The sequence below is a fragment of the Pseudonaja textilis genome, chromosome Z (genome assembly GCF_049901715.1).
Source record: "Pseudonaja textilis isolate UNSWEBS1 chromosome Z, rPseTex1.2, whole genome shotgun sequence".
Classification (NCBI taxonomy): Eukaryota; Metazoa; Chordata; class Lepidosauria; order Squamata; family Elapidae; genus Pseudonaja; species Pseudonaja textilis.
This window is the reverse complement of record NC_142008.1, coordinates 114,542,960-114,615,048: the sequence shown is the minus strand read 5'-3', so window position 1 is coordinate 114,615,048 and position 72,089 is coordinate 114,542,960. Positions and strand designations below refer to the sequence as shown.

General features: G+C 38.0%; 1 protein-coding gene across 1 annotated transcript; it reads left to right on the top strand.

The window, feature by feature from the left end:
• Window positions 1-58,416: 58,416 nt before the first annotated feature.
• Window positions 58,417-65,835, top strand: LOC113452443 (vomeronasal type-2 receptor 26-like). The gene is made up of 6 exons (XM_087915209.1): window positions 58,417-58,660; window positions 60,123-60,414; window positions 61,068-61,928; window positions 63,501-63,728; window positions 64,445-64,571; window positions 64,767-65,835. Exons 2-6 carry the CDS (start codon window positions 60,124-60,126, stop codon window positions 65,663-65,665), a joined length of 2,406 nt encoding a protein of 801 aa, XP_087771335.1. The 5' UTR covers window positions 58,417-58,660; window position 60,123; the 3' UTR covers window positions 65,666-65,835.
• Window positions 65,836-72,089: the final 6,254 nt, after the last annotated feature.

The window sequence follows — 72,089 nt, the reverse complement described above, 5'->3', positions numbered from 1 at the left end:
CAGATTACCTCTCTAGAATCTCTAATCTGTGCTCTCCAAGCAAAAATTAGGTGACCAAACCAGCCATCTATTGAGCTGCCATGCTACCAGCCCCCACTACCACAAAGATCCTACAGGAAAAGGGCAGTATGGAAAACCATGGGATCTGGCTGGGTGAGAGCTGTGGACTATAAACGCAAAACTTTTGCTGTGTCCCAGCATAACAGATACAATGCCCTTGCTGATCTTAATAGGGACACTAAAGTGACAGGTCAAGGTAGTTGTGATAATGATAACTTAAGTAACCTGGGGATCATGGTCCTAGAAGAAGAACTTACTTTGGAAAGGAGAAAGTGTGAATCAGATATTATGCACCAGTCACACAAAAAGAGCAAGGCATCCAAAAAGAGAAGCCACCTTCTGATTGGGGACTCAATTGTAAGGGATGTAAATTTAGGAAATAATATTGAGGTTTTGAAAGAGGTCAGGTGTCTACCAGGTGCTACTGCCAGGAGAGACAAGAAGCATATTCTTAAGATAGTCAAGAATGCCAGCAAGGGCTGTGATGTTGATGCTATTATACATCTTGGTACAAATGATCTGTCCCAGAAGGATGTACTTTCTGTTCAGAAAGACTTCCAGAGCTTGGGGTATGAACTTAGTAATATGGACTGTAGGCTTATCTTTTCAGAAGTTCTACCAGTATACAAGGAAGAAAAAGGGAAAGGGCAGCGTGTAGCAGAGTTTAATGTGTGGATAAAGGAGTGGTGTAAAAGGGAAGGCTTTGATTTTATTAGTCATGATGTCTGCAGCTGGTCCAATGAAAAACTGTACAAAAGAGATGGTTTTCATCCATCGAAGAAAGGCACTGAGTTACTTGGCATTAAATTCACAGATTTCCTGGATAAACATTTAAACTGAACAGCGGGGAAGAGAATTAATGGATTCAGAACATTTCTGTCCCCAGCAACCTAAAACTAATAAGGATACCAGTGCATGCAAAACAGATGTTTGTGCAGGTAAGATTATCAACCTTGATGCCAACCAAAACCAAGCATTTAATACTGAGTGCCATACCATGTGCACTAATCAAACAGGTGGCAAGAAAGTAGGGACAGGCAGGCACGACACAGGTTATGTAGACAGTAAACACATTGTCATACATAAAGATCTCAAGTGACTATATACAAATGCAAAAGTCTGGGGAACAATCAGGGTGAACTCGAACTACGAATATATGAAGGTAGATATGATATAGTTGGAATAACAGAAACTTGGTGGGATGAAACCCATGACTGGAATGTACTGGTAGAAGGATACAAACTATTAAAAAAAAACAGACCCCATAAAAGAGGAGGTGGAGATGCACTCTATGTAAAGGACCACTATATTGCTACAGAAACACATGAAACCAAAGATGAAAACCTCGCAGAATGCATATGGGTCAATATAAAAGAAAAAAAGAATGACATGGTCATAGGTGTATATTATAGGCCACCCAATCAAGCAGAATAAAATAGATGTCCTTTTTGCCAACCAATTAACAAACATATGCAGGAAACACACAACAATAGTAATGAGAGACTTCAGTTATCCTGATATCAATTGGAAAACTAATTCTGTAACAAGTGAGAAATCAAATGTTCCTAGCGAGCTTAGCTGACAACTTTGTTGTCCAAAAGGTAGAGGGTGAAACTAGAGGGACAGCCATACTAGACTTATTTCTTACAAACAGAGAAGAAGTGATAGAGGGAGTTGAAACTGCAGGAACCTTGGGCGAGAGTGACCATGTCATACTAGAATTCAGCATAATACAAACACAAGGAACAGAACATAATGACACCAGAGTCTTGGATTTTAAAAGAGCTGATTTCAATAAACTCAGAGAGAACTTGGGAAAGATTCCATGGATGAAAATCCTAAAGGGGAAAACAACTCAAGAATCTTGGGAAATTCTGAAAAGTATGATCATAGAAGCCCAGACCAGCACAATACCACTGAGAAAGAAAAACAAGATATCCAAGAAGAAACCAGCATGGCTGCACAAAGATCTCTCTGGCAAATTGAAAGAAAAAAAAGACAAGAACAAAAAATGGAAAGAAGGACATACAACTAAGGAAGAATATCAGCAGATAGCCAGAATTTGCAAAGACGAAGTCAGTATAGCAAAGGCTCAGAACGAACAAAGACTTGCAACAAAAGTCAAAGATAATAAAAAAGTTTCTTCCAACATATAAATAACAAGAAAAAAATCAAGGAAACAGTTGATCCACTAAAAAGAGAAGATGGCAAGGAAGTAACAGGCAACAGAGAGAAAGCAGAACTGCTTAACTCATTCTTTGCATCTGTCTTCATGCAAAAAGAAACTATAGCTCAACCCACCAAAAACATAACTGTAAAAGACAGACCAGAAATAAAAGTTAAAGTAAGCAAAAAAAAAAATAGTAAGAGAACACCTGTCTGATCTTGATGAAAACAAATCACCAGGGCCTGATGGATTACATCCCAGAGTTTTAAAGGAGCTGGCAGCGATCATCTCAGAACCACTGCACCATATCTTTCAAAAATCCTGGAGCACCGGGGAACTACCAGAAGACTGGAAAAGAGCTCATGTGGTTCCCTTCTTCAAAAAAGGGGAAAAAAAACAGATCCAGGAAACTCTAGACCAATCAGCCTAACATCAATACCCAGGAACATACTGGAAAGGATAATAAAAAACAGATCTGCCAACATCTAGAAACAAGTAAAGTAATAACTAGCAGTCAGCATGGGTTTGTTAAAAACAGATCATGCCAAACCAATCTTATTTCATTCTTCAACATAGTGACTAAATTAGTAGACCAGCAAAATACTGTGGACATGATATATTTAGATTTCAGCAAGGCATTCAATAAAGTAGACCACAACCTACTTCTGAGTAAGCTAGAAAAAAGTGGAATAGATAGCACCACTACTAGATGGATTCATAACTGGCTGGCAAACCATACTCAACATGTAGTCCTTTATGGATCTAAGTCTACATGAAGGGAACTAAACAGTGGGGTGCCACAAGGTTCTGTCTTAGGCCCAGTACTCTTCAATATCTTCATTAATGATTTAGATGAGGGAATAGAAGGGGAACTTATCAAATTTGCAGATGATACTAAGCTGGCAGGAATAGCTAACACCCAAGAAGATAGCCTCAAGCTCCAAATTGATCTTGACAGACTAGAACACTGGGCTGTATCTAACAAAATGAAATTCAGTGTAGAGAAAAGTAAAGTCCTACACTTAAGCAAGAAAAAGCAAAAGTATACATATAGACTGTGTGAAACCAGGCTCAATAGCAGTAACTGTGATAGGGATCTTGGAGTCTTAGTGGACAACCAGTTAAATATGGGCTAGCAATGTGCAGCCACCGCCAATAAAGCTAATGCAATCCTAAATTGTATGAACAGAGGGATACAGTCAAGATCAAGGGAAATACTAATACCATTCTATAAAGCCTTAGTAAGACCACACCTACAGTACTGCATCCAGTTTTCATCACCACATTATAAAAAAGATGTTGAGGCTCTAGAAAAAATATGGAGAAGAGCAACCAGGATGATTAGGGGACTGGAGGCTAAAACATCCAACGAATGGTTGCAGGAACTGGGCTTGTGAAGAGAAGGAGCAGGGGAGACATGATAGCAGTCTTCTAGTATTTGAGGGGCTGTCACAGGGAGGAAGGGGTCAAGCTATTTTCTAAAGCACATGTAGGCCAGACGAGGAATAATGGATGGAAACTGAACAAGAGAGATTTAACCTGGTAATAAGGAGAGACTTTCTGATAGTGAGAATGATCATCCAATGGAATTGCTTGCCCTCGGAAGTTGTGGGAGCGCCATCAGTTGAGACTTTCAAGAAGCTTCTCTGATGAGGATTGGGATATCATTATTTGTTGGATTTATGTTTTTTTGTGAATTAGGTTGCGTTCGTTGGTTTGTAGCTATTGGATTAGGTTTCAGTTGTTGGATGTTCAGGTTTTTATGTTGTGTCTTCTTTTTTTTTTCAAGGTTAGTTAATCTTTCATTTAAAGTGTCCAGGGATGCTACTACGGTGTCAAGGGATGATATTCACATTTCTATGGAGTCAACTCTTTCAAACAGGGCTACATGTTTGTCCAGTTTGGGTTTGCATGGTGGACAGAAAAATGGAAATGCATAATTGGATGTTTCTAGGAATTGAATAATTTGCTTGGGTAATTCCAGGCAGTCACGATGAGCATATTTTTCACACAAAGAACATTTGATGGAATTTTCATTAGAGTTACATTAGAGTTTCACTTTAGAGTTACAAAGCATATAAAGCATGTGCAGTAGTCTTGTGGTTCATTGGTGGGGATTTTTTTTTCTTTACGTTGTGGTTTGGTATTAGATTTTTTTACCGGCATGGTGGGTTTATTGAACTAGTACATTGATTTAATTGCTTAATAAAACAATTTTGGGTAATCAATATAGCCAATATCACACCAATTAATCAATTACAGTAATCTCTCTAGACAAGTAATTATGCTAAGCAACAATCAGCCTAATTAATTAATTACGCTAATTGTTAAATACACAGTTCAATTAAATTCACTGAATCACTAATTTTACTAATCATTTAAATTAAATTATGCCTGATTTTTTTTATCTTAATCAGTAATCACACTATTTGCATTAAACACTCTAATCATACTGATCAATTAAAAAATAAATCAATTAAACAATTGATTAATTATTTTTAGAAATTGATTATTAGGTATTGAGGTAGAATTAGAAAATGCTTTCTTTAAATCGTTGGTTGAATATTGAAAATCTCTCTTTAGGGAGGAAAAACACAGCCCATTTCTATGGAGATGGCTGATTTAAAGTGTTTGCTGTTTTTGCATTTTGTCATCAAAGAGGGGTGAATCACAGCCCATTCCTTCCTCTCAAGAAAAGATTACCAACTTTGGAGCTAGCAGGCAGATTCAACTTCCTGTTGAAGAACAGAGGAAACCAACTATTCTTCTCTTCCTTTTGCAAGCAGACTTTGATTCAGCAGAGACAAACTGAACAATTCACAGGGAGGCAACAATAAACTTTTTGTTTCTGTTTTCCCTTGATGAATGGGATTTCTGCCCCGCTCCTAGTCAATTTAAATACACTTTTAGAGTTTGTTGCTTTTAAGAGAAAGAGGCACGTAGATAGTTTTGCACTGGCAATTCGGACAGTTTATATTTTTACTATGTAGACTCAGATTTGTATTGAGCATTTGCTCCTGAAATACTAGTTCCCTGACTGAGAATTGCCATGAATCAGTTGTGGGATTGAATATTGATTGGGCTGGCTGTTTTGTGAGTGATTGCCAATCTTCTAAAATTCATTCTGAAAGATTAAATCATATGAAATAAGTATGCTCTGTTTGTTTTAATCTTTAGACCACATTTTACTGGTTTCCATTTACCAATTAAGTAGTTAAATGCTCTGAATCCTTTTGCTGGACCCCTTTTTTGGTAGATGAGAAGATTTTTATACTACATTTAGGTAGAGTTGAAATATTGGTGATTACATTTTCTTATCCAACATATTTCTATGATATGATGATAGAATTTTAATGAATGGTTATGCTTCATCAAGATCAAGATACAATGCTTTTTGATTTGAGCTTTATCTCTGTTGATTCCATATTCATATCCATATAGGCAACAACGTGGAATTTCTTATTGTCTTTTGGGGGAATCATTTTAAACTTCCCAACAATGTACACACTGCCACGAAAGTATCCAATGATCTTCTGTAGAACTACAAAGTGCATGTAGCATTTCCAAGATTCTAAGCTAGGTCCTGCCCTAGAGCCTAGGTTGAAACAGTTAGTGTCTATATTTCTTCTTGCCTATATTTATGTTTTATCAGTTACATTAGACAAGGTTTGTTATGCTCTCTAGCGGTTATGTAGGGTTGTATGAAATGGATTTTTTATGGACATAGCCACAGCTTCATAGTGAAAGGTCAGAGAGGTTCTTTTGCAGGTTGTTAGTTTTTTTTTTTCAGCTTCCCCATCTAAGATACATCTCTTGCTTGCTTAACTTTGCAAATAATAATACATGATGCAAGTAATAATACCTGAACCCACTTTGCCTTCAAGGGAGATTTGCCACCCTCTGAGATGAAATATTAAATTGGATAAATATAAAATCTTAACAATTACTTAATATAACAGACAGTTATAAGAGGCGAACCTTGTTATTTTTGTTGGCCAAAATTAGAAGGATTTTAAAAGGGTCTTTTTCCAATCAACATGTTTTATTTAAATAGATTTTTAAGTTTTATTAAAAGATGCAAGCTTACAAAATTCACAATATCTTTTTTTTAAAAAAAATGGTGTCCAGAACAAGAGCTACCGCACACTGATTTTTTGTTAATCATATTAGTGAAGTGATGTGATGGGAATTTCATTGAATAATAGATCTTTTAAACATTGAATAGCACATATTTGATATAAGCTGAGAGTGAACTATAAGATATTTTTAAAAGAAGCAAGATAAATGGTTGGTGTTGGGTATATGGATACACCAACTGGTTTGGGTGAATGAATATATAAAACCTAGGCATAAGTGTTTGCAACTTTAAGCTCAAAACTGCAATGTCATTGCATAATTATGGGTGCGGTTGTAAGCTGCAATAAGAGGCAGTGAGAGACACGTAACACTTCCTGGTTTCTGATCCTGGTCTCGAGTTCCTGGTGTTACTGGTCTCTGGTCTATCTGCTGTCTGTCTGCCTACTGTTTCCTCCTGTATGAGATGTCTACTGTGCAAGATACTTCTCTCTACTGAACACAAGGACTGTTTGCTTGGTGAGCTGTGGATTCAGCATTGTCTTTGAGAGAAAGTTATCAGAAGAAGAAGATTAACAAGCAGATAAAGACATTGTATTTACTGTTTAAAAGACTAGGTAACTGGATAGATATACTGGATAATGATATATGGACTGAATGACACTTCTTAATCTCTGTGTGAATTAAATAACTATTTTAAAACCACAAACAGTGTTTTTGTTTCCAGTGTGTGTATACTCTTGGGCCCACTCTCTCTCTCATTTGCCTGCCTGGCTTGACTGCTGCTGCATACTCTGCTTGGGGGTTTATCCCCAAACACTAACAGTTGGGGACCTCAATTTCCTATATTTTTAAGTACTTGAATTATGTTAATAGCTACTATTCTTGTCTTCTTTCTCTGTGTGTATTTCTCTCTCTCTCTCTCTCTCTCTCTGTGTGTGTTTCTCTCTCTGTCTAGCTCTCGCTCTGTGTGTGTGTGTGTGTTTCTCTGTCTCTCTCTCTGCCTCTGTCTCTTTCCGTCTCTCCGACTCTGTCTCTCTCTCTCAATTTATATTCCCCCTTTTTTCACTTACATAATTAGGGAAATTACAATGTGCTCTGATGTCATTGTATTATTAAACTTAAAAAGTCTGTCTCCATATACACAAGAATTAATATGTATAGTTTATAAATAGCATTAAAATTGCAATAAAAAGGATTAAAATGTTCTTCTCTTACTCTCATTTAGATGTATCACTTTCTTAGATATGTTTCATTCAATGATGGCAGCAGAAGAACTATTTCTTTTGACCAAAATGGAGAGTTGGTAGGAGGATTTGATATCAACTGGATCACATATTCAAATCAGTCTTTTCTTAGAGTCAAAATTTTAAAGCTAGACCCACAAGCACCCTTAAACCAAAGGTTGACTATTTCCAAAAAGACATTGTCTGGCCAACCCAGTTCAGAAAGGTAGGATCCAAATTGTTTCAATATCTCTTTATTTTCTTATTCAAAATCCAGGGTGCTTCAATGCTCAACTTAAAAACTTGAATATTTTAAATAAACAGAATAGTTTCTACATCTGTCAATTAAAATTGTTTTCACCAAATATTATTCTGATTTTTTTACTTTGCCCCTTCAATTGAACAATATTTCATACAAGTACTTTTGTCACTGACTAGCTGAAGAATTCTGATGGCAACAATGATGGTATTCTGAAACAGCCAACTTTTATTTGCCTGCCAATGTAGGACACAAATCGATTGACCCCTTTTCTCCTCTTTGCTTATTTATTTAGTATTTGGTTGTCAAACATAAGTATGAACATAAACAAGAACAAAGGAAGTAAATACAGATAAATGCGGACAGTAAGAGAGGAGTGGTAGTCACTCTGGTGCACTTATGCACACCCCTTTTTTGGACATCTTAGAAATTTGGTGAAGTCCACGGTAGATAGTTTGAGGTTGAAGCTGTGATGGATTGAGGCTGTAACAATGGAGTCAGGTAGGGCATTCTAGACGTTCACCACACTGTCGCTGAAGTCATATTTTCTGCAATTGAGTTTGGAGCATTTTATGTTGAGTTTGTATCAAATGTTTGCCTATGTATTATTGTGGTTGAAGCTGAAGAAGTCATTGACAGGTAAAACATTGTAGCAGACAATTTTGTGAACTATGCTCAGATCGGACAACGGGCAACACAGTTCCAGATTGTCCAGGCCCAAAATTTTAAGTCTGGAGGTACAGGGAATTCTATTGTGAATGGAGGAGTGGAGTACTTTTCTTGAGAAATACTTCTGAAACCGCTCAATTGTGTTAATGTTTAATATACAGTGTGGATTCCAGGAAGACAAGCTGTATTCAAGAATTGGTCTGGCAGCTCTTCCGGTTTAGATTTCTTCAGAGACGGACCAAAATCACGATTGTGCATGGTTTTGATCTGTGCTTGCTGTAGGAGTGCCCTGAGCTGCCTGGATTCGGGGCTGAAGCCACCTCATAGAGGTGGTGAAGAAGGGGGAGCCATCAACATTGGCTCTCCTCAACATTGAAGTTACAACCAAAATAAAGAGTAATTTGAAAAGTAATGAATATATCAGGAAGAAGCAGAAGGGAGGATCACAGAAGGGAGGATTAGATAGAAAAGGGAATAAAAAGGGAGGGAGAAGAAGAGAGGGAAAAGGGAAAGGAAAAGAAGCTATCAAGGACAGAAACAATATATAGAGGTACAGGAAAAGTGTACAAGAATTAAAGGTATAAACCTACTTAAAAGACACAGAGACAATGGTTAAAACTTAAGGAGAGATTCTGCAAGGGTGCATGGGATAGTATTGTTATATTAGAAATAGAAAAGGGTTAGAAAATATGGTAGATGATTGAAGTGATAGAAAAAAATTCTATTGATGTGTAGAGGAATATTTGTTTGTAAAGAGAATAAGGCTCTCAATGATTTAAAAAGAAAGTTTAAAAAAACTGAAAAGAAACATGGAAGATTTTATCAGTTGACAAGATGAACTTGAATAAGAATAATAACTTTGTTGACTACCATTAATAACTATTGTTTTGTTTATTTAAAGACAGTAATAAGTCAAATATGAAATATAGATGATTAAAGTGAAAGACAACCGATATTACTAGGTAATGTTTGTTAAAAGAAATAGAAATGTAAAATATTATTATTAATATTAATGGCAAAGCTGTACTTGAATAGAATAATTATTCCATTTACTATTGTTATACATATATACATAGATATGTATACATATATACCGTGTTTCTCATATAATAAGGCCAGGTTTTATTTATTTTTTTGAGCCCTGAAAAAATAGCTAGGCCGTCTTTTGGGGGGAGACTTAATTCCCACCTCCTGCATCTTCGGGCAGGGGGGCGGCAATGGCTTGGATGTTGACTTCGGTGTTGGAGGGGCACTTTGTATCAGGGTCAACGCAGGCAGCACCATATCTGGGTGTGCAACAAAAGTACTTCCTAACAGCAAACCCCTGCCACCACCCCCCATTTCACATGTTTTAATATAGGCCTTAATTTGGGGAGGGGCTTAATTTCATTTCATGCCTATAAAACATGCTGGGACTTCCTATTGGGGGAGGCCATATTGTTGGAGAAACAGGGTACTTTTTTCTTTTAAGAATTTAGTGTGTATTTTAAGGGAATGTACCAAGCAGAATTTGATTAAAAATAGATATGTGTTATAAAATAGAGGTTAAAAAATGAATGTAATAACTGTAAAGGTGTAACTTAAATTTTTAAACAAAATTTGAAAAAAGATACAAAGGTGTTACACTCCAGTCTAGTAATTACAGGGGAAAATTTGTTTTATGAGAAAAGATAATATGAAATTCTAAACAGGACAGATGAAAGTATAAAAACATTGATTATAAAGATTTTAAAAATTAGAAAAGCTATGTAATTGAATAAAGAAAGGAATGAGATAATTTAAAATAAGGCTATAGGAAGTAAAAAAAAAAAGGGAAAAGCTATTGAAAAAATGCAGAAATAGTTATAAGATATGGATTGGAATGTACAAGATAAATATGTATTGAGTTTATGTCTGTATGGAAAAGTGATAACCCAGAGGCACACTGTTCTCAAAAAAAAAGATATTTTATTTGTATTTGTATGTTTTGTGAAAACTTAAATAAAACTTTTATTAAAAAAAAAAGAATTGGTCTGGCAAAGGTTTTGTATGCCCTAGTTAACAATTCAATGTTCTAACAATAACTCTTTGCTTATTGTTGTCTCTTGTACAGGAATTTAGCAAACTCCCTAAAAAGAAATTGGGCTATATTTCTTTCCAATAATAGCATAATGTCTCTTGCCAGTCACATCTACCTGACCCATCAGAATGGCGAGACAGGGAATGTCTCAGGACAAATCCCTGAGGGAGATACACCTGATGGGCCGTTAAATGAGGACCACTTATATTTGGTTTGCCAGTCACATGGACACCTAGCTACAGTCACCCCAGTCACATGACCACCTGGTCACACCCACAAATTAGGACACACCCACAGAACTGGTTGTTAAGACATTTGAATCCCACTCCCGCTCCCCATCTCCCTAACCTGATTTCCAGCTCCTTTCTCCTGTACTGGGCGACAAAAGAAGACCCAGCCAATCAGCTGGGACTCGGAAGCCATATAATAAATGGGGGCGGGGGCCAGTCAGAGGTGGTATTTGCTGGTTTCTCTGAACTATTCAAAATTTCCACTACTGGTTCTCCTGAACTGGTCAGAATCTTCTGGGAATACTGTTAAGTCTGGGCGATGGGTCCCAAGGAGAGGTGAGACTCGAAGTAGTGACAACAGCTCTTTATTAGGAAACCAGATACCGAGACAAGACTCCCAGTTGAGGCAGCTCCTTTTATAGAGCTGGCTGTGGCTAGGCAGCCTATGACATGCATTTGAGCTTGCCGCGCTTGGTTTTACCCAATCGCGGCAGCCGAATAAGAACCAATCAGAATGCTTAGTTTTGTCCAATCACGGCCCGGCTTTTCTGGACCAATAGGAATGCAGTCCTACAAGCCTGCTAGTATGAAACAACCCTCCCCTCTTGGTTCTGTCCAAGGGGCGGGGTAACGTAATCAAGCAAGTAGGCGGGTCTTCGTACCTGCCTACTAGACTTGCACAGTTCACAGTGTCTCTGTTCAGCATTGGGTTCGGATGGGCTCTGCATCACTCTCAAGCTGCAAGATAGAACTGCCTGGAAGGGTGAGCCGGTCCTCTGGCGGCAACTCCCGCCTGGTGATTCTGGGTCGGTTGAGCCGTTTGCTCTGCTGCTCCCACCTGGGCTCTCTGAGCTGGTGGAGCTTGTCCGGCCACTGCTTCCAGGCGAAGTGCCTGTCTGCCACGGCTCCCTTCTGGCTGGTAAGTATTGTTGTTTTTGTTTAATGTCTGTGGGGGGTGTTCTACTTGTACAGATGTTCGTTCATTTTCTGAACTTGAGGTTTCCCCCCACCCCCTAATTTCTTGGTTAGAGTCTATGAGGGGGGAAGCGGCCAGCCTGGATCTTAGCTGGTCAATATGACGTTTCCATGACCTCTCATCGGTGGTCTCTAGCCGGTAGGAGCGGGGGCCTGTGACTTGGGTGATTTTTGCAGGGATCCAAAGTGGGTCCCCTGTAAAGTTTTTGGCAAATACAGTGTCTCCTACCTTGAAGGCATGGTGCTTGCTGCTGGAACCAAGGGGATTTTCTGGGATGTAAGCAGGGTTCAGGCAGTCTAGAGGTGACCTGAATCTTCTGCCCATTAATAGCTCTGCTGGGCTCTTGTTGGTGATGGTATTTGGTGTGATATGTTGTAGAAGAAGCATCCTGGTGATCTTTTCATGGATGTTGCCATGTTCCATTTCATGCAGAGTTTTTTTTGTAAATTGAACCATGCGTTCAGCTCTACCATTCGCTGCGTCAGCGTGCAAGATTGTCTTGCCAGGGTGATGTATCAATTTGTAATTATAAGGGGCAAGAAATTCAGACCATCTTGTCATTCTAGGTGACAAGATGTGTGGAGTGGGCTGGTCACCCGCCAATATGCCAAGTAGGGGCTTATGGTCTGTAATAATGGAAAATGTCCTACCATAAATGGAATCTCTTTACTGCTGAAACGATGGCGAGGGCTTCTTTGTCCAGCTGGCTATAGTTCCTCTCGGGCTTGGACAATGTTCTGGAAAAGAATACAATGGGGGCTTCCGTTCCATTTGATAAAACGTGGCTCAGGATGGTGCCAACCCTGAAAGGTGATGCATCGCAAGTAACAATCAGAGGTAGCGTTTCATTGTATCGCATGAGGACTGCATCTGAAGTCAAAAGGTTTTTTATCTGGTGAAAAGCGTGCTCTTCTCGCCGTCCCCATATCCAGGAAGCCTTTTTATCAAGGAGTCTATGCAGAGGTTCTGTGACAGTCACCTTCTGGGGTAGAAAAATGTTATAGAAATTAATGAGTCCGAGGAAGGCTTGGAGGTCTGTTTTGTTCTTTGGTCTGGGGGCATTTTTGATGGCTTTCAATTTTTTATCTGTGGGGTGAATTCCTTGTTTGTCAAGGAGGTAGCCAAGAAATTCAACCTTTTCAGTGCATAATTGGCACTTTCCCTTTTTCACCTTGAGGCCAGCGTCTTTGAATTTCTGTAGGACTGCCCTCAGTCATTTTTCCAATTGTTTTTTGGTAGGGGCTGCTATCAGAATGTCATCTAAATAGGGCACAACTCCTTTAATTCTCTGCAACAATCTCTCCATTAGACTTTGAAAAATGCCCGGTGTGACGCTGACCCCAAACTGGAGCCGGTTACATTTGAACGCCCCTCTATGTGTCACTATTGTTTGGGCTTCTGCGGTTTCAACATCGACTGGCAGTTGTTGATAAGCTTGAGCCAGGTCGAGCTTTGAAAAGATCTTGCCACCCCCTAGTGAGTGCAGGAGATGTTGGACTACTGGCACCGGGTAGGAGCTCTGCTGCAATGCATGGTTGAGGGTGGCCTTGTAGTCACCACAAATTCTCAGGGAGCCATTGGGTTTGATGGGGGTGACAATTGGGGTCTCCCAATGGGCATGATCGATGGGTTCTAATACTCCTTGTGCTATTAGTTTGTCTAATTGTTCGTCTATTTTAGGCTTGAGTGCAAAAGGCACTCAGCGCGGCTTGAGACGGATGGGAGCAATGTCAGGGCTGAGATTAAAGGAGATAGGAGACCCCTTGTACTTGCCTAGATGTTCACTGAAGACTTTTTGGAAGTCCTGGGTGAGAGTTTCTTCCCAGTTCCCATCTTCTGTGTGGTTGATGCCTGTCATCTCGATCCCCAATGGTGCGAACCACTGCAACCCAAGTAGGCTGGGTCTGTCTTTATCGACGATTGTGAGTGGTAGGATGGTGGTGTGGTTTCTGAACGAGACTTGAAAATGTCCAGTGCCAACGACCGGAATGTGATTACTTTGATAGTCTCTTAATATTAGCTTCTGGTCCCTAAGCTCTTGGCGGCGGATGCTGGGAATTTGTCTTTTGATGGTCCTCCAGGAAACCATAGAGAGGGAGGAACCAGAGTCTACCTCCATGGTGCAAGGCTGATTCTCGATGTTGACCTCTACACGTATCTTTCGTGTGTCTATTGATGAAGCGTGGCCGATGGTGACTGTTTGGTGCATTTCTTCTCTTCTGGGTGCCTCAATGAACTTCCTGGATCAGCTGTCCCGGTTCCATCGGCTGTCATTATGGCAGTCCCAGTTTATGGTGGGGGTGCCATCTCTTCTTCTTGGGCTGTTTCCCTGTCGTCGGGGGCTGGAATTTCATTTGTTATGGCATACTTTGGCAATATGCTCTTGCTTTTCGCAAAAACGGCAAACAGCGTCCAAGAACTTGCATTCAGAACCCGGGTGATTTCCTCCGTAGCCAGCACATTGATAACTCGACTTACGACCGCACCAGTCTCATCGCTCGCGTTCTGACTGAAGTCTGTGAATTTCTTCCTCTTCACTGTCAGAGGGGGATTCGATGTCGCCGTGGTGGGTGGATGCTGCGTGTTTGTCTGCTGCAGTTGCTGTCTCACTGATGGGTTGGCGGTCATTTCCATTTGAACGTCACATTTGTGCCGCTGACTTACGGGTGGCCTCAGCTGTGGTGGCTTCGGCTTCGGCGTCAGCGAGGGAGATGTCTCCTTTAGCCATCAGTCTGCTTTGGAGAGTTGGGTCTTTCAGTCCGAGGACGACTTGGTCACACATGGCCTCATCTAGATTGGCGAATCCGCACAAGCCTCCTAGGTCCCTCAGGTCGGCTACAAACTCTCCAACGCTCTCGCCCTCGTGCTGATCCCTCTGGTAAAAGTCATGCTGACGGATGAGAATCGGCACCACCAGGGCGTAGTGGTTCTGGAGGATGGGAGCTAGGGTATCCTAATCCATGGTTTTGATGCCTGTTGGCTTTGCGAGCGCCTTGGCCATTTTAAAAATGGCGGGTCCGCAGTGTGTTAGAAAAACCGCTCGCTTCTTGCTGCCAGTGGCGTCCTTCAGGTTGTTTGATTCCAAGAACATTTGGAAACGATCAATGTAGGACTCCCAGTCCTCGCTGGCCAGATTGAATGGTGCAGGTGGCACGGCACTGCTGGCCATCTTGTAGGTCATCTATGCACTCTCTGCCACGTGCTAGTCAGCTCTGTTGTCTCAGTATTCCACCTTCATCGCCAGTGTTAAGTCTGGGCGATGGGTCCCAAGGAGAGGCGAGACTTGAAGTAGTGAGAACAGCTCTTTATTAGGAAACCAGATACCGAGACAAGACTCCCAGCCAAGGCAGCTCCTTTTATAGAGCCTATGACATGCATTTGAGCTTGCCGCACTTGGTTTTACCCAATCACGGCAGCCGAATAAGAACCAATAAGAACGCTTAGTTTTGTCCAATCACGGCCCGGCTTTTCCAGACCAATAGGAATGCAGGCCTACAAGCCTGCTAGTATGGAACAAATAGCACCTCTGATGGAGATATAGACTAAGAATTAGTACAACATCACACTCAAAGCTGAACTGCATTAGCATTTTTTTTTTAAATTCTGCCTTTATTATTTTTATAAATAACTCAAAACATCAAGCATACATAGAGCCAGTGTGGTCTACTGTAGTGGTTAAGGCACTAGGCTAGAAACCAGAAGACTGTGAGTCCTGCCTTAGGCAGGAAAATAGCTAGATGACCTTTGGTCAGTCTCTTTTTCAGTCCAACTCATCTCACAGGGTTGTTGCTGTGGGGAAAATAGGAGGAGGATGGTATGTTGGACATGTTCATTGCCTTGAATTATTTGTAAAAGTAAAGAAGGCATGATACAAATAAATAACAATGCAATTACTTCTGTTATGCTACATTAAATACAATTGATGCAAAATTTTCATTAAAATCTGATTTCTCTGTCTGTATTACAAGCAAAAAAGAAAATGTAGTTGTAAATTGAAACTGCCCAATAGCTCATTTTCCCCCACATTCCTTTCTCCTTCTAATTTTTAAAATAGATTTAATAGCAATTGGTGGCAAAGTGGCTTTCCTTTAAATATTCCCTTCTTCACTGTGCAGGGGAGTTTGACCCTCCCCCCCACTTCATTTTTTGCCTTCTGGCCTCAGGGAAGTCTCATGGGAACAAAAATATCCTCCAAGGAGGCTTGCTTGTGGCCCAGGAGGCAAAAAAAAAAGGAGTGTGGGGAAAAAAAAGAAGTCATGCCCATCTACTCACGTGACCACGCCCACCTAGCCTTGCCCACCTAGTCACACCCACAGAACTGGTAGTAAAATATTTGCATCCCACCCGTGATCTGTTTCCTCTTTATGGATCAGCTAATCAGGTAAAATCAGCTGGCTCTCATACAATATGAAATCTAACCAAACCAGGGTGTTTCATGGTGCCAAAATACTTGCATAATCTAAAAAAGACAACAGACTGAAGGGGTGTCTCACTTATTTTGGCCATGTCATGCAGGTGGATTCACTAGAAAAAGTAATTATGTTTTGATGAGTTAGTGGTAAAAGGAAACAAAAAAACATAGTGGCCAGGAACCATTAAAGATGACACCAACCAGTTATGGTCACCACACGATAAGAAATATGTTGAGTGCAGAGAAAAGCAAACAAAATGATTAGGGGTCTGGAGGCTAAAACATATGATGAATGGTTGAAAGAACTGAGCATGGCTAGTAGTCTAATGAAGAGAAGGATCAGGGAGACATAATAGCAATCTTCCAATATTTGAGGGACTGCTGCAGAGAGGAGGGGCATAAGCTTTTTCCAAGGCACCTGAAGGCCAGACAAGGAATAACGGAATAACATTTCCTGCCTCCCTGCTCTAATGTATTGGGCAAGAGATGTTCCCTCAGATAACCCAGTCCTAAGCCATGAAGAGCTTTAAAGGTAACAACCAGCACCTTGAATTGCACCCAGAAGCAAATCGGCAACCAATGCGGTTCCTGTAGGAGAGGTGATACATATGCATACTAGGGTCTGCACAAAACCATCTGGCTGCTGCATTTTGCACCAACTGGAGGTTCGAGATGTTCTTCAAGGGCAGCCCCATGTAGATTTCATTGCAGTAATCAAGACAGGAAGTAACTAGAGCATGAGTGACTGTGATTAGGGACCATTGGACCAGGAAAGGGCATAACTGGTGCACAACTTGCAGTTGCAGAAAGGCCCTCCTAGCCACAACCACCACCTGCTCTTTGAGCAGAAGTTGTGAGTCCAGGAAAACCCCTAGATTACGCACAGAGTCTGTTTGAGGTAATGCCACCTCATCTAGGGCCAAAGGTGGTAATTCTCCCCGAGTAAACAAACTCCAAACCCATAGCCACTTGGTCTTGGTTTTGTTTAGTTTCAACCCATTGCTCCCCATCTAGCCCCTAAGAGCCTCCAGGCACTGTGAGAGGAGGGCACAGCAACACTTAACTCAGCATGGGCCAAGACATACAGCTGAGTGTCATCAGCATATTAGTGATACCTCAGTCTATGGTGACAGATGATCTCACCCAGTAGCTTCATTTAAATGTTGAACAGGAGTGGAGAGAGTACCGAGCCCTGTGGAACCCCGTAAAGCAGTGGGCGAAGGCTGGATCCTATCAACACTGCCTGAGATCAGCCGCAGCGGAAGGAAGTGAACCAAGATAGCACAGTGTGTGTGTGTGTGTGTGTGTGTGTGTGTGTGTATATATATATATATATATATATATATATATATATATATATATATATATATATATATATATATATATAAATAAAAATAAAAATAAAAATAAAATAAAAATAAAAATAAAAATAAAAATAAAAATAAAAATAAATATTTGTTTTCTGAGGTTCTCCTGGTATTTGTATGTGGATCTTTGGTTATTCGGGTTTTCTCCTGGGGAAGATTGGAAGTATGTAGGCAACTTTTCAATTAAGTCTCATTCATCATCTTCAGGCTTGTGTCTTCTGCTCTGTGCTTCTCAGAGTAATGTGAGCTTGCAGCTGCTGCTTCTTTTTAACTGCTAGTGGGGATGTGGCTTGATTGGGTGGGGGCTTGGCTGTGTTCTGATTGGTTGGTGGGTTGGCCGTGTTCTGATTGGCTGGAGGTGTGTTCTGTTCAGGTGGGGGCTTGATTGTGCTCAGGTTAGTCTTAGTTGCTGGGGGATTTGAGCTGCTGAGCTGTGATCCTGCTGTTTGGCTTCGCATTCGTGGTCATGCTGCATCTTCATGGTGGGTGTCAGTTCACTTCATGTATGGCTCGGAGGGGTTTGAAGCGGGTAGTGATGCAGCTGCAGTGAGGCTTCTGGTCCGTGGTCATGTCCCATCTTCTGTGTAGGTGTGAGTCTGCTTTCTACGTGGAAGTGTGGTGGTAGTATCTTGTGTGGCCCTCATGGGTGTGGGTCTGGTGTCATTCTTCATGTTAGGTACTTGTCTTTTCATGAGGGAGGGTTTCCAAATGGCTGATAGGCAGCATAAAACAGCATTCTGGACAAACAGAAAAATATCCACCATCCTAAGAAATCCTAAAGACAAAATCAAGTTAGAAAACCAAGGAGTATACAAAATCCCATGCACCACCTACCCCACCACATACATCAGACAAACCAACAGAAAAATAAGTGCACGCATTGAAGAACACAAGAACTCAATCAAAAAAGAAGAACTGACCTCTTCCCTGGTCCAACACCTCAAAGCCACAGGACATGAGATTGACTTTAAAAATACCAGAACTATCACCAAAACTGAACACTTCAACAACAGAATAATCAGAGAAGCCATAGAGATAGAAAAATGCCCACACAACATGAATAAACAAGATGATACCTCCTGCCTACCAGCCATTTGGAAACCCACCCTCATTAACAAACAAATATCTAACATGAAGAATGACACCAGACCCACACCCATGAGGGCCACACAACATGCTACCACCACACTTCCACATAGAAAACAGACCCACACCCACACAGATGATGAGACACGACCACAAACCAGAAGCCGTACCGTAGCTACATCACTACCTGCTTCAAACCCCTCCGACCCATACATGAAGCGAACGGACACCCACCATGAAGATGTGGCATGACCACAAATGCAAAACCAAACAACAGGATCACAGCTCACCAACTCAAATCCTACAGCAACTATGAGCACAACCAAGCCCCCACCTGAACAGAACACACCCCCAGCCAATCAGAACACAGCCAACCCCCCAACCAATCAGAACACAGCCAAACCCCAACCCAGTTAAGTCACACTCCCACTAGCAGTTAAAAGGAAGAAGCAGCTGCAAGCTCACATTACCCCGAGAAGCACAAAGCTGAAGACACAAGCCTGAAGATGATAAATGAGATTTTGTCAAAACGTCACCAGGATACTTCCAATTTTACATGGGAGAAAACCCGAATAACCAAAGATCCACATATATATAATTTATATTTAACATAGAACATTATATTAAATATATTAGCTTTTAAAATTTCGTATTAATGGTCCTCGGAATTTAAAAGTATGAGTTTGGTGGTCGCTGAGATCCAAAAGGTTGGCGACCCCTGATCTAATAGACTAAAATAAATGTCTAAATAAATTCAGAATAAATTCAGCATAGGACTCCAAAATGAAATCTAAGCAATATTAAGACAAGCAAAGATTGGTAAATTGTGCATAGCTAATCTTAAAAGTTCATCCTTGGAAGAATTAGAAGAACACAACTGCCAAATGAAATTAAAAAAAGACTAGGAGTGACATGATTGCAGTGTTCCAATATCTCAGGGATTGCTAAAAAGAAGAGAGAGTCAAACTATTCTCCAAAGCACCTGTAAAGGCAGGACAAGAAGCAATGGATGGAAACCAATCAAGGAAAGAAGCAACCTAGAACTAAGGAGAATTTCTTGGGGGTTAGAAAAATTAATCACTGAAAAAACTTGCCTCCAGAAATTTTATTTATTTATTTTATTTATTTATTTGATTTGTCAATTGTTTACAAGATAATAAGTATAAGTGTATACATAGTTTTGAATACATGAAATGGGTACATATAAGAAAAATAAAAGAAAAATAAAAGAAACAATAGGACAGGGACGGTAGGCACGTTGGTGCGCTTATGCACGCCCCCTAGCGACCTCTTAGGAAAGGGGTGAGGTCATAGTAAACAGTCTAAGGTTAAAGTTTTTGGGGTTGGGGGAAGAAACTATAGAGTCGGGTAGAGTATTCCAGACATTGATCACTTTGTTGCTGAAGTCGTATTTCCTGCAATCAAGCTTGGTGTGGTTAACCTTGAGTCTGTATCTATTGTGTGCTCTTGTGTTGTTATGGTTGAAGCTGAAGTATTCATTGACTGGTAGGACATTGCAATGTATGATTTTATATACCATGCTTAAATCAGACCGAAGACGGCATAATTCAAGGTTTTCTAGTTCTAGAATTTCAAGTCTGGTGGCATAAGGTATTCTACAACGAGTAGAGGAATGGAGAACTCTTCTTGTGAAATATTTCTGGACTTTCTCAATTGTGCTAATATCAGATACGTGATGTGGGTTCCAGACTGATGAGCTGTATTCAAGTATTGGTCTAGCCAATGTTTTGTATGCTCTAGTTAGTAGTGTGATATTACCAGAGAAAAAGCTACGTAGGATTAGGTTAACAACTCTTAATGCCTTTTTGGCTATGTAGTTGCAGTGGGCTCTAGCACTTAGGTCATTTGAGATGAGTACTCCAAGATCCTTGACAGAGTTTGGATCATCAACAAGGTCTTGACTATTCAGCCTGTATTTTATTTTCTGATTTTTTTTGCCAATATGTAAAACAGAGCATTTATTTGTTGAGATTTGAAATTGCCATTTGTTTGACCATTCTGATACATAGTCAAGATCTTTTTGAAGGGTAGCAGTATTGTCTGTGGTATTGAACAGCTTTACATCATGAGCGAAAAGAACGCAGTTGCTCTTAATATGATCACAGAGGTCATTTATGTAGAGTATGAAGAGAGTTGGTCCTAGAACACTGCCTTGGGGGACACCACTACTGACAGGTACAGAATTTGATAGGACGCTTCCAATTTTGACCATTTGTTGTCTGTTTGACAGGAATGCTTCTATCCAGTTATGCAGTTGTCCAGAGATACCATAGGATTTTATTTTTAGGAGTACTTTGTCATGTACCACTGAATCAAAGGCTTTACAGAAGTCTATGTAGATTGCATCTATTGCTTTGCCCTGGTTGAGTTGTGTCGTCCATATGTTTTTGCAGTGTAAGAGTTGCAGGTTACAGGATAGTTTTTTTCTGAAACCAAATTGTTTATTGGAGAGTAGGTTGTTTGTCTCTAAGTGGAGGGTGATGGATTGGTTAATAATTGATTCCATGACTTTACAGGTGACGCAGCATAAGGAGATTGGTTTGTAATTTTCAACTAGGCTGGGGTCTCCCTTTTTGAAGATGGGGATGACCGTGGCTTGTGACCATAGGTTAGGCAAGGAACTGGTCCTGAAAGATTTTTCAAAGATTATGCTTAGAGGTTCAGCTATGGCAGTGGATAGCTTTTTTAAGAAGTAGGCACATATTCCATCCGGTCCAATAGATAGAGATGGTTTTAGATTGCGAAGTGCTTTTTCAACATTATCTTCCATAAAATCAATATGTATTAGATCATTGTAGTTATCTGTGGTTCAGCTAGGAAATACTGGGCATGATCCATTGCTGTTTACAAATACTGAGCCGAAAAATGTGTTAAAGATGTTGGCTTTAATGGTGTCATCGTTGTAATCTTTACCATTAGGTCCTATCAGGGGTGGGATGGACCTTGAGTCTTTTAGTTTATTGTTTACAAAATTGTAAAAAGCACGGGTGGAATTGGTGCTTAGAAGGTTTTCCACTTGTTTAATGTGATAATTGGTGCATTTGGTCTTTATCTGGTGGCATAAATTTTTGTAGCGGCTTTTGAAATTGGCAACGTGACCAGATTTGTTTTTCCACCAGAGTGATCTCTTTTTGGATTGAAGTTTCCTTATTGTTATGGGTAACCTGTTTTTTTGTTTTGTTTTGGGAGTTGTTGTTGGTACATATAGTTTGATGACTCTTTTGACTTCAAGTAAGAATATGTTGTAATGGTCTTCAACAGTATTGCATCCAGTGAATAGAGATTTCCAATCAAGGGATGAGAGATCGTTGTTTATAAGATCATAGTTGCCTTTTTTGAAGTTATAATTGGGGATTACATCATTGTTGTGGTTTTTGTGTGGATGTATGTTGAGACAAAAGTCAATCATATTGTGGTCACTGCTGGAAAAGGGTTCTTTAGTTTGTATTCCGTAAGTTAAATTCAAACTATTGCAGAAGATGAGATCGAGGCAGTTGTTTAGTCTAGTGTTGTTGGTTACTAGTTGTTCCAGTCCCAGACTTGTAACAGCATTGTAGAAGGTTGCGTGTATGGTTTCAGTTGTGCATTCATTTAGGGTCCAGTCAATATGAGGTAGATTGAAATCACCAAGAAAGATAAAAGGGTATGGGCAGGATGCTGCCCGTGTTAGTTGTGTATTTAGCTTGTTTACATGTTCGATGTCATAATCAGGTGCTCTGTAACATAGTAAGAATTGAATTGTGATATTTAAGGATAGTTCACAGATAATGGTCTCAGGAAGAGCAAGCTCCTGGGTAACTTGGATATTTTTTAGATGTAAGGACTTTTTATAGAAGATAGCCACACCACCTCCTCTACAAATTTCAGGATCTGATCGGTAAACATGATAGTCTCTTACTGTGGTAATGGAGTCAGGGAGAGATGCGTTGAGCCATGTTTCACAGACAAATATAATGTTGAATTTAGCCATATTTAGTAGGAGGAAAAATTCAGGTATTTTATTTACAAGGCTTCTTGCATTGAGTAGCTTGCATTTAAGGCCAGCAGTAGTTGGAATTGAGGTAGTTAGGGGCGTGCGTGCCTAGTCTTGGGTGATGGTGGATTGGTTGAGGTAGGGTTGTGGTTGAAGGTTAAAGCTGAGTTGCGGGATGTGTGACTTACTTTTGATACAGTCAGCATGGTAGTCAATGTACAGGTCCTTCTCTCCATTGTCTAGACGTTTTTTTGAGTTCAGTGCGGAGTACACGGGAGCGGGCACATTGCTGTATGGTTCGGTCAGGGCGACAACGGAGGTTCTTATGGTTGGTGTTGGTTTTGGCGAGTGAATTTATAGTGTAAATGAATTTGCATTTTTTTGATTCATTTTTGCAAATGACCCTGTAGAAGCGTGGGGTCACAGAGCCGTCTCTGTTTTTGAGCTCTTGGCCAATGCAGGAAATGTCAAGTATTTCATCAGGGGAGATGGTTGATGCTTGATAATCACTGATGATGTTTCGGACAGTTGTGATGTCATCATTATCATTGATGCCTTCTAGACCAAATAAGATGGCATTTGGACGTTTCCATTCACGCTCAACAGCTTCTATGATGAGGATTGGGATATCAATATTTGTCTGGGTTATGTTTTTTTGTGGATTGGGTTGTGGTTTGGGTTGTGGTTGTTGGGTAGAGATGTGGTTTGTAGCTATTGGATGTTCAGGTTTTTGCATTGTGTCTTTTTTTTCGAGGTTGGATAATCTTTCTTTTAAGGCGTCCAGGGATGCTACTATGGTGTCAAGTGACGTTAATTGTGTTTCAAAGGTATCAACTCTTTCGAACAGATCCAGTTTGGGTCTGCATGATTTGCAGAGACATGGAAACTCATTGCATGATTCTAGGTATTGAATCATTTGCTTGGGTAATCCCAAGCAGTCATGATGAGCGTATTTGTTACACAGAGAACATTTGATGGAGTTTTCATTATCCTTTAGAGTTTTGTAGCATTTAAGGCATGTGCAGGAGTCTTGTGGTTCATTGGTGGGGATTAATTTCTCTTTAGGTTGTGGTTTGGCATTGGATTTTTTTCTTGGCATGGTAGGTTTGTTAAGATAGTACGTTGATTGAATTAATTAATGGAACAATTTTGGGTAAACAATATAGCCAATATCACACCAATCAATCAATTGCAGTAATCTCTCTAGTCGGATAATTTTCCTAAGCAACAATCAACCTAATCAACTAATTACACTAACTACTAATCAATTAATTACACTAATCATTAGTCACACTGTTCAATTAAATTCACTAAATCACTGATTTTACTAATCAATTAAATTACATGAATCTTGATCTTTTAAACTAGTCAGTAATCACACTATTTGCACTAAACACTCTAATCACACTAAATTAAAACAATAAATCAATTAGACTATTAATAAAATGTTTTATAGAAATTGATTATCTAATCATTGATATAGTTGATGAGGTAGAAAAGTTGTAAGTTTTGAGGTAATGAATTAATGGGTGTTTGATTAAAGTAATGAGGTAGTATTGAGAGTCTTCAAGGAAAGGGTTGTTTGTTTTACTAGCAGCTGTGATAGACTGGGTGAGAGGAGTTTATTGCTCTGATTGCTGCTGCTATTACTCTGTAAACAATAGGCTGTAACAGGATGTTCAAAGCACGCTGGATTTTTGAAAGAGAGCAAAACTCGCTGAATTAAAACACTTTAACTACAATCAATATGTCTCTGAATAAGATTGTTTTGCAATAGTTTCCTGAAGTTCTTCAAGTTGAATAGTACTAAAAATACAGTCCAGAAATTTGGGTTAACTAATCCAATCTGTCCTTTACTTTTAAAGTTACTTCTAGTTGCAATACTTTTTTTTTAACTAAATCTGACAGGCACTCCAGATCGTTAATCACAGTTATTTTCCTCCTTTGAGTCCCGCTTTCCAAGGAAAATTCCACTGCAGAAATTGGAGTGATTCTAACCAAGACTAAGCACGCTGTTACAAGATCTTTCCTTTCTTTTTCACTTCTGTCTCAGTTGCCCTACTGGTTTTGATTTAGCTATGCTGGCAATTCTCTTTTTAGTTCGGATGGAGGGGTTTTCTTCAGGTCAGTCAAGGAGTCTGTCCTCTCCTCTCGACAACCGAAGCATTCTTCAGCCATCCAGGGTTACTTTTGGCTCCTAAGAGCCTCAGGGCTTTCTCCTCCCTCCTTGTTTCTCCCTGCCAGCTGTCCGATGTGGCTCCAGGGAAACTGTGTGGGGGATATTAATGGGAATGCATTGTCTGGCATGGAAGATACTTCTATCAGCTGTGTGAGGGATTTAAATGAAGGTACGTTGTTTGTACTCTGCAGACTCCAAGTGATCCAGTTCAAGAGCTCCACCATAGGGCTCGATGGAAAGAGCTTCACTTTGCTGGGGAAGGAGAGGAGGGCTCCGGATCAATTAGCAGGAGCTCTGCTAGCATTATTAGGGCTCTACGGCTTCAGAATCCAGCGTTTTTGGGCTTGTTTTTTGGGATCAGGTTTACTCACAGTTACTGGTGCAAGCAGCAGCTTTAAAAGTGATTTCTGGTGTAGGTGGTGGCTTTATAGGGAGATAGTGCTCCAGGAGCAAGAGCTTCACCTTCCTAGTTGGGCACTGCCATCTTCATATAAATTGTGAATGCTCCAACACTGGAAGTTTTTAAGAAGAGGTTGGAGAACAATGTCTTTGAAATGGTATAGAGTTTTCTGAGCAGTGAGACAGCATGGGGTTTCCTGAGCAGGGAGTTGGATTAGAAGACCTCCAAATATCCCTTCCAGGTCTGTTATTCCAAAAATGGAAGAAAACTTTTACTTTGTGCACTATAACTAGAATATATACTGTATATTGACAAGCTTTTTTTTAAAAAAAAAAATCAAAGCCTGTTGTCTCCTTTCTTAATTCTTCTGTATTTTCTACGGTTGATGTATGCCTCTGCTCCAGTGACAAATAAGGACAAACAGACTGGTTTCTATCACCAAATGTTTCCAAATATGGACCATCAGTATAAGGGAATTCTTCTGCTATTTCAGCATTTTATGTGGACATGGATTGGGGTCTTATTTGTGAATAATGACAATGGGGATAAGTTTGTACAAAATGTGGTTCCCATGTTTGCCCAGAGAGGAATCTGCTTTGACTTCATTGAAAGATTTCCTATTGTTTCTTATTCCACTGATATTCTTGATACAGTGAAAGAAGGGATGAAAATGTACTGTGCAATCATGAACAGCACTGCCAATGCAGTGTTAGTTGAAGGTGAAATTTTTACAATGATAGTTTTGAGAATGTTTCCTAGTATGTCAAAATTTGAAGAGATACCTTTACAAAAAATGCTAAAATATGGATTATGACAGCTCAAATGGATTTCACATGTCCCCCCTTCCAGAGATGGGAAGATTTTCTCCACGGTGCTCTTTCCTTTGCAGTTCATTCAAGAGTGGTCCTAGGGTTTTAGGAATTTCTTTAGACAACAAAACCAAACTTCAGCCAAGAAGATGACTTTATTAGGATTTTCTGGAGTAAGGCATTTGGATGTGCATTCCTAAACTCACTGGTGAATGAGAGAACCTACAATATAATGGACAGTCAACCAATTTGCACTGTGGAAGAGAAGATAGAGACCCTCCCTGTATCCATATTTGAAATGGACATGACAGGCCACAGCTATACAATCTATAATGCAGTCTACATTTTGGCACAAGCATTATGTGTTGCTCTTTCAACCTTCAAATAGAGAAAGTATAGGCAAAGTAGGACACTGAACTTCTCAGACTTCATCCATGAAAGGTGAGGTCTCAAGTGATATAGCTTTTTTTTCTTTCCATTATGTTAATATATCTCAGACATAGAAGAAAGTTTGTTCCAAGGTTGCAATGCATGAATTAGCATGGATTTTTTTATACTGTTTCTATGTCCTCTTTTATTCTTTGTTTTCATTTTTTAGCTCAATCGAATAGTAAGAAGCAGCTCATTCAATAATGAATAATGCAGTAGCAGGAGAAGCATTATCTTTCAATCAAAATGGAGAACTAGAGGCTGGATTTGATATCATCAATTGGGTCACATTTCCAAACAAATCCTTTCTGAAAGTCAAAATTGGAGGAATACATTCTATGACTTTCCAAGAGGACATTTTAATAATTAATGAAGAAGCCATCATTTGGCCAAGCAGATTTAACCAGGTTTGGATAATCCAGGATCAAGTTAACGATGTTTAACCAAGCAGATGTGATCTGTAGGATAGTTCTAATGATTTTGTATGATTTTCTCATATCTAAAATACTAAAACAAATGCCAGGGAAAACATAATTATTAATGTTGTAGGGAGATTAATTGCTATACTGCCTTCAAGTTAAAAAAAGAAGACAAATCCTCAGAGGTAATGACAACCATTGTACAAAGCTTTTACATCATTATACAATGTTAAAAAGGATGTCAGGCTACCGAACTTTTCCCATTCAATCAACTAGAATGAACTTCTGAAAATGTATCAAAACGTATCAACAGGAATCCTTTATTGAGATGAGACAATTCATGTAGGGGTTAAAAGCAGCATCTAAGGTCTCTTAGGCATGCAGAGATAGTTAAAGGAGTTTAAAACCCCTCCCCTTATCTTGATCTGTATTTCGTAAAACAAAGAGCCAACATGTTAATTCCCCCCACCCTCTTTTTAGAACAATCTTTTTCAGAGTTTCCCAGGACACATCTCACTGTGGAATTTTTATGGTCTCTTCATCTCCTGGCTGTCTCTCTCAGAGGTGATAGGTTCCGGCCATGTGGGTTTCATCCATCCATTGTATCATGTGTAGGTTATACAAATTTGATATAAGATTAAATATATTCAGGTTACATCAAAAAGGATTTCTTTATCACCCCCTCCCCTTTTCTTCTTCCATTGAAGAAATGATAGATACACAGATCTGACAAAGGACAATCCAAATAAATCTAAAAATTAGGAAAAATATTTGAACCTATTCCATAACAACCTCTAAGTTATATAATCAATAGCGCTATACAAAACATATGTTAAATCACATCAGAAATTAGCAACTAACAGAACTGTGTTGGTGGAGATAGAAGCTAAACCATGTGGTTTGTCTTAGTAGTAACCAGAATATTAGAAAATTATAAGGCTATAGGAAGCTGAAAAAACACAAAGAACAAGGTAAATTATTTCAATCCCACTGCCAAGCAAACTACATGGATGCATTTTGTATCAGCAGAAGATGAGCTTGGCTTATATATCAAAAATACATGACAAAGGGTATGAGTGGGAGCTCTATAAATCTCATGACATTTTCTTCCTTTTTTTCTTCTTTTCATTGATACCACTTACAAAGGCTTTGCACCAAACCTGATACAAATTGGGAGCTTTGAAAAAAGTAACTACTGTATAATCTCACATTCTTGGAAAATGCAAAGCATTCTCTTTTATCCTTTATGAACAGGTGTGGCCACTTTCTCTGTGTAATAACTATAGCCCTATGGCTAAGACCAAAATAGAAGGGAAGCCATTTTGTTGTTATGATTGTCTTCACTGTCCAGAAGGGAAGATTTCCAATTTGATAGGTGAGTGATGAAAAATAAGCAATACAGTTTTCAGATATTATCTGCTGTAGATATTCACTTCTATGCAGCCATTTTTTTCACAGTGTATAGGTACAGTGTAAATTTACAACCTAATTACAGATCTTAACACTATCTTCTCACACTGAAAAAAAAAATCTGTATTTTTTGTGGGCAGCTCACATAATGGCAGTGGTGGGATGTTGAGATATTTGATATTCAGACTGTGTAGAAACTGAGATCAAATTCACAATGCCTGCTTCAGAAGACTACCAGCATATCAACCAAAAAAAAAAAGATAAAACAATTTCAAATAAGATGATATGTTCCTGTAGCAATAGCACTTAGACTTATATATTGCTTTCTAAGTAGTTTACAGAGTCAGCATATTGCCTCCAACAATTTGGGTTTTACATTTTATCCACTTCAGAAGGATGGAAGGCTATGTCAGCCTTGAGCCTGCTGAGATTTGAACTGTCAAATTGTAGGCAGCTGGCAGTCAGAAGAAGTAATCTGCAGTACTGCACTCTAACCACTGAACCACCGTGGCTCATGTACCTATCTATAGATATATGAACAAATACATTATGGCACGGAGAGACAAAACGTATGTAAAATAAATTTGTCGTGCATGCCCCCCACTATGTACAAACAATTAGAATCTATTCAGAAAGATTTTAAAACAGTAGTTGGAAGGAACCTTAGAAATCTTCTAGTCTAACCCCCTGATCAAGCAGGCGATCCTATACCAATCCAGACAAGTGGCTGTCCAATCTCCTTCTAAAAGTCTACAGTCATGGAGCACCCATGACTTCTGAAGGCAAGGCATTGCACTAGTTTATTGTTCTCACTATTACAAATATTTTTAAAAAATAATGTTAATAAATGATGAGTATTTTGACTGAATTGCTCCTGAAAATATTTCCTATTTTTATCAAATCTTGATGAACCTGTAATGTTACTTTCTAGTCCTTTCAGTTCAATTTTAGAACAACTGTTTTTCTAACCTGATTCTTTTTTCCCCTAGATATGGATGACTGTTTTCCATTCCCAGAAGATCAGTATCCAAACAAAAAACAGAATTCATGTATTCCAAAAACTGTAACATTTCTGAAATATGAGGACACTTTGGGGTCAATCTTGGCCATTTAGTCTCTTTCTTCCTCTTTTATAATAGTGTTGGTTCTGGGTATCTTCATTAAGTACCAGGATACCCCCATAGTCAATGCCAACAACCAAAATCTCACCTATATCCTTCTCATTTCTCTCCTGCTTTCTGTCATGCCCCTGGTGGAGACTGACTGAGGAAGAGGAGGAACAGCCAACAGGGAGTGGGAGTGTGGCTCCAGAGGTGATGGAGGAGGCTGAGGAAGGGTAGAGGCTGGCTGAGCAATCAGAGGAGGATCCAGGCCCATCCCCTATCCATCCTATGTTATGCAGGGAGGAGAGGATCAGGGAAAAACAAGGTCTACTCAGGAGGAGATTACCATGATCCTCCTCATGGCTTGCAGCTGGGGGCTATGTATATAAGTTTGTAACTGCGTAGTCAGAATTGCTGGATTCAAAGTTTAGTTTTTTTCTTTGAAATAGGTTTATCTTTGCTGGCATTCTTCCCATGGACTCTCCTTGGTTATCTTCCTGGAATGTATGATTAATTATCTTGGCTAGCTTCAGAACTCTTATCAATGCAGTTTGTTTTTGTTTTCCTTTTGTCTCATTATTTACTTTTGTGACTTTAAATTGTGCCTAATAAAACAGTGAAGTGAAGTTGAAGGCATTACTGGACTTTAATGCATGTTTTGGGTTTGGGGTTATTTTGAGAGACTACGGGTCATCACTTTTTAACTCCAGCCACCCCTTCAACTTATTTTTGCTTTTTGTGGGGTGACCATGGATCAGCTCAGAGCAGAGATTGCCCAGTTAAGCCAGCAAGTGGCTCTTTTGACTGCACAGGTGGCACAAATGCAAGCTGCCCAGCCACGCCAAAAATGCCCATTGGCAGTGCCAGATAAATTTGATGGTTCGCTGGCCCAATTTCCAGCATTTGGGGGGCAATGCCAGCTTTACATGAGCCTTTGGCCTGAGGACTTTCCCACTGACTGGGATAAGGTGGGGGTTTTGATTAGTTTGTTGTCACGCTCTGCAGCACGTTGGGTGATGCCTCTGTTGACCCAGCGCAACCAGGTGTTGGACAATTACGCCAAGTTTTGCCATCAGTTTCAGGCCATGTTTGAGGACCCTGTTTGATGCCAAACATCAAACAGACATTTGAGAGAGTTGAAGCAGGGGCATGGCTCACTCTTGGATTATATTGCTAGTTTTCAGGTGGTTGCTCAGACTGTACAATGGAATGAGGCAGCACTATTAGACCAGTTCCAGGAGGGTTTGTCATCGGAGCTCCTGGATGAGTTGGTGTGCACTGAATGCCCTCACACCCTTCAGGAGCTGATGCATTTGTGTCTTCGTATTGATGCTAGACTTCAGCAGCAACATGTGCAACAATGGACAGAGACCGTATCTGTTTCCAGCAAGACGGCGCCCTTGGTTGAAGTGCCTTTGGAGGAACACATGCAGTTGGGAGCTGGCTGCCCTCGCCTGACTCAAGTAGAAAAGGATAGACATTGTCATGATGGTTTATGCCTCTATTGTGGCAATCAAGGCCATTTTGTAACCAAGTGTCCTGTTAAGACATCCACAGCAGCAATGCCTGTGGTGGCAGGAAACAAGCATCTCTCGACCTATGGGGGTCTGTAGGTTGGGGTGTAAAGTCTTTAGGCCTGTCATCTTCACCAACCTTGCCATCCTCACCACCTTTGACATCTCCACCACAGTTGTTATTGGTGAAGCATCTTGTGCTGACAGCAAGTGTGTTTGTGCCTGGTGTGGGAGCAGTGGAGATCCAAGCCTTGGTTTGACTCAGGGGCCACAGCCAATTTCATGGATGCTCATTTTGTAGAGCAGTGGTTCATTCCTCAGCAACAGGTTTCCTTGCCAGTAATGGTAGAGATGATTGATGGTCAGCCCCTTCGTTCAGGACCTGCGGTTGCTGTAACCAAACCCCTTTGCGTGTGTATTGGACAGCATGTGGAGGAAACCATGTTCTATGTTACCGCAGTGCCTCATTTTCTGGTGGTGCTGGGTTTGGAGTGGTTATAGGCCCATGATCCACAGATTGTCTGGTCATCTGGAGCTGTGCAGTTCCTTGATAGGAAGTGTGCCAACCATTGCTTGCGCTCCTGTGCAGGGAGTGTAGCTATGCCCGTGGACCTGGATCTACCTGCAGAGTTGGTGGACTTTGCTGATGTGTTTGGGGAGAAGGAGGCAGATCAGTTGCTTCCACATCTGGTGTATGATTGTCCAATCGACTTGTTGCCCAATGCAAAATTGCTGGTGAGTCGGATATATTCCCTGTCGGAACCAGAGTTGGCCGGTATTTAATTGACAAGAACCTCCAGAAAGGGTTTATCTGGCCTTCTACCTCCACGTTGGCTGCACTAGTGCTTTTTGTAAAAAAGAAATTGGGGGAGCAACGTTTGTGTAGTGATTACCACAAGTTGAATGCAATCACAGTGAGGAATCAGTACCCGCTTCCCCTCATCCCTGAACTGATTGATCGGCTTTGTCAAGCTAAGATCTTTACAAAGTTGGACTTGTGTGGGCCCTACATTCTGGTTTGCATTCGTGCAGGGAACGAGTGGAAACAGCTTTCTGGATGAGGTTTCGGGCATACCACGATGCCTTTTGGATTAACCAATGCCCCAGCTGTGTTCATGCATTTCATGCATGATGTTTTCCGTGATTTGTTGGATCAATTCATGGTCATTTATTTAGATGACATTTTAATTTACTCAGACTCCCTGCAGGAACACTGGCAATATGTGTGACTGGTGATGCAACGTTGGCGTGATAACCACCTGTTTGCTAAACGTGAAAAGTGTCGGTTTGCACAAACCATGATTGACTTCTTGGGGCATAGTATTTCATCTGCTGGGGTGGAAATGGACCCAGAAAATATACAATCGTTGCAGGAGGGGAACCTCCACAGAGGGTTAAGGATGTGCAATGACTGTTGGGGTTTGCGAACTACTATTGCATATTTATTTCCTGCTTTGCTGCCTTGATTGCTCCCCTTTTTAATCTGCTCAAATAGGGGGAGAAGTTCCATTGGAGTGCTGAGGAGCAGGCAGCTTTCGAGGCATTGAAGTCACCTTTGCTTCCAAGCCTATCATCAAACACCCTGATCTAGGATTTGTGGTGGAAACAGATACTTCCGATGTGGCTGTTGCAGTGCTCCTCCAGGCCTATGCTCCCACAGGCACCTTGTTCCCATGCGCTTATTATTCCCGGAAGTTGTTGGCTCCAGAGCACAACTATACGATTTGGGACAAGGAGCTATTAAGGTTAAGGTTGCTTTTGAGACATGGCAGCACCACCTGGAGGGGGCTCATCACCAAATTGAGGTTCAGATGGATCTTCACAATTTGGAACACCTACATACAGCTCAGATATTAAATCAGCATCAGGTGAGATTGTCCTTATTCTTTGCTTGATTCAATTTCCGGGTGACCTATGTTTTGAGTGGAAGGAATCAATGCACTGATGCCCTATCGCGGAAGCCCAAGTATACCTGAAGGGAGGAAAAAATCTTGCCCCAGATGGTGATTCAGTTGGAGCAGTTTGTGGCCACTGAGGAACCTGTGGACCTTTAAGTGAGGATTCAGGAGCCGCAGCAGCAGGATCCATTTGTGGCAGGTTGGTGTCGAGAATTGGATGAGAATGGGAGACAAGAGACTCCTTGGGCACATATTGGGGACCTGTTGCAGTTCCATGATCGCATTTATGTGCCTGGAGGTCCTCTTCATGGCCTTAGCCTATGTCAATGTCATGATAGTCCGGCGGCAGGACATTTTGGGGTGCTCAATACACTGCACTTCATCTCTAGGACATTTTGATGGCTGAGACTTAAACATGATGTGTTGGGATATGTGGCGTCCTGTGGGATCTGTTGCCAAGCCAAGTATGTTCCTGGTGAGCTCCCTGGTCTATTGCAGCCCTTGCCTGTGCCAGAACGGGGGGGCAGTTTCATTGGATTTCACCTTTGAGTTACCACCATTGAATGGTGGCACAACCATTTTGGTGGTGGTGGAGATGTTGACAAAAATGGCCCACTTTATTCCATGTGAGGGTCTTCCATTGGCCAAGATTATGGCTCAGTTGTTTATCTCCCATGTTTTCCGATTGCATGGGTTACCAGACCGTATGGTATCAGATCGGGGGGTACAATTTATAGCACACTTCTGGCAGACTCTACTTGTGAAACTGCAGGTTCAGGCTTGTCTGTCGTTTGCTCGTCACCCCGAAACTGATGGGGGGACAGAGAGAGTAAATGCTATTTTGGACCAGTACCTCCGCTGTTTTAGCAATATTCAACAAGACAATTGGGTGGAAGTGCTGCCGGTGGCAGAATTTGCTTATAACAATGTTCAGCATGCATCCACCCATGTGTCCCCTTTCTTTGCTAACTATGGGTTTCATCCACAACTTTTCCCTTTAGCCCTGTCTGATTCCCCTGTTCTGGCAGTGGATACATTCTTGCAGGAGTTAAAAGCCGTGCACCACATGGTCCGTGATCAACTAGAGAGAGCCAAGGAGGACTATAAACGGTTTGCAGACGGACATCATTGCAATTTTCTGCCTTTTGTGGTAGGCGATCGGGTTTGGCTCTCTACTCGATATGTACCAACGATGCGACCATTAAAAAAGCTCGATCACCGTTACTTGGGACCTTTTCTGGTCGAGGCAGTGATCAATCCTGTAGCTTATTTTCTCTCCCTGCCATGGACCATGCATATCCATCCTGTTTTTCATCATTCCCTGTTTGTCCCTGCCTCGGCAGACAGTCCGCATAGACCGGCTCCATCACAACTGGCCCCAGTAGCCCCTCTGGGAGAGGAGTAGTACAAAGTGGATAGCATCCGAGATTCACGCCAGTCATGAGGCCGATTTCAGTATTTGGTGGCATGGAAAGGTTATGGACCAGAGGACTTCACCTGCGTTGATGTCACTGATGTTCATGCTCTTCGTTTGGTCCAGGACTTTCACGCTTGGTTTCCTCAATTTACTCATCCACCTGGTACTGGGGGAGGGGGCCCTGCAGGAGGGATAGTGTCATGCCCCTGGTGGAGGCTGACTCTGTGGAAGAGGAGGAACAGCCAATGGGGAGTGGGAGTGTGGCTTCAGAAGTGGTGGAGGAGGCTGGGGAAGGGCAGAGGCCAGCTGAGCAATCAGAGGAGGATCCAGGCCCATCCCCTCTCCATCCTATGTTATGCAGGGAGGAGAGAATCAGGGAAAAGTGAGGTCTACTCAGGAGGAGATTACCAGGATTCTCCTCATGGCTTGCAGCTGGGGGCTATGTATATAAGTTTGTAACTGCATAGTCAGAATTGCTGGAGTCAAAGTTTAGTTTTTTTTCTTTGAAAGAGGTTTATCTTGCCTGGGATTCTTCCAATGGACTCTCCTTGGTTATCTTCCTGGAAGGTATAATTAATTATCTTGGCTTGCTTCAGAACTCTCTTCAATGTGGTTTGTTTTGGTTTTCTTTTTGCCTCATTATTTACTTTTGTGACTTTAAACTGTGCCTAATAAAACAGTGAAGTTAAGTTGAAGGCATTACTGGACTTTAATGTATGTTTTGGGTTTGGGGTTATTTTGAGAGACTATGGGTCATCACACTTTCATTGTTTTGTGCTTTACTATTTATTGGCAAACCTCACACAATGACGTGTCTCCTTCGACAAAGTGCTTTTGGTATCATTTTTACTTTAGCTGTATTATGTGTGTTAGCAAAAACTATTGTGGTGATTTTAGCTTTCATGGCCATTCAACCAAAGTCTACCATGAGGAAGTGGGTGGGGAAAAGACTGTCCATTTCCATTGTATTTTTCTGCTCCTTCATTCAACTAATTCTTTGTACTTTGTGGCTGTTGACTTCTCCCCCATTCCTTGATTTCAATATGTGCTTAATGGCAGAAGAAATTGTTCTGGAATGTAATGAAAACTCCTTTGTCATGTTCTTCTGTGTCTTGGGTTTCATGTTCCTCTAAGCCCTTGTCAGCTTTACTGCAGCTTTCTTTGCCAGGAAATTACCAGACTCTTTTAATGAAGCCAGATTTATCACCTTCAGCATGTTGATTTTCTGCAGTGTTTGGCTCTCCTTTGTTCCTAGCTATCTGACCACAGGAGGCAAACATATGGTAGCTGTGGAGATCTTTTCCATTATAACATCCAGTGTGGGGGGCTCCTGGTGTGCATCTTTTTTCCCTAAATGCTATAACATCACATTGAGGCCTGAACTGAATAGTAAGCAGCATATAAATCAAAGAAATAACTGAGAGATCTACAAATTCATTACCTTCTATTATTTTACCCATGCAAAATCAGTGAGACCTCAAAGTAAAGACCTGTAACCTTTTGCCATCTGATGATGATGTTTTTTAAAGCAAACTTTATTGAATATACAATTAAAATAAACAAACACATACACAACATAGAAAAACAAAGAAAAAAAAACCTAATAAAAGGTAATTCCATTATCAACAGTTTGTGGTTCCTTATTTGTTATCATTATTGGTGTCATAGTTATAATTAAATCTTAATGCAAGTATATATTTACTACCAATGTAGCTTAATTTGCTTTACGGTTTAATAATATTTACTATTATATTATCTATCTTTGTTCTATCCAATCATACCAACATTTCCAACTCTTGTAATATTCTAATTATTCTTTATCCTTAAGTGTTAGGGTCAATTTATCCATATCTGCACAGCTTACTATTTTCTGAATAGTCATTTCCTCTGTTGGAAGATAAGCTTGTTTCCAACATTGTGCAAAAGCTAATCTGGCTGCAGTAAGTATGTCTAATATTATATATTTAGCTTTTTTCGAAGTTGTCTATTGACTATCCCTAATAGGGAGAATTCTGGTTTTAATTCAATCTGCTCAGCTGTGATTTCCTCCAACAATTTTTTTAATTCTCCGTCAGTATCTTTGGGCTTCTGAACAGGACCACCATATATGGTAGAATATTCTGTGTTTCTTTTTACATTTCCAGAAATTTGGATTCATGTTAGGAGACATCTTTGCTAATCTTGAAGGAGAGAGATGCCATCTGTAAAACATTTTATAGGCATTTTCTTTATATGTTGATGACTTTGTGATTTTATTATTCCTGGTCCAAACCTTTTCCCATTCTACTAAAGTAATGCTACATCCTATATTTCTGCTCCAAGCTATCATATTGCCTTTGACTGCTTCCTCCTCTAATTATATCTCTAATATGTAGTTGTAAAATTTGGTTATATTTTTTTTGTCTGAACCTAGTAAAATTTTATCTATTTGTTGTGACTTACTGTAGATTCCAAAAACTTTCTTATCCTGTCTATATCTATTTGTATTTGGAGGTAAGCTCACCTGTTAATTCATAGCCCTTGTTCTTGGAGATCTTGCCATGATTTTAAAGTTCCTTGTGCATCCAGTAGGTCTTTATATTTTATCATCTTTTTCAGATGTATCATCACCTCCATCATTGAGATCCAAATTGGGATCTTTAGATAGCGTTTTTTCCTATAAACACATCATTCAATGGGAACCCTGACAGGTTAGCATTATTTTTAAGCCAAGTTGTGAAGTACCTGAAGTTATATTCAAATTGCAACCCTTCACAGTGGTCTATCATAGTCACTATTACAGCAGTCTTAACAAGTGATGCTGCCGATTGGGTGTCAGAATTGCACAGTGTGCATGCGAAGGAATTGATTGATGTTGGATTGTTTTTGGATGCATTTAGGGTTCAGTTTGAAGATAGGTCAAGGATTCATCAGTATGAAGAAGCATTAATGTCATTAAGATAGGAGGGCAGACCTGTTGTAGAATAGAGATTTTTGAAAGTTGTCAACTAGGTTGCGCACCTGGACTGAAAGATTATTGATTAGTGATTTAGATCTGGTTTAGACAAGGCATTGAGGCAAACTTATCTTTACAGGGGGGTTCCCCAGAAACTGGGGGAATGGTATAAAATGGTTGTAGAATTGGATGTTGGGTTACGGGAATTGCATCCTACATTCGAAGACCCCAGAAAACAGAAGATGGGAGCATTAACAGCACGAGGAAGGATGGGAGAACAGGGTAAAGGTAACAGTAGAGGAAGAGTGTTGATGAGATGTTTTCAATGTCAAGGCTTGGGACATCGGGCGGTAGAGTGTCCATCTATAGAAACTGATTATAGAAAGCAAGTAACTCAGGTTCCTGGCCCCACTAGCAGTAATGTACAAGGTAGTGGTATGGCACATGGTATGAGACAAGGATTGGGTAGCTCTGAAAGATCTCAATGTGTATCACAAAATGCAGGTACAGATGTAATGTCAAGTGGTCATGAGAGGAAGACACATGACGGCCAACCACCCAGAGTAGTCTCAGGGCTATATGATAGTGGAGGGGACAGTCTGGAGGAGGAAGATTTAGTGAGTAATCCCGTACGACCATTTATTATACCAGTAGTAATAGAGAATCAGGTAAGAAAAATAAGGGGTCAGTATGGAGCATTGATGACACTGATGTACTAGGTGTTTAATTAGTAAAAGGGTAGTTGATGAACTGCAGTTATCAGTGGAGAATTTGCCCAAGCCTATATAATTTGAGCAAGTGGTTCATTATTGGGTGGGGGTCCTGCCACTGTAATGACAACTCCTGTCAAGATGGAGATAGGGAGTCATTGGGAGACCTTATGATTTATTGTAGTACCAGACATGGAGGAAGCACTCATTTTGGGTTTAGTATGGTTAGACAAATGGAAACCCATGACATGGTGGGAGGATGGGTTCCGGAAGTTACAAATTATAGTTGGCCCTACACCTCCTCCATACATGCAAAATAGAGAAGATGTAACAGCTGTGGTTGAATTAGAACCAAACCCCTACCCTGATGTATATAAAGATTTGTCAGATGTATTTGGTGAAAAGGAATGTGAAACATTACCACCATATAGAACAACAGATTGTGCAATTGATTTGATTACTGGGGTGAAGTTTCCAAAACCAAGAATGTACGCAATGACTCCAAAGCAGATGGAAGAAATGGGAAAATGCATCAATAAGAATCTGGCTCGTGGGTTTATTCAACCAGGGAGATCACATATAGCTGCCCATTTTGTTTCATGAGAAAAAGGATGGTGGATTATGTCTTTGTGTTGACTTTCATGGGCTCAATACTATTTGTGTAGACAATGTATACTCCTTTCTGTTAATCAATTATTTGTTAGCAACATTAGCAACTGGCCATTACTTCACTAAATTGGATTTATGTGAAACTTATTATCAGGTTTGGATTAGAGAGGGGGATCAGTGGAAATCTACCTTCAATTGCCCCCTTGGAAGCTTCCACTTTAACATTATGCCATTTGGGCTGCAGGGACCACCCACCGTTTTCATGCAACTTATAAATGAAATATTGCAAGAACATTTATATCGTGGCATTTTGGTATACTTAGATGATATCCTGATTTACATTAAAACAATGGAAGAACATGTGGCATTGGAACAAACTGTTCTGAAAAAAATACTTGAGGCTAAGTTGTATGTGAAGCTTTTGAAGTGTGAATTTCATTGCACATCATTGGATTATTTGGGGTATAGAATATCAAATAAAGGATTAGAGATGGATCCCAATAAAGTAAAAGCAATAGTCAATTGGAAAGCCCCAAAGACAAGAAAGCAGTTTCAAAGTTTTCTAGGCTTCGTGAACATTTACCGGCAGTTTATTCCCAAATTCACACAAATTGCATTACCATTGACAGAATTGTTAAAAATTAAATACCAATGCAAATTAATGAAGCTTTCTGTATTGGTCTTAATGCTGTTGTTTAGGGCAGTTTCAGAGATTCCTAACATGAATTGCATTGTTGGTGATCCTGTTCCAATTCTTCATAAATACTATCAACCAGGAGATGTCATTGTTGCTGCTATTTTGTCTCAAATCTATATATTTTCAAACACAATACATTTTCATGAAAAGCCTTCTACCAACCTTTTCTATGATACTTTGTAAGATGCTCATGTATCTAAAACTAATTATTTGGAAATGAGTTTGATGTTCGATCCTGAGTCTGTATTGTTTATCCCTTTGTCCATGAGGACTGCAATTGCTTAAAGATGTCTTGAATGTCAGGGTCCATTAATAATGCATTGGGAATAAACAGCTCTACTTAATCTCATTCATATGGATAAATTCATGATTCTGACTTCATGATTTTGGCAGTTCAAATTCTCAGTTAATTCTGTGGAAGGGATTTAATGTTATACATATACCTAGTTTTAGGCAATTTAATAGTTAAGTTATCTGTACATTACTTTGAAGGAAGTTTTTGGAATCTAATAAAACAGTATTTTCTATTATATTCTGCCTGAGGATGAGAGGTTGATCCAATATTTATTTTTAATTAAATTTCACCAAGGATAGTCATAAATTCATTTCCTAATTTTTTAAATTAAAATCTTTCTGACATCATTTTTTTAACTGATGGAGTATTCTGTTTTATTTCAATTCTTTAAAAAGAAATAGAGTGATTCAGCTGCACAGTTAATTATATTTGTTCTGAGTAATGAAATATCTGTATATTTGTGAAAATAACATTTCCCAATTTTCTTAAAATTATTTTGTCATTTATACTCAGACTTAAAGATCTGATTTTCATTGTTTCTAAAATGAATATCAACAGTTGAACTAATTGTCAATAATTTCCCTCAAATCCAATAAGTCACAATAACATGGTGCTTAGTTATTTCAGTCTTGCAAAAACCTGATTTAGAGACAATCTTGAGAATTATGATGCTAAATTTTAATCAATGAACTAAATTAAGGAATGTGGGAGCGAACAACCTCATGGAGGTGACCCCTGAATTTATAATTGGTTTTTTTTCTACACATGCAGAATGGTGCTTTGGAATGTAGATAAAATTACCCCAGAAGATACAAAGCCAATAATAAGATTGCTATTGAATTGTGTATAGAATTAGTTGTACACCTCACATCCCAGACATAAACTGTTTCAACTCCTTCCCTCAAAACAGCACTATAGAGCACTGCACACCAGAACAACTAGACACAACAGTTTTTCCCTCAATGCCATCACTCTGCTAAACAAATTCCCTCAACATTGTCCAACTATTTACAAAGTCTGCACTACTATTACTATTAACCTTCTCATCGCTCCTTATCACCCTTCTCCTTCCACTTGTGACTATATGAGTGTAACTTTGTCTCTTGTATCCTTAAGATTCATATGGACTGTTTCCTAGTATGGTTTGATTGTTTATTGTACACCTCACATCCCAGACCCTATGACTATTATTAAGTGTTGTACCTTATGATTCTTGACTCTTGACAAATGTATCTTTTCTTTTATGTATACAGAGAGCATTTGCACCAAGACAAATTCCTTGTGTGCCCAATCACACTTGGCCAATAAAAGAATTCTAAAGATTCTAATCTAAAAATTCTTGGATATTTTTTTAATATTAAACAGTATCTTTTAAAGTTGTATCATTGCTATGTGATGAAAACTGAAATAGATGCATTTTAATTCAACAACATTCATTAGTAACCATCTGATGGAAGCTATGAGTACAATATATTTAAAGCTATGAGTTGAACAAAAGTTGTGCAGCTCTTGTGCTGAACCCAATGAGCTCAAATCAATGTCTCGTTTTCATTTCAGTGTGGTGACTCAGCTCTACCAACACATTTTGTGTTTGGCATTTGCTATAAAGGAGATCAATGAAAATCCCCAGATTTTGCCCAACCTTACTCTGGGCTCCCATATCCATAACAGCAACTTTATTGCAATCTGGACATATTATGCCTCAATGGAAGTATTCTCAACACAAGGCAAGTTAATCCCTAACTACAACTGTGAAACAGAGAACAACCTAGTGTCAGTCATTGGAGGACCTAATTCTGAAGTCTGTATCCATATGGCAGCTATCCTATCTATTTACAAGATTCCACAAGTAAGACTTTCTTCCAATTCTTTAAACTTATATCTATTTATCTAGCCTTTAAGTTCAAATTCTATCTTTTTGAGAACAAATAGATAGGTGTGTGTGTGTGTGTGTGTGTGTTCCCTTTCTCTTTACTATGAACAGTTAATGAAAACCTGTGAAGAACGTTGATTTTCCTTTAGTGATAATTGAACCAATATGTAAAATAGTATGGAAAAGTTTTGTTTTTGTTTTCCAACATGCAAAAAAACCATGACATTATTCATTTTCAGAACATGCAATGTTACACCAACTGAACTCATCCCAGATAATGTCATCATGCTCATTTTTAATTCAGCTCATTTTTAATTCATTTGCTATAAAATAAAATATTATTTTATTTTATAAAAAAATAAAAAATATATAAAAAATATAAAATAAAACATTTGCGAGACCGATATTTGAATACAGCTCATCAATCTGGAACTCACATTACATGTCTGATATTAATACAATTGAGAAAGTCCAGAAATATTTTATAACAGTCCTCCACTCCTCTACTCGTAGCAGAATACATTATGCCACCACTTGAAATTCTAGACCTAGACAGTCTAGAACTATGCCGCCTTCAGTTTGATCTTAGTACATAAAATTATATACTGCAATGTCCTACCTGACAATAAATACTTCAGCTTCAACCAAAACAATACAAGAGAACACAATAGATACAAACTCAAGATGAACCAAACCAAACTTTATTGCAGGATACGACTTCAGCAACAGAGTAGTCAACATGTGGAATAGTCTACCTGACTCAGTGGTTTCTTCCCCAAACCCCAAAAACTTTAACCTTAGACTCTACTGTTGACCTCACCCCTTTCCTAAGAGGTCTGTAAGGGGCATGCATAAGTGCAGAAACATGCCTACCATCCCTATCCTATTGTTTCTTTTTTTCTTATTCGTATCCATTTTATGTATTTATAACCATGCTTATGCTTATACCTCTTAACTAGTAATCGTTTGACAAAATAAATAAATAAAATAAAAATAAAATTCAGATCAGTTCCGGACATTCTTGGTTTATCTCTCTTGATTTTCTTTTCAGAGCGGGCATCACTCCATTTTTTAATGTGTACTAGTGTGTTCACAGGAAAAAAAAGGAAATAAAGGTTTTCTTTATTTTTTCCAAAGCATTTTTTACAATTCTGTTATATGTTTTATGGTATCTGCTTATCAGCACATTCAGTTTTCAGGATTTGGGAACTTGATTTCATAATCTCCTTCATATAAAAAGGAAATCTAAATATGTAAAATTTATTTAGCTACTAATTCTCTAACACAGTTTTTGTTTATATGCTATAGTTCACTTATGGCTTTGCTTCTGAGATGAATCAGAAAACTCAAGGTATTTTCTATCATCAGATATTTCCAGATGTACACAGACAATACAAAGGGATTCTCCAGTTACTGTTGCATTTCCAGTGGACATGGATTGGGGTATTATATGACAATGATAACAATGGAGAGAAATTTGTCCAGGGTACACTTCCTATGTTTTCTGAGAATGGAATATGCTTTGACTATATAGAAAGATTTCCAGTAATTACATCAGTTAGTGATATTGATAAGATGGCGGCAGAGGGAATAAATCAGTAAAATACTATTATTAAAAGTATTGCTAATATATCCGTTTTTTATGGTGAAATTGAGACCATGATATTTTTTAGAATATTTTCCACATTGTCAAACTACGAGGATGTATCAATAATGGCAAAAGGAAGGGTTTACATTATGACAGCTCAGATGGAATTCACATCATTCCCCTTTCAAAAGAAAGAAGGCATAGACTTCCTTCATGGTGCCCTGTCCTTAGCAGTTCACTCAAAGGAGGTCCTGAGATTCACTGGCTTTCTTCAGTTGATAAATGCTAACTTTGAAGTAGAAGATGGTTTCATTCAGGGTTTTGGGGAAGAGGCCTTTGGGTGTTTCTTTCCGGAGTCTACAATAGACAGACAAGAAAGGGTCTCCTGCACTGGTAAGGAGAAACTGGAGAATCTCCCAGTATCTATTTTTGAAATTAGCATGACTTCCCATAGCTACAGCATTTACAATGCAGTCTATGCCATGGCTGATGCTTTGCACAACATGCTTTCATTTCAATTGAAAAAGACGAGAGTGTCAGTGAAGCAATCCATAGCTTGCTGGCTGAACACCTATGGCAGGTAATGTTTTATATAATTAAAGTTGATTAAAATTAGGTCAATGTGCCTACAAAAGTCCATAGAGTCAGGGCTATGGTTTTCCCAGTTGCAATGTATGACTGTAAAAGTTGGACCATAAGAAAGGCTGACCACCAAAGAATTGAGGCCTTTGAACTATGTTACTGGAGAAGACTCTTGAAAATCCCTTGGACTGCAAGGTGATCAAACCAGTCAGTCCTGGAGGTGATCAACCCTGGCTGCTATTTAGAAGGCCAGATGCTGAGGATGAAATTCAAATACTTTGGCCACTTAATGAGAAGGAAGGACTAACTGGAGAAGAGCTGGGAACAACTGATGGCAAAAGAAGAAGGGGATGGCAGAGAATGAGGTGGCTGGATGGAGTCACTGAAGCAGTCAGCATGAGCTTAAATGGACTCCGGGAGATGGTAGAAGACAGGAAGACCTGGAGGAATGTTGTCTATGGGTCAGACACGACTTCACAACTTAAAAAAGCAATGTGTTTCATGGGAGGGATTCTATATTAAATAGAAACATATTGCTTTGTGTTATATTTCTTTTGTGACTAGAACCATTTTGTTAATTGGTTCCAGAAGGTGTGATGAGTACCAAAATTGATGAGTCCCAAACATTTTTTCCCATACAAATTAATGTAGTGTGTCACAAGGCAACAAACAAGAACAAATTCTAGTTTTTGCGTTGAGTACCAGATAAACAATGATCATTGGGATAAATTTTGGCATCAAAATTCAGCAAGTAACAAATTTGATGAGTTTCAAAGTAGTTGAGCACTATACTACTATAGCTCCCATAGTTTAAAATTTCAAAAGTATATATCAGCTGAGCATGTATGGAAGCTGGTTTACAAATATGAACTGTATCTTGAGAGGCAAGTTGGGTCTAATTCATAGCAGATGTTGGTGAAACATCAGGAACTCTATTGTCTTAAACATGGTTATTAATAACTGAAGCCCAATATTACCCCAAAAATGTGAACTGTGAAAGCTAGCATTGCTTCACAAACCGTCAGGTGATCACCTTTTTCACAGTGGTAGAAGGGGAGTGAGTTTGTGAATGAGGACAACTGTGGGGCCCTTGGTGCTTATTGAGCTTGATTATTTAGTTGCAGATGTTTCATGACTCAACCAGATAACATCATCAGTGTTAGAAGAGAGTGGGGGTTGGTGAACAGGAAGAGGAGGAGCAGGAGGAGGATATTATTTGAAATTAGCAGCAGAAGACAGAATTTGATGTTTTTGGAGAGAAATCAGAAGACCAATTCACCATGTTTTTGTTCTAACAATTCCTGATAAATTAAGCATTTTTCTTTACCTATAGTTTCTTTCTTGTAAAATGTTAATTATTTCAAGACCCATAAAGGCATTTTCTGGCTGAATTCTAAATTCATATCTCTTCCATATTCTCAGTTGATCACTTCTAATAAATTATTCTTAAAATCTACATTAACCTTATGTCAGGGTTCCGAAGATTGCCCTAATTAAATCATGAGCCTCGAACCAAACTTCAAAAGAATCCAAAAGATTTATTAATAGCAATGTGTCCAGCACTAAGCCATATGAAGCCAACTCTGACACATGTAATTTACTATCACCTATGACCCTATTTCCCACCCCTCACTCCTGAGTGTGTCATAAATCAGATTTTCCAACGAAACATGGTCACAGGCTGGGTGTAATCAATCACACTCTCCAATGAAGGATTTTCGTGGGCAGAAGATCTAATACCCTAGGCTACAATCTTTATAAGCATGGAATGTGCTTCTGGTTTTTATTTCCCATACTTCTCCTTCAGGTTCCCCTGTCCTTCTTATGGCAACTCGGAAACAGACATAGGAATGTTTTATGAGCTGACATCTTAATTGTATTATATCATAGAAAACTATGCAAATGATGCCATCCAACTCTCAATAATGATCTAATTCTAAAATTATTTGTCAACAAAATCATAGTTGGTTTTGCACAGTTCACATAGTTTAATAGCAGGATGTGCCTTCCTAAATTGTTGAATTTCTACTTAATTCTTTTATGGCTATTCTATGGAGCGTTTAAAAATTACTTTTGTAGCTTACAAAAAAATACAGTTTTACAATTAGAAACATGTTGGATCAGTTGTAGAAAGACAGTCACTGATACATCTTCTCAGAGAGCTCTGATAAGCTATTTGCCTAAGAGTTACTCTGTATTGAGACCTAACCATAAAGGCATGGATCACACCCATTTACAAATAGGCATGACCTTGCATAGCAACAGGTGTCCAGCAAACAAATGCTTGAGGCCTTTATTCATCCAAATTTTTTCTTTTCCTGTAAAACACTATTTTAATTCCTGTTTTCAGTTTATGTCTATTTGTCATGCATGAAAAAACTTAAATCACAAACACCACTATCCTTAAATATATCCTGATGGATTGCAATCTCCTCTCCTCTTTTCAGCTCAACCATTTTGTGAAAATAATCTCATTTAACAACAGTGTTGGGGGAACAGTTTTTTTTCATTCAAAATGGAGAACTGGAAACTGGATTTGATATTATCAATTGGGTAATATTCCCAAACCTTTCCTTCCTTAGAGTCAAAATTGGAGACATACAACCCTTGTCTCTCACAGAAAAAAACATTTATTATTTCAGAGGAAAACATAATCTGGTCAAAGTGGTTTAATCAGGTAAGACCTGTAAAATCATTGAGTTTGACTCAAACTTTAAAAAAAGAATTTTTTTAATCAACTCCTCCTCAACTACCTCAGAAAAATGCAGAGAAAGTGTAAAAAGAAATATCAGAACACAAGACATAGGAGAAAGAATCCAACAAAACATGAAATGTTCAAATATTGCTTTTTACATAACGTATCAATATGCAGTAATCATATATTTCAGGACAAGCATGTCATCTCTTCTTGCTTAATATGTCAAGGTGTTAATGTCATGTTTATTTGATTGTATCATTTATACCATGGTTTCCATCCAAAATCATGACTTAAATATATGTGGGAGCTATAGTCATTCATTTGAGTTATCATCTCCAATTGAAGTATTTTTAATTGAAAACTTTAAAGACGAAAATCAATAATAAAGAAAATATCATTGTGAAATGCTAATAAATTCAAAATATGACATTTAAATGGCATTTGATTGGTCCAGATATATAATATATCATGTCATTTTTAATCTGACTCACTGCCTAGCTATCACTCTATACATGAATTTCTGGTCACACATAAACAAAATTCAAAAACAATTTTCCCCTAAAGGATTCTTCATTATAAGTTATCATATTTTTTTCTGAATTATTCATCTGTGAAAGTACAAGTTTCTATGGTTATTTGTAGATGTATACATTTGCAAGATGGAAAACCTTTCTTTTCTCTATGGGCAAAGCCTCTTTCTGTTTGCAATGACAATTGTTATCCAGGTTATAGAAAGGCCAAAAAGGAAGGAAAACCATTTTGCTGCTATGATTGCCTTCCTTGTCCTGCAGAGAACATTTCTAATCAGAAGGGTAAATTAAAATAATTAGAAGAATGGTTTCCCACTTGCTAACTGTGATCACAACTGATTATTTGTTGAGGTACCCAGAATGATGGATGGATGGATGGATGTTTGAATTGATTCAATTTCTACAACTGCTCAACTCAGCCAAGTGACACTGATGGCTTAATATTCTAAAAAGCAATAAAATTTTAAAAAGTTAGAAAACATTGAAACTATAAAAACATCCATTAAATAAATAATTGCAAGCATCATCTGTGATAATGTCCCAATTAATAATAAAATTAAGTTACAGGGCCCTTATCAAATCCTTATCAAATTCGGAAGGCCAAAAAAGAAGGGAAACCATTTTACTGCTATAATTGCCTTCCTGTTCAACAGAGAAGATTTCTAATCAGAAGGGTAAGTGATAGTACATAGAGGAGTGGTTGCCCAATTGTGGTCTGTGATCATGACTGATGATCTACTGAGGTACCCAGTTTGTAAATCATGCAGTTGTCTATATGGATGAACAGTTAAAACAGATCTGATTATTCCAGTATCATTTTCAAGAAAGCTCTATATAGAATAAAAGCCTGTTTCTCTTTCCCCACAGACATGGACAACTGCTTTCAGTGTCCACTAGATCATTATTCAAATGAGAAGCAAAATGTCTGCCTTCCCAAATATGTAACATTTTTGTCCTATGAAGAAATGCTGGGGAATATTTTTACCAGTTTTATTCTTACTATTTTGATGCTCTGGCTCTTCATTAAAAACAATGACACGCCAATTGTGAAGGCCAACAATGAGACCCTGACCTACATTCTTCTCATCTCCCTCCTGCTCTCATTTCTCTGTGCTTTCCTATTTATTGGTCAGCCTCGTCAATGGACATGTCTTCTTCAGCAAGTTACTTTTGGCATCATCTTTTCTGTGGCAGTTTCTAGCATTTTGGCAAAGACTATCATCGTAATTCTTGCTTTCATGACTACCAAGCCAGGGTCCAGAATTAGAAAATGGGTGGTCTTTCAATTGTTCTCTCTTGTTCTTTTATTCAAACCATTATTTCTACTGTATGGCTATCAATCTCTCCATAATTCTTAGATGTTGATATGTATTCCCTGCCCAAAAAAATTCTATTGATATGTAAGGAAGGGTCAACTATCATGTTCTATTGTGTCCTCGGTTTTATTGGTCTCTTGGTAATTATCAGCTTCTGGGTGGCTTTCCTGGTCAGGAAGTTACCAGACACATTTAATGAAGCCAAATTTATCACCTTCAGCATGTTGGTCTTTTGCAGTGTCTGGCTGTCCTTTGTTCCAACATACTTGAGCACAAAGGGGAAATATGTGGTGGCTGTAGAGATCTTCTCCATTTTGTGCTCTAGTGGAGGGTTACTGGCTTTCATCTTCTTTCCAAAATGTTACGCTATTCTGATGAGGCCTGATTTAAATAACAAGGAACAGCTAAAAAAGGAGGGGGGGACTGAAGAGTTAAAAAGTTAACCACAAGTAAATACTTTGCACTAAGATTTTTCATTTTCAAGTAACCACCTTTTGTTTTACAAGGCTTGGTTTCTTTGTTGTCCTTATATAATGTACCTCCTATATAACTGAAATGGACTTAAAGTTGTTAATTACATAAAGTTGTTAATTACATAGTCTAACCTAGTCCTGTGGGATTTTTCTTCAATCCTTGAAGTGTCTGCTGGTCTAAAGCTAAATACTGATAAGAAGATGGTATCTCTTTTGTCATCAGTTGAAAAGTTTAATAATAAACATTTATTTATTTAATTATTTAAGCAGAAGCACTATTGCAAACTGGGCAGGCAGATTGTTTCTGTTCTCAGTGTGGAAGGGATTGCCAATCTTGAATTGGCCTTTTTACCACACTAAATTCTGTTTTAGAATATTTTTTCAGAGCACAATACCATGGTCTTTTGAGATTGAAGGTTTCCCAATGCCAGTATTGCAACTTCTACCTATTGAATATATATTTCAAGAATAAAGTATGAATGAAATCAACATTTTTTTCAGTGTCACTGAAAAGTATATTTTCTTTTTTTAATATAATGTTAAGAAATCTGGTTTGTCAGGAGGGTGGAGCTGGCATCACAACGATACGGCATGCAATCTCAGAGGTCTGAGATCACTGCTGGTATCTTTGCCCCTGGACAGTCCAAACAGATCTAAACCATCCCAAAGAGACAGAGAAAGTGAGGAGCGCATCCTGTTGATTACAGGGATACCGCAAAGTCCCTGGTAGATCCAGGAGAAGCTCTTCTTGCCAGCGGCAAAGAGGCAGCCATTAAAGCTGCTGAAGTTGGGACAGCTCCGAAACGGAAGAGAGCAGAAAGAGCAAGTGTGCTGGTTTGGTGAGAACTTTTTTATTCTAAGACTTGAAAGGACACCCTAAGGAAAAGAAAGAATCTGTAAACGTTTTGATAGAAGTGATTAAGCGGCGATTTTAAACGGAAGTGTCAAATTAAAGTTTTTTTTTTCATTGCTGGATTTCTATATGTGATTTTGTATTTTGGAACTGGACTGGTTCTTTTCTTATTTATACCTATCATTTTTTCTCCTTTTTGATTTTGTAATATTTTAGGCTAGAGGCTCCCTTTAGTCACTTAGTTACTTCTCTTTTTTAATATTTCTTTCCTTTTTTTTGGTAATTTTTATTACGTTTTGCTTAGGAAAGGAGGGGGAAAGTGAGAGCAAAGAAACTTTGTAACACTGCCAAATAGAGGCTTGAAAATGCTTTATTCCCTGTGACCAGATGAAGCTGAGAAAGCTGAGAAAGAAAGAACTGAGATTCCTTTTCAAGGACATTGCTATGAGATAAGATAGAGGGAAGAGCATGGGAGAGTGTTATTGCAGGTGCTCTTCTGGATTTCTATCAACAGCTGGAGCCTGGTGTTGAAGCTTACGAAAAGAAAAGGTGATAAATCTTTGGAGAAGAGAGTTATAATAAGAGCTTTGGATAACTAAACAAAATGCAGTGTGCACTTTTTATTTTTTCTAAGCTGTGCTATCCCTCCTTACCAGCTTTATTGTATTTTTTTTTTCAAAATCTTTATTCTTGTAATAACTATTTGGATTTTTGGCCTGGTTGGAGCTTGTTTTTGTCTTTTTTTTTTCTTTTGGAAGTCCAATCTCCACGTTTGTTTTTTATTTTAAAGGGAAAGCCTTAAAAGCCTTTTCTCTTTTTTTCCTGGCATTTTTTGTTTTTGTTTTATCTACCCTTTTGGTTCATTTTTATGCACTTTTTTTATATTTGAGACCTTTCAATTGGATTAAGGTGTTGAAGAACCTGAAGAATTTTTCCCCTTCTCTTGTTTTTTTTTTTAAAGTCTTTTTCTTCATTTAACTACTGATTGGATTAAGGTTTACAAGAACTTGAATAAATTTTGTCTCCCCCCCCCCTTTTTAATTACTATTGGGCATTGTTCCTCTCTACCATTTTTATTTTTTACTCTGAATTATAATTGACTACTTCACAATTGGATTAAGGTTTAGAAGAACCTGAAGATTTTGAATTGTTCAAAATGAGTAGGAAACTTACAGCTCCTGGATCCTCAACTTCTACTTCTGCCTCTCCACCAGCTGGAGGACAACGTTCAATATAGAAAATGTTAAAGCAAGAAAAAGAACAAGAAAAGGTGACTCTACAGATGATTATGAAAGGAATCCAAGATATTAAAACAAGATCAGAGACTATTGAAAAGAAAATAGAGAACATCAAACAAAGAACAGGGAAAACTGATGAAAAAGTGGAGAATATTCAACAAATGATGTCAAAGTATGATGAGAGATTCCAAAAAATTGAAGAAAAAGATAAACAAAGAGACAAGAAGATTGGTGATATTGATAACAGATTAACCGTGGTTGAACAAGATAAAAGTGGTATGCTGAGATGGGAGATGGACAGATCAGAATTTTATCTTAGATTTCAAAACATAGAGGAAGAAAAAGGACAAAATCTAGCTGAGATAATGATAGAAATATTGGCCGAAGCTTTGGAAATAACTGAAGAGAAGATGATGGATGGAATAGATGAGGTATATCGAGTTTTTACAAGATATGCAATGAGAAATAACTTACCAAGAGAAGTTCATATTAGATTTACAAAGAAAGCCATTAAAACACAAATATTGCAAGTGGCAAGAGAGAAAACATTGAAATACAAAGGCAAGGAGATTGTGGTTTTAAAACAAATACCCAGAAGAGTGAGAGAGATGAGAAGGGAATACTGATTCCTGACTAAAATGCTACTTAAAAAAGAGGTGAATTATAGATGGCTGATTCCAGAAGGGTTAATGTTCACATGGCAAGAACAGAGACATAAAATTGACTCAGTTGAGAAAGCGGAATTATTTTATACAGAATTTTTTGGAAGGAAAGAGGAAGAGGCAGAAAGAGAGATCTCATTAATTGAATTCCAAGAGGACTGTCAAATGGAGACTGAAAAAGAAGAAGGCGCAGTAGGTGGAAAGGTGGGAGCCAAAGAACAATGTGAACCAAGATCTACGAGAGCTACTAAACCCAACTATAAAATATAACCATGGAAGAGAAAAAATTGATTACAATTAATATAAATGGACTTAACTCAGGCGCCAAAAGAAGGAAAACTTTTCATAAATTAGAGAAATTAAAATTTGATATAATTTGTCTACAAGAAGTACATATTAAAAAACAATATGAACAATTGTTGGTACAGCCAAAATTAGGGAAAATATTTACTTCCTTGACCCAATGTAAGAAAAGAGGAGTGGTTTTATATATTAAAGAGACCACCCCAGCAAAATTGATCTATACTGATGAAGATGGAAGAATACTAATGGTGGAAATAATGGACAATAATATGAAAACACTCCTGATTGCAATCTATGCTCCCAATGACAAAGAAGAAGAATTTTACAAAAAATCGCATATGAAAATAATTGAACTGGACTATGCCAATATAGTTATGATGGGAAATTTTAATGGAATTGTAGACAATAAATTGGACTATACAGCAACAACAACAAAGCAAAACAGAAAGACCCTCCCAAAATCCTTTTTTAAAATGGTTGATGAATTAAATTTAAAAGATACATGGAGAGAAAGAAATGCTAAAACTAAACAATATACCTTCTATTCAAATAGACATTTATCATGGTCCAGAATAGACATGATATGGATGTCAACAAATTAATATCTAATATTCAAGAAATAAATATTGAAACAAGTACTTGGGCAGAGCACAATCCAATGACAATTAAATGGAAAGGACAAAAAAGAAGATTGAGATGGATGCTAAATAATACTATTCTAAAGGAAAAAGACTTCACACAGTAGATGGAGAATTGGCCTTTTTCTTTAGAAAAAATAAAAAAGAAGATACTCAATTCAGGATGTATGGGATACAATGAAGGCATATGCTAGAGGCTTGATAATAGATTATACAAGGAAAAGGAATACTAGGAAAAGGCAAGCCTCTAAGGCTCTAGAGGATGAGTATAAAAGACTTGAAAAAGAGCTACAGAAAATGTCACAGAAAAAGGACATTAAGCTAAACAATTGTTACTAATAGGGAGAATTTCAACAATCAAGATGAATATCCTACCCAGAATTTTATATTTGTTCCAAACAATTCCAATTAGGCTTGGAAAAGACTATTTTGAAGATTTAAATAAAATTGTGTTGAAATATATATGGCAAGGTAAGAAAGCGAGAATAAAGTTAAAGCTTTTGCAAGATGCTAGAATTAGAGGAGGATTTGCTTTGCCTAATTGGGAGTTGTACTACCAAGCTACAAACCTGATGTGGGTCAAGGAATGGATAACATTAAGAAATACTAGATTGTTGACACTGGAAGGACATGATTTGTTGTTAGGTGGCATGCTTTTTTATGGTAGAATAGAACTAAAATACAGGGCTATTTTAGAAGACATCATATACGGGAGTCTTTGTGGTTAAATTGGGAGAAGATTAAAAGACAATGTTATTTGAAAATTCCAGTCTGGTTATTGACTATTGAAGCATTTTCTTATCCTATAATATATAAAAAGGAACAAACAGCTAGATATGGGGAAATATTGAATGAAAAGGCTGAACTTAAATCGATGCAAAAACTAGAGGAACAAGGTATAAAGATGAATTGGTTTTCATATGCGCAAATACATTCAAGGTATGATAAAGATTTTAAAACAGAAGGTTTCTATGATAAATTGACTGACTTAGATAAGATTTTGACAGATACTGATGAAAAGGTGATTTAAAAACTATATGGATATTTATTAGAAATTAAACTAGAAGAACAAGTTAAAGAAACTATGATTGCTTGGGGGAAGAACTTTGGATATGGGATTGATTTAGAGAAATGGCAAAAATTGTGGTCTCAAAATTATAAAATGACAATGTCTACAGCTTATAAAGAAAATTTGTATAGGATGTTTTACAGGTGGCATTTCCCCCTGACAAGAATAGCAAGAATGTTCAAGAACAAATCTGAAAAATGTTGGAAATGTCATTGGACACCTGGTTCATATTACCATATGTGGTGGACTTGTGCGGACGCTAAAAAATGCTGGACTAAAATCCACGGATAGTTGGAAAAAAATGACAAAAAAACATATAGACTTGAAACCAGAGATATTTTTATTGGGAATTTTACCTGAAACATATAGCAAAGATTTGAAATACCTGATTGTAAATGTATTAACAGCGGCTAGGATTGTATTTGCTAAAAACTGGAAAAATGAGAAAATACCATCACAGGAAGAAATCAGTAAGAAAATATTGGAATGTGCTGAAATGAGTAGATTGACATATGAAATTAGAGAACAAGAGGATAAACAATTTTATAAAATTTGGGACCTTTTCTATCAATGGTTAGATAATAAAATACAGTAATGAAATATCTAGATTTTTAGAAAATAATAAATATATAAAGATGTATTTCTTTTTTATTATATCTACAAAATGTTTTTAGGATAGATTTGGGAGGATAATATTAATTGTTATAAAATAAACTAAGTAAATTGTGGTTATCTTGTAAAATATGAATGAATAAAATTATAGTCAAATGATTGATCAATAATGATATTAGGGTATCAAATTTTTGATTGATAATATGAGCTTTTATGTAATGTAACTGTAATTGAAGACTACAAAATGGATGCACAAAATGATTTGTAAACCAACCGGCACACTGTTTGTGTACCTATGGAAGAAAGTTTGATGTTTTTATGTTTTCTTTATTTATGTTTGTTTTTAAAAACCAATAAAAATTACAAAAGAAAAAAGAAAAAGAACTCTGGTTTGTTTACAAAGGAACCAAAGCAATATTTTTGAAATTTCTTCAAAATCTTGAACTTTGTCTATTTCTATGAGTTTTGGAAAGTAAGGCTGTAAGAAAAAAATATGCTCCAATTTAACATTTATAGTTTTCACCTATCAAATGTATTCATTTTCCTTTAAAAATGAATCATACCATTTCTGTGTTTGCAATATTCAGTGTTCTTGATGTTTTGATTGTTGATGTGCTAAAGATCTAGCAAAAATAGAGCATATATTTTGAAGCAGTGATGTAATTAACATAAAATATTTCAATTGTAGAATAAGTCAGGACTGTATAAATTTATGCTATAATGCTGAATCTGCATCTCCAACAGCAAAAAAAATTGGATCCAATCCTTTGTTACAAGTCTACAAAAATAAAATAAATACTTTAAAACAAGCAAACCCTGCCCAAACCTATTATCCAGGATTAGGAACACTTAACTAAATTAGGAACACTTAAATAAACACAGAAGATCAATAATTTAGCAGCTAAAATTATTAGCAGGAAAAATAGTAAAGTTCTCAGTCCTCCAGACATGCTTACAATTGGTCTTTGAATGTAATAATCAATACTGTATCCCCATAACCGTGCAATTAAAATTGGGTGCTTTGCAACTGGCACATATTTATGATACTTGCAGTATTATTTATTTATTTATTTACTTACTTACTTACTTACTTACTTACTTATTTTGTCAAGCGATTATTAGATAACAAGTAAAAGTATAAACATGGTTATGAATACATGAAATGGATACAAATAAGAAAAAAAGAAACAATAGGACAGGGACGGTAGGCACATTGGTGCACTTATGCACGTGCTCTATAGACCTCTTAGGAAAGAGGTAAGGTCAGTAATAGACAGTCTACGGTTAAAGTTTTTGGGGTTTTGGGAAGAAACCACAGAGTCAGGTAGAGTACTCCAGACATTGACTATTCTGTTGCTGAAGTTGTATTTCCTGCAATCAAGTTTGGTATGGCTTACCTTGAGTTTGTATCTATTGTGTGCTCTTTTATTGTTTTGGTTGAAGCTGAATTATTCATTGACATGTAGGACATTGCAATATATAATTTTATTTACTATGCATAGATCAAACCGAAGGTTCTAGTTCTAGGTTCTCTAAGTGTAAAATTTCAAGTCTGGTGGCATAGGTATTCTGCTACGAGTAGAGGAGTAGAGGACTCTTCTCGTAAAATATTTCTGGACTTTCCCAATTGTATTAATGTCAGATACATAATGCGGTTTCCAGACTGATGAGCTGTATTCAAGTATTGATCTAGCAAATGTTTTATATGCTCTAGTTAGTAGAGTGATATTACTGGAGAAAAAGCTACGCAGGATTAGATTAACAAATCTTAATGCCTTTTTGGCTATGTAGTTACAGTGGGCTCTAGCACTTAAATAATTTGAGATGAGTACTCCAAGGTCCTTGACAGAGTTTGGATCATCAACAAGATCTTGACTATTTAGCTTGTATTTTATTTTCTGATTTTTTTTGCCAATATGTAAGACAGAGCATTTATTTGTTGAGATTTTAAGTTGCCATTTTTTTTGACCATTCTGACACTTAGTCGAGGTCTTTTTGAAGGGTAGCAGTATTGTTAGTGGTGTTGAATAGCTTTACATCATCAGTGAAAAGTATCTCAGTCTCATGTGACTGCCATTTGCATCCTTTCCATTGGGCTTCTGACAAGCCAAATCAATGGGGAAAACCATATTCTCTTAACATGTATGTGATTCATTTAACAACTCTGGTTAAAAAAAAAAGGTCATTATAGTGAGTGTGATGGCTATATAACTTAACAGCTGAAGTGATTGTTGTCATAAGTTGAGTAGTACTATGTTTCTTGGCACATAATCCATTAATTATCCTGCTCATTGTAACTGTCCATCACATCAAAGTTTATGGTATTCTTCTCCTGCCTCATTTATATGTATATAAGAAGGCTAAAGACGCCTGTAAATGCCAAAACTGATAGATCTGCTTTGCCAAATTATATTAAATTTCAGCAAACACATGCCAGTTTGAAGTGTATGCAATGCACATACACATAAACATACAAACCATTCCAAGCTTGTGGACAAGTTAGCAGTAAGATGCAGATTACATACTAGGAAGGGGCAGCTGAGAGTCATCCAAGATGCTTAAAAGTTTTCCCTGAAGGAAATTTGCAAAGGGTGGCACCACAAAAGCAATACTAAAGGGAAAATAGCACTAGCACTTAGACTTATATACCACTTTACAGTGCTTTACAGCCCTCTCTAAGCGGTTGACAGAATCAGCATACCACAACAATCTGGGTCCTCATATTATCCACCTCAGAAGGATGCCTGGTGAGATTCAAACTGCCAAATTGTAGATAGCCGGCAGTCAGCAGAAGTAGACTGCATTCTAACCACCACAGCTCTTTAAAAATGAACAATTAAATGCCTGCATTTGCAGAATTGAAAATGTATGCTGCAAAAGGAAGCCTCCGGTTTACTAAGCAAAGTGGGGAAGGAAAACTATTTAGAAAAGTTCCCAAGCTCAGAATGATATGCGTGGGCATGTGTTTGGGCATGCATAACACACCAAAGGAAAGGTCTTTCTCCTGAAGCCCAAACATGATTGGCAGCTTGCCAACTCAGATACAGATAATAGTCCCCAAGCCCCAAAGAGTTTCACTCCAATAAAACTAGAAAATGAAATCCACCAAACTTTTGTAGAAAGTCCCCCAGCCAGATTAAAATATTCTTTATTTTTGATATTAAAAAGAGGTAAAATAGAATATTTCCTCTAAAGGAGAAATGGGAAAAAAATCTTAATGAAGGTAGAAAGCAGCCCTAGTTCTTCCTGCCATAGGAAAACTGCCTGAAGCAGACACTTGAAAAGGCTGATCTTCAGGATTAGAGATTTTGTATCCATTCACAAAGACTGGGCCAATGTATTCAAAAGCAAAGGGACTCCAAATAAGCAACACAATAGGCAAGCCAAAGCTGACAAGATTAGCTCAGACAAGCATTTAGGATTTGCACTCCCCCTTTTGCCTATAGAGACAGCCATGACACATACATGACCCCATAGGAATCTGGATACATCACTTAAAATATAGAACGACATATTCTTACAATGGAACAGACATCTCAATCACAAAGCTCCAAAGAATGTACAAAAACCCACCTCACTCAAACCCTTTTTGTCAGCCACTGCAGAAACATCCAGCTGTCACTAGTTTCTGGCTACCAAGTAACCAGGGGTGGGATTCAATTTTTTTAACAACCGGTTTTGTGGGCATGGCTTAGTTGGTGGGTGTGGCTTGGTGGTCATGTGATTGGGTGGACATGGCTTGGTGGTCATGTTATTGGCTGGGCATGGCCAACTCAATATCACTCACATCAAGGCACACATCTCCTTGCCTGGCCTCTCATGAGTGTGTGGATGCTGCAATAGTCGTAAGTGTGAAAAATAGTCATAAGTCACTTTTTTCAGTGCCATTGTAACTTTGAATGGTCACTCTACACAAGCAAAGTACCAGCAAAGGAGGGGACAAAAACTCCAGAGACAGGAAGTCTAGTCTGCCAAGAATGTAATAAGGGTTAACAGAGAGGCAGTTTCTGTAACCAACACCAGAATGTTTCCTTCCTGCCTTCCTTACAGGATTAGACCAGTAATTTCTTGTAACAACCAGTTCCCCAAACTGCTTAGAATGTTAACAACTGGTTCTAGAGAATAGGTAGAAAACCCACCCCTGCAAATAACCATCGTTTCTGCAGCTTGCCTACATTTTATTTCCAGCATTTTTCTTTGGGCTTTTTATTAGCAAACAGCCCAAAGACATTTATTTGCTATTTATTTATAGCAAATAATTTTCTTTTGGTTTTGTTTTTTTTTTTTGCTAATCCAGGGAAAATAGGTGGAGATGGGTTTTGATGAAAGATATTGAATATATTCCTGATATGTCAATAGGACTTGAAATCCTAAACAGGTGGGTTATTTTTCAGGCAATTATCTAATTAACCCCAATTATTTTTCTTCCCTCTTCTTGTCTCAAGGGAGTTTCAACAACCATCAGCAAAACTAAAAACAAACAGAATTAACTTGTCATTATTTGCTCTATAATATAAAGAAACAGAATATATACATGTATATATGTTGGTGTTCTTAATATTCTTGGTTGGTGCTGTAAACCAAGCAAGTGACCATTCAAGTTAGGCTGTGCTACTCAGCCAATAATCTATTACAGGATAAAATTGGGCAAATGAAAGACTGCAAAGAAGGAATTGCATCATGCAAATTAATGAAGATTTCTGTATTGGTCTTAATGCTGTTGTTTAGAGCAATTTCAGAGACTCCTAATATGAATTGCATTGTTGGTGATCCTGTTCCAATTCTTCATAAATATTATCAACCAGGAGATGTCATTGTTGCCGGTATTTTGTCTCAGATCTATCTATTTTCAAACACAATACGCTTTCACGAAAAGCCTTCTATCGACATTTTCTATGATACTGAGTAAGATGCTCATGTATCTAAAACTAATTATTCATAAATGAGTTTGATGTTTGGTGCTGCATCTGTACTGTATATCCCATTGTCCACGAGGACTGCAATTGTTTAAGGATGTCTTGGATGTCAAGGTCCATTAATAATGCATTGGGAATAAACAGTTCTACTTAATCTCATTAATATGCATGAGTTCATAGTTCTGACTTCATGATTTTGGCACGTCAAATTCTCAGTTAATTCTATGGAAGAGGTTTAATGTTTTACAAGTATCTATTTTTTCTGCAATTTACTACTTAAGTTGTTGGTAAATTACTTTGGAGGATGTTTTTGGAATCCCATATAATTAAACACTGTTTTCTATTATATTCCAAGGTAGCTGCCTGAGAATGAGATGTCAATCCAATATTTATTTTTAATTAAATTTCAGCAAAGATAGTCATAAATTTATTTCCTAGCTTTTTGGATTAAGAACTTTCCAACAGCATTTTTTTAACTGTTTTATTTCAAGATTTCCCTATTCCTTAAAAAAGAAATAGAGTAATTCAGCTGCACAGCTAAATAAATTTGTTGTGAGTAATGAAATACCGGTATATTTGTGAAGATAACCATTTTCCCAGTTGAAGTTATTTTGTCATTCATATACAGACATAAAAGTTCTGATTTTCAGTGTTTCTTAAAATGAATAGCTACAGTTGAAGTGATTGTCAATAATTTCCCTGAAATCCAATTAGTCACAGTAATATAGTGCTTAGTTATTTCAGTCTTGCAAAAACCTGATTTAGATACAATCTTGAGAATTATGAAACTAAATTTTAATCAATGAACTAAATTAAAGGATATCTCTTAATGGTAGATTCATTTTTTTTACTACCGCAACTGTGGGCCTGGCTTGGTGGGCCTGGCATGGGAAGGATACTGTAAAATCTCCAGTCGGAGATATGTATTTGCCGGTTTTCTGAACTACTCAAAATTTCCACTATTACCGGTTCTCCAGAACTGGTCAGAACCTGCTGAATATCACCTCTAGTGTTTCTGAATTTATGATTGATTTTTTTTCTACACCGTGCAGAATGGTGCTTTGGAATGTCAATATAATCACCCCAGAGGACACAAAGACAATAATAAGATTGCTATTGACTTGTGTATAGAATTAGTTGTACCCTTTCATTCTTGGATATTTTCTAATATTAAAAAGTATATTTTAAAGTAGTACCATTACTATGTGATGAAGACTGAAATAGATGTGCATTATTTAACAATGTTCATTAGTAATCATCTGATGGAAACTATGAGTACAATATATTTAAAGCTATGAGTTGAACAAAAGTCATGCAGCTCTTGTGCTGAACCCAATGAGCTCAAATCAATGCCTCGTTTTCATTTCAGCATGGTAACTCAGCTCTACCAACATATTTTGTCTTTGGTATTTACTATAAAAGAGATCAATGAAAATCCCCAGATCTTGCCCAACCTCACTCTGGGCTCCCATATCTATAACAGCAACTTTATTGCAAGCTGGACATATCATGCCTCAATGGAAGTATTTTCAACACAAGGCAAGTTAATCCCTAACTACAAGTGTGAAGCAGAGAACAACCTAGTGTCAGTCGTTGGAGGACCTAATTCTGAAGTCTGTATCCACATGGCAGCTATCCTATCTATTTACAAGATTCCACAAGTAAGACTTTCTTCCCATTGTTTAAATTTATATCCATTATCAGACCTTTAAGTTCAAATTCTATCTTTTTGAGTATGTATGTATATATCTATGTGTATACATAATTGTATGTGTATGAGTATGTGTGTGTGCATGTGTATATATCTTTTTACTATGAACAGTTAATGAAAACCTGTGAAGAACGTAGATTTAGTGAAAAATGAACAAATATGTAAAATAGTATGGAAAAAAAAATGTTTTCCAACATGGAAAAAAAACCCATTACATTATTCATTTTCAGAACATGCAATGCTATACCAATTGAACTCATCCCAGATAATGTCATCATGTTCGTTTTTAATTCAGTTCAGTTGGCTACACATTCTTGGTTTATCTCTCTTTATTTTCTTTTGAGAGTGGGCATCAGAATTTCATTTTTTAATATATACCAGTATGTTCACAGAACAAAACATCAATAAATCTTTATTTTTTCCAAATATTTTTTTAAATATCTGTTGTATGTTCTCTTTTTACATAGCAAGGCATCTGCTTCACAGCACAATCAGTTTACAGAAACTTGATTTCATGATCTTCATATAAGAAAGAAATGGTAAATATATAAAATAGATTTCCTAGCTATTAATTCTCTAACAGTTTTTGTTTATATGCTATAGTTCACTTATGGCTCTGCTTCTGAGATGAACAGGAAAACTCAAGCTGTTTTCTATCACCAGATGTTTCCAGATGTACACAGACCATACAAAGGGATTCTCCAGGTACTGTTGCATTTCCAGTGGACATGGATTGAGGTATTATATGACAATGATAACAATGGAGAGAGATTTGTCCAGGATGCACTCCCTGCGTTTTCTGAGAGAGGAATCTGTTTTGATTATATTGAAAGATTCCCAGTAATTACATCAGTTACTGACATTGATAAGATGGTGACGGAGGGGTTACACTTGTATGAAGTCATAACAGAAAGTATTACTAATGTATCCATTATTTATGGTGAAATTGAGACTATGATATTTGTCAGAATGTGTTCCACATTGTCAAAATATGAGGCTATATCAATAATGGCAAAAGGAAGGGTTTACATTATGACAGCTCAGATGGAATTCACATCATTCCCCTTTCAAAAGAAAGAAGGCATAGACTTGCTTCATGGTGCCCTGTCCCTAGCAGTTCATTCAAAGGAGGTCCTGAGATTCACTGACTTTCTTCAGCTGATAAATGCTGGCTCTGAAGTAGAAGATGGCTTCATTCAGGGCTTTTGGGAAGAGGCCTTTGGATGTTTCTTTCCAGAGTCTACAATAGACAGACAAGAAAGGGTCCCCTGCACTGGTAAGGAGAAACTGGAGAATCTCCCAGCATCTATTTTTGAAATGAGCATGACTTCCCATAGCTACAGCATCTACAATGCAGTCTATGCCATGGCATATGCTTTACATAACATGCTTTCATTTCAATTGAAAAAGACAGAGAGTGTCAGTGAACCAATCCATAGCTTGCTGGCTCAACACCTATGGCAGGTAATGTCTAGGACAAACTGATTTCAATTAGATCAATGTGCCTCATTCTCTACTAAACATGGAAATATTGTTTTGTGTTATATTTCCTTTCTGACAAGGGCCATTTTTTTAAGTAACAAATGGTGTAAAATTTCAAAATTATATATGGGTTAAGTAGGAACTGAAAGCTGTTTAACAAATATGGCCATATCTTCAGAGACAAACTGGTCTATTTCACAGCAGTTGTTGGTGAAATATCAGGAATTTTGTTGTCTAGATCACGTCAGTAATTGCTGAAACCCAATCTGTTATCTAGATTGGTTGTTGGTAACCCGCAATTCTAGAGCTGAATGCAGCTCTTTCATCCCTCTCCTGCAGCTCTGTGTCAGGTGATTCCCCCACTGGCTGGCCTAAACCCCTCACCTTCCCCTCCCAGTCACTCCTTGCCTGGCCTAAGAAGGTAAGGGCAATAGCAAGGGATGGAGACTTGCTCCATATTCCAGAGTGAGAGTAAAGCATACTTGCTTGCCTCATCTCTTGCTCTTGTTGCAGCACCAACAAGGGTGAGACCCAGCAAGAGAAGAGGTGCCAGATAATCAGAATCAGAGGGAGGGAGGGAGAGAGAAGAGAGAAGTACACATATAGAAAGAGAGAATGAGAGAGAGAAGAGAGAAGTACACGCACAGAGAGAGAATGAGACAGAGGAGAGAAAGGACAGAGAAAGAGAAGAGAGAAGGGCAGAAAGAGAGAGAATGAGAGAAGAAAGACAGAAAAAGATGGAGAAAGAGAAAGATAGAGAGAGAGAAGAGAAGGACAGAGAGAGAGAGAGAAAGAAAAAGAGAAAGAGAGAGAGAGAATGAGGCAGAGAAGAGAGAGTGTTTGTGTGTGTGTGTGTGAGAGAGAGAGAGAGAGAGAGAGAGATTTCCCATAGAAAACACCGGGAGCCACAAACCTGTGTAGGCGTGACTGGGGGGTGTCATGTGACTGGGGGGAGTGAGGTTTTGTGGCTCCCGGTGTGTTTTTTTCTGTGGGAAATGGGTCCAAATGACTCTTGGAGTGTTTAAGGTTGCAGAGACCTGGTCTACACATGCAACTAATTGCTGAAACCCAATATTATTAAATAAATACCAGCCACGAAAGCTAGTATTGGTTCTCAAACTGTCAGGTAAACTCTTCTTTTCACAATGATAAAATGTATCTTCTTAAAAAGGGTGCTTTTATATTTAACTCTTCCATAGTTGTTCTGCGGAGAGTGTACTAGTGATTTTTGTAGATTCCAAAGAACTTTAGTTTTACATTTAGAAATATGTTTCAATCAGCTGTAGAAAGACAGTGAGTGGTGTGGTGGCCTAATGATGAAGATGCTCACCTCCCATTCAGAAAGTCAAGAGTTCAATCCTAGAAAAAACAAATGATGGTCTCCTAGGGGCAAAGAAAAAATATACGATGCAAACTCTTTTTTTTTCTAGAACACCATTCTAATTCCTGTTTTCTGTCTATGTCTATTTGTTACATAAGAAAAAGCCTTAAATGTAGAACAGCAATATTTTTAAATATATCCTGATGAATTGCAATCTCCTCTCCTCTTTTCAGCTCAACCATTTTGTGAGAATAAACTCATTTAACAACAATGTTGGAGAAAGAATTTTCTTCAATCAAAATGGAGAACTGGAAACTGGATTTGATATTATCAACTGGGTAACATTCCCAAACCTTTCCTTCCTTAGAATCAAAGTTGGAGACATACAACCCTTGTCTCTTGCAGAAAAAGCATTTATTATTTCCAAGGAATCCATAAACTGGCCAAAGTGGTTTAATCAGGTAAGTCCTGTAACTCTCTGAGTACTATTCAAGACTTATATAGCTGTAAGATAATAATTTGTTAGAGTAACTATTCTTCAACTAACTCAGAAAGCTGTCTGAAAATACAAAGAAAATGAAAAAAGAACCCAATGTCAAATCATGAGACATAGGAGAAAAAATCCAACAAAACATGACAAGTTCAAATATTGCCTTTTACATAGCGTATCAATATGCAGTAATCATATATTTCAGGACAAGCATGTCATCTCTTCTTACTTAATATGCCAGTGTGTAAATGTTATATTTATTCAATTGCATTCATTTATACCATAGTTTCTATCCAAAATCATAACTTAAATATATTTGGGAGTTATATTCATTCATTTGAGTTATTAGCTCCAATTGATAAATTTCTAATCAATAAGAAAATATCACATAAATACTAATAAATTCAAAATATGATATTTAAATGGCATTTGATTGGTGCAGATGTACATCAAGTCACTTTTAATCTAACTCACTGCCTTGCTATCACTCTCTATGTGAATTTCTGGATGCATATAAACAAAATTGAAAAACAATTTTCCCTTAAAAGATTTTTCTTTATAAGTCGTCATATATGAATATTTTTTTTTCCTGACATTTTCACCTATGAAAACACAAGTCACTATGGTTATTTGTAGATATGCATATTTGCTAGATGGAAAACTTTCTTCTCTTTCTTTTATCTGTAGACAAAACCTCTTTCTGTTTGCAATGACAATTGTCATCCAGGTTACAGAAAGGCCAAAAAGGAAGGGAAACCATTTTGCTGCTATGATTGCCTTCCTTGTCCAGGAGGGAAGATTTCTAATCAGAAGGGTAAGTGATAGTACATGGAGGAGTGGTTGCCCAATTATGGTCAGGGATCATGATTGATGATCTGCTGAGGTTTACCCAGTTTGTAAATCATGCAGTTGTCTATATGGATGAACAGTTAAAACAGATCTGATTATTCCAGTATCATTTTCAAGAAAACTTTATATAGAATAAAAGCCTGTTTCACTTTTCCCACAGATATGGACAACTGCTTTCAGTGTCCACTAGATCATTATCCAAATGAGAAGCAAAATATCTGCCTTCCCAAATATGTAACATTTTTATCCTATGAAGAAATGCTGGGGAATATTTTTACCAGTTTTATTCTTACTTTTTCTATTCTTACTATTTTGATGCTCTGGCTCTTCATTAAAAACAATGACACACCAATTGTGAAGGCCAACAATGAGACCCTGACCTACATTCTTCTCATCTCCCTCCTGCTCTCATTTCTCTGTGCTTTCCTATTTATTGGTCAGCCTCGTCAATGGACGTGTTTTCTTCGGCAAGCTACCTTTGGCATCATCTTTTCTGTGGCAGTTTCTAGCATTTTGGCAAAGACTATCATCGTAATTCTTGCTTTCATGGCTACCAAGCCAGGGTCCAGAATTAGAAAATGGATGGGGAAGAGACTGGGTCTTTCAATTGTTCTTTCTTGCTCTTTTATTCAAACCATTATTTCTACTGTATGGCTATCAATCTCTCCCCCATTCCTAGATGTTGACGTGTATTCCCTGCCAAAGGAAATTGTATTGATATGTAACGAAGGGTCAACTGTCATGTTCTATTTTGTCCTTGGTTTTATGGGTCTCTTGGCAATTATCAGCTTCATTGTGGCTTTCCTGGTCAGGAAGTTACCGGACACATTTAATGAAGCCAAATTTATCACCTTCAGCATGTTGGTGTTTTGCAGTGTCTGGCTGTCCTTTGTTCCAACATACTTGAGCACAAAGGGGAAATATATGGTGGCTGTAGAGATCTTCTCCATTTTGTGCTCCAGTGGAGGGTTACTGTCTTTCATCTTCTTTCCAAAATGTTACATTATTCTGATGAGGCCTGATTTAAATAACAAGGAACAGCTAAAAAGGGGGAAATAACTAAACAATTTGCCATAAGAATAATTTATCTCCTCTATAAAGGAAATGGAATATAATTTCTTAATTAAAAGAAAATAAGTGCCTGGTGTATTTTTATTCAGTTCTTATAATATCTGCTGACCTAAATTCAAATATCTATAAGAAATTAATATAGCTTTTGTCTTCTGTTGAAATGTCTATCGATTATTTATTTGTTTATTTAAACAGCATCACTATGGCAAATTCTACCTGTTCAACATATTTCAATAATAAAACATGAGTGAAAGCAACATTTCTCTTTAGATGTCACTGAAAAGTGTATTCTTTATTTTTTATGTAATGTTAAGAAATCTAAAAATTGTTTTAAAAGGAAGCCAAACAATGTGCTTGGAATTTCTCCAAAATTTGATCAAAACACTGACATTCTTGAACTTTGTCAAATTTTGTGAGTAAGCAAGTTGAAAAGTAAAGATGTAAGAAAAAAATGCTTCAAATTAATATTTATAGTTTTTGCCTATTAACCACATATTTTAGGAATGAATAATGCTATTTCTGTGTTTAAAATATTTATGTTCTTGATCTTTTGATTGTTCAGTGTGCTAAGGTTTTAGAAAAAATAGATCGAATTAGCATAAAATAGAATGAAGATTCACTTTTCTTGACTAAGTATTTATCAATGCTAAAACATATACCTCTAAACATTACTCCCAGTACAATCTCATACTGCCAATTCTCCCAGATGTCTGCCCATGTGCCAATCTCCTTATCAAAGGTAGCTTCCTGTCTCTCCAATTGTCAATTTGTCTGTTTTATTTTCTCTGATATTTCTTCATTATCAGCTGGTGTTTCAGTCCTATTTTTTGTTCCATTCTATTTTGCTCCAATTTATTTGTTGATGTGGCCAATTCATCTGTTCTTTCTGCTCCTTTTGCTTGCCATTTATCTGGTCTTCCTCTTCATCAAGCTTTTGCTTCATTTGCTAATTTTTCTGATCCATATTTTCCCTGTTCATATTTAATTTGCTGGGTTAAGTAGTCCATTTCATCTAATTTTCCTATTGCTTCCACCAGTTCATGGGCAGTTTGTTTACCTTGGCGTAGTTTTTAAAGAAATGAAGAATCATCTCACACAGCAACTATCTCTGTTCACTATTCTCTTCACACCTGCACTTTCTTAGGTGTTTTGGTTATCCCCAGGTTCATGGCAGCTGTGTTGACTGCTGCTGTTCCTCATCTTCAGATGAGGGGGATTTTCCAAGTCTCCCTAACCTGCAAGGTACCCCACTTTTCTTCAGCACCTTTACAGGGTGTCTATGGCTCCTTTTGGAGCCCTCTGACAGGGACTCATGGTCCTCACTCCGATGGAGCTCATGGTCCTCACTTCCGATGCCACTAGAAGTACAACCAGAAGTCCCTTAATTCCCCAAAATAAAAGATAGAAGTGGAGAAGAAACTAAACTTTTATATTCTTCATTTGGTCTTACTTGTACATCAGTTAAGTCTTTCCAATACCCAGTACTTCATGGTATACTAGCTACAGTGCATCTTATTCACTGCAATTCCAATATTCTTCCAATGTCCTTTATTCTTCTTCAACTGACTAGTGTACTTGCAACATTCCATGGCCACCTATTTTCCTAAGTAAGTAAAGTCTACCAATATTGCTGCATGGATGAAGGACATCATTCATTGTCAGAATAACAGAATAACAGAGTTTTAAGGGACCTTGGAGGTCTTCTAGTCCAACACACTGATCTAGCAGGAGACCCTCTTGTTATTGATGCATATATGCAGATTGATCCCAATAGATTTGTTTTAAATCTATTTGTCTTTCTAGATGGTAGGCCGGGTCATGAAATTGTTATGCCACTAATATCAGTGAGATCTGTTAAATTCAGTCCTGTTGATTTCAGTTGACAAATCTCTTTTAAGGTCTACCTAAACACAGTCAATTCTGCTTCAATCCCTGACTTTAGAAAACAAACAGCAGACTATTAAGCTGCTCTGCAGTGCTGAAGCACTTAGTGGAGCTTCTATAACAAGAGGCAGTCTCCATCCAAAGACCTATACCTTCTACACAAAAATGAAAATAGGTACCTTTAATGATGTTTGGTAGCTTCCTAGAGTCATTTGGTTGGTGTGACATTTGTGTGGTGGAAGAGCAGGTGACTTTTGATAGGAGGAGCATGAACATCAGTGGCATCAACACAGATGAAGTCTTCTGGTCCATAACCTTTCCATGCCACCAAATATTGAAATCGGCCTCACAACTGGCATGAATCACAGATGCTATGCACTTCGTACTCTTCCTCTCGCAGAGGGGCTACTGGGACCAGCTGTGATAGAGCTGATCTATGCAGACTGTCGGCCAAGGCAGGGACTAACAGGGAACAATGAAAAACAGGATGGATAAGGATGGTCTCTGGCAGGGAGAGATGATAAGCCACAGGATTGATCACCGCCTCAAAGTAACGGTGATTGAGCTTTTTTGATGGTTGCATTGTTGGTAAGTATCAAGTAGAGAGCCAAACCCAATCGCCTACCACTAAAGACGGAACATTGCGACAATGTTGTTCTGCAAACTATTTATAGTCCTCCTTGGCTCTCTCTAGTTGAATGCGGACCATGTGGTGCACAGCTTTTAACTCCTGCAAGAATGTATCCACTGCCGGAACTGGGGAATCAGACGAGGCTAAAGGGAAAAGTTGTGGATGAAACCCATAGTAAGCAAAGAAAGGGGACACATGGGTGGATGCATGTTGGTCATTGTTATAAGCAAATTCTGCCACCAGCAGCACTTCTACCCAATTGTCTTGTTGAATATTGCTGAAACAGCGGAGTTACAGCTCCAAAATAGCATTTACTCTCTCTATCCCCCCATCAGTTTTGGGGTGATGAGCAGATGACAGACATGCCTGAACCTGCAGTTTCGTGAGTAGGTTCTGCCAGAAGCATGCCAGAAATTGTATTCCCTGATCTGATACCATGTGGTCTGGTAACCCATGCAACCAGAAAACATGGGAGATAAACAATTGAGCCGTCATCTTGGCCGATGAAAGACCCACACATGGAATAAAGTGGCCCATTTTAGTCAACATATCCACCACCACCCAAATGGTTGTGGCACCATTTGATGGTGGTAACTCAATGATGAAATCCGATGAAACTTCCCCTCATAGTCATTCTGGTGTGGACAAGGGCTGCAAGAGACCAAGGGGCACATTCATGGCTTGGCAACAGATCCCACAGGATGCCACATATCCAGACACATCATGTTTAAGTCTCGGCCAACAAAATATCCTAGAGATGAAGTGCAATGTTTTGAACACCCCAAAATGTCCCGTTGCCAGACTATCATGACATTGACATAGCATAAGGCCACAAAGAGGACCTCCGGGCTTGTAAATGTGATCACGGGAGGTCCCCAATATACACCCAAGGAGTCTCTTGTCTCCCATTCTCATCCAATTCTCGATGTTGAGCTGCCACAAATGGGTCCTGCTGCTGCACCTCCTGAATCCTCATTTGGAGGTCCACAGGTTTCTCAGTGGCCACTAACTGCTCCAATGGAATCACCATCCAGGGCAAGATTTTTTCCTCCCTTCAGGTATACTCGGGCTTCCAAGATAGGGCATCGGCACGTTGATTCCCTCCACTCAGAATATAGGTCATTTGGAAATCAAATCGAGCAAAGAATAAGGACCATCTCACTTGACGCTGGTTCAATGTCCGAGCTGTACGTAGGTGTTCCAAATTGCGATGATCTGTCCAAACCTCGATTTGGTGACAAACCCCCTCCATGTGGTGCTGCCATGTCTCAAAAGTGACCTTAACTGCCCATAGCTGCTTGTCCCAAATCATATAGGTGTGCTCTGGAGCTGACAACTTCCAGGAATAATAAGCGCATGGGAACAAGGTGCCTGCGGGAGCATAGGCCTGGAGGAGCACTGCACCAACAGCCACATCGGAAGCATCTGTTTCCACCACAAATGGCTGGCTTGGATCGGGGTGTTTGAGGATACGCTCAGAAGAAAAGGCGACTTTTAACACCTCAAAATCTGCCTGCTCCTCATCACCCCAATGGAACTTCTCCCCCTTCTTGAGCAGATTAGAAAGGGGAATAGTCAAGGCAGCAAAGCGGGGAATAAATGTGCGGTAGTAGTTCTCAAACCCCTCTTTTTTTTGAAAGCTTTATTTGAGTTTTCACAAAAACAAAATACAAGTAAAACATCTTTTTTTAAAAAATAGCATGGTCCCAGGCTATCAGTTCTTCATACAGACACCAAACTCAATTTCATGCTCATTTTTATATTCTATTCCATATCTTATTACCATTTTATATTTTCTACATAATTTTCCCCTCTTTTAATTTTCTCAACTTTATTGTAATTATCTCATCTCAATCAAATCATTATATTTATACTTTTGTCTGTCCTGTTTCAATTTCATATTATCTTTTCTTATTAAACAATTTTTTCCCTGTAGTTACCAATTGGAGTATGACACCTTTATATCTTTTAATTTTATCCATTCAAACTCTTATTTAAGCTTCAATGTATACCTTTAAGATTATAGCAATCAATATAATACATAGCTTCCAATCGAATTCTTCTTGGTACATTCTTAAAATACACACTATATTCTTAATAAGAAAAAATTATATATATATATATATGTAAATAAAGCACACATTCCATTCCAATTCAATTCTATCATTAATATTCATTAAAATCTTAACATCTTTAACATTTGTTTTCAGTTAAATATCATACTTCCTTGGGAACACTTATAAACTTTCCATAGTTAATTCTTTTTTTTCCATATTTCTCACTTATATTTTTATAAATCATTACTAATAATTAAAAATGTTCCCATTTAATTCTCTCAATCATTTTAATTCATTTATTTATTACCAAACATTCAACTACATTACAGTAAATATTTTATCCATCATTTTAATCATATTTTCTAAAATTATTTCTGTTTATAATATAACAATGCTATCTTATGTACCTTTGCAGAATCCCTTTTGCAATTAAATTTTCACCCATTATCTCTAAACAAGCTTATGGTTACAATCTTATATCTTTTCCTTGTTTCTCCATTTCTTGTTTCTGTCTTTTACAGCTTCTTTTCATTGCCTTCTTCCCCCTCTTCTTCTCCCTCCCCTTTTTACCCCCTCGTCTCTCTACTTCTCACTCTCTCATCTGTAATCCCCTCTTCTGTTGCTTTCTAATATTATACTTATCTTTCAAATTCTTCTTCTTCTTTTTGGTTGTTTTTTCTAGTCTTAAACCTTTCATGCTCTTTCCCCCCTTTTCTCCCCCCCCCCGCTTAAAGTTATTTGATTATTAAAGATGGCTTCTTCTTTGTCCCAATCTTCTTGTTCTGCAAGCATTTTTTGTTGTTTCTGATAGTTCCAGATCTCCATTTCTAAGATTTGAAATACGAAGCCAAAAGAACCGCTCCCTTCTTGTGCATCTTCTTTCCATTTTTAAATTCCATTTTCAGTTCTTCTAAGAGTGATACCATTTTAAAGACTTTTAAACAACCACCCGGTTAATTTTAGTCATCCAAATGCAAAAACCCCAAATCAGCAAGTAATCCAAATAATCCAAGGCTGTTTCTTTCTGCTTCTTTTTTCCACTTTCTCTTCCTGGGGTTCTATTATTTTATTTTTATTTATTTATTTATTTATTTGATTTGATTTGTCAATTGTTTACAAGATAATAAGTATAAGTGTATACATAGTTATGAGTACATGAAATGGGTACATATAAGAAAAGTAAAATAAAAATAAAAGAAACAATAGGACAGGGACGGTAGGCATGTTGGTGCACTTATGCACGCCCCCTAGAGACCTCTTAGGAAAGGGGTGAGGTCAATAGTAAACAGTCTAAGGTTAAAGTTTTTGGGGTTTGGGGAAGAAACTACAGAGTTGGGTAGAGTATTCCAGACATTGATCACTCTGTTGCTGAAGTCGTATTTCCTGCAATCAAGCTTGGTGCGGTTAACCTTGAGTTGGTATCTGTTGTGTGCTCTTGTGTTGTTATGGTTGAAGCTGAAGTATTCATTGACAGGTAGGACATTGCAATGTATGATTTTATATACCATGCTTAAATCAGACCGAAGATGGTGTAATTCAAGGTTTTCTAGTTCTAGAATTTCAAGTCTGGTGGCATAAGGTATTCTACAATGAGTAGAGGAGTAAAGAACTCTTCTTGTGAAATATTTCTGGACTTTCTCAATTGTGCTAATATCAGATACGTAATGTGGATTCCAGACTGATGAGCTGTATTCGAGTATTGGTCTAGCAAATGTTTTGTATGCTCTAGTTAGTAGTGTGATATTACCAGAGAAAAAGCTACGTAAGATTAGGTTAACAACTCTTAATGCCTTTTTGGCTATGTAGTTGCAGTGGGCTCTAGCACTTAGATCATTAGAGG

What these genes read in the sequence shown, in the direction of transcription:
- LOC113452443 (XM_087915209.1), top strand. Translation starts at nt 60,124, where the DNA reads ATGGTAACTCAGCTCTACCAACATATTTTGTCTTTGGTATTTACTATA. An exon ending in CTATTTACAAGATTCCACAA is followed by an intron (nt 60,415 to 61,067) that starts GTAAGACTTTCT and finishes TATATGCTATAG; the next exon opens with TTCACTTATGGCTCTGCTTC. An exon ending in TGGCTCAACACCTATGGCAG is followed by an intron (nt 61,929 to 63,500) that starts GTAATGTCTAGG and finishes TCCTCTTTTCAG; the next exon opens with CTCAACCATTTTGTGAGAAT.